Here is a 72,089-nt window from a genome sequence, read left to right as displayed (position 1 = left end):
ACATCAGAACAGTCCTCCATCTAGAATGAGATTTTCACCCTGCAGTGGAGTGTGTGTTCTTATGAAATTTCCTGGCAGATTAAAGCTGTGTGCCAGACTGAGACTCAAGTCGAGCCTCGGTCCAGTACACAGTATTAATCTGCCAGGAAGTTTCAGTCCTCCATCAGTTTTTTCCTCCGTTCTATGTTCACTGTATTTTCCCCTCCCTCCACTTGTGCGTTCGAGGTATCTCTTTCTCTCTTCTTCCTTCCTGAATGCTTATTAAAGCCAGTCCATGTACATGGCATGTATCAGGTGACTGGGTTATGTGTAATTCCCTGCCCCGGGTCAACAGGTAGGGTTTGTACATACCCCTGGTATAGGCCAGATCCCAGGAGGGGTGATAGCAAGAGCTCTTACCATCCCAATTGCTAATTGGTCCCTCTGTCTGGAGATACAGATGCATGACCTGAGGTGGAAACAGTTACCTAAGGTGGCTTAGCCCCAATGAGAGACCTCCAAAAGGTGTGCACCATAGGGGGTGCTAATAATCAAGGCAGATTTATTTATTTATTTATTTATTTTTGCAGTGGGCCAATCTTCTCCTCCTCAGTCTACATCTAGTACATGTAAATGGATCCAATGTATTTCCCATTTGCAGCTCTGTTCCTTGTCATGTACTGAATCTCAATCTTCAGCTACAGTTAATCCATTCATTACTCTGAAAGTCCTGCTCTCATGCACTTTGCCTTTGGTGACAGTTTTTGATTTTTGAGCCCAATGACTGCTTACAACCTCACTCTCTCACAGCCATCCTATTTATGTCAGGGATCATTGTACAAAGAATTCTATGTACAATGTTATTTACAACTGGCTGCTTGATAATCTGGTGGGGGATGGGGAATCCAACATTATCTCTCTGCTCAGAGCACCACTACAGGCCATTGGGTAATGAAAGGGGTGAAAGCAAATTTGCTGCCTACATGCTCTCTCTTTCTCACATTTGCTGAATTATTGCTTCTATCAAAGATTAAATTGGGTTACAAAGTTATCACAGTTTGACTGTACATTCTGAAACCACTGCATCTTAACCAAACTTGCATGTCCTCTTGAAACACAGAAAAATGTGTTACTTGTGGTAGAGATGCTCAGAAGGTTATTTTCCCACCTCTTCCTCCCAGCTGTATCAATTGTAATGATGACCAAGCCACCTCATCTCACAAGTGCCCCATGTATCTCAATGAAAGGGCCACCCAGGAGACACAAGAGAAGGAAAATGTACCTGACCGTGTTTCAGGTGAGTTGTTGGCTACTCCTACGCCCTGCATTTTACCATCTGGCACTTACAGGACTGCTCTTGCTAGGAGTCACTCCACAGAGAACGTGTCCATACAGACTTGCAACCTGTAATTCACTATTGCTGTTGTGAAATTGCCCAGTATTGTGGTGGTGTCCCCATCTCCTTCACCAACAGCTCTTACACAAATTCGAGCTACTATTTACCATGCAGTATCCATTTGCTGACTCCAACCCCCATCTACATGTAATCCCAATTAACAGCTTCCCAAGGCTGATTAGAGGCTTTACTCCCTCCTGACTATGTTCTGTGAACATCACCACCCCAGTCATGATGACCAGATAGAGTTTCTTATGAACATTATCTTCACTGATGCAGAATGTTGCATGCCTCACAGTTCTTTACCACACTGTGTCCTTGTCCACCAGTGGACTGAGGCATGCTGTGATGCAATTCACATGCAGAGAAGTGCTCTCCCCTTTATTACCCATTATCCTATGATGGCAAAATGTATTCATTATAAACTGTTCATGTGCAGTGTCATTGCTTTCTTTGGGGTTGCAAGAAAGGTAAATGGATTTCTTGCACTAATTCTTTTAATACGAGGGCGGTTCAGAAAGTAACCTCCGATCAGTCACAGTGCGGGTTGTGGGGGGAGTAGCGATGCCATCTGTGTGTTCACGCACTCAACAGGTCAGTCGGCATGTCCGCCGCTCGTGGTCTCGCGGTAGCGTTCTCGCTTCCCGAGCACGGGGTCCCGGGTTCGATTCCCGGCGGGGTCAGGGATTTTCACCTGCCTCGAGATGACTGGGTGTTTGTGTTGTCCTCATCATTTCATCATCATCCAGGAAAGTGGTGAAATTGGACTGAGCAAAGGTTGGAAAATTGTACGGGCGCTGATAACCACGCAGTTGAGCGCCCCACAAACCAAACATCATCATCATCATCATCATCATCATCAGTCGGCATCAAGCCGTGGTCGAGTGAATGTTGTACCTGCGCTAGTTTAGTTTTTGTGGCAGTTTGAAATGTGTGCTGCAATAGAAAACCCCGCCAAATGTGAAGTGCGTGCTGTCATAAGGTTTTTTACAGCCAAAGGATATTCTGCAGCAGCTATTCATCGTGAGCTTTGTGCCGTGTACGGACCAAGAGTTACGAGTGAGGGAGTTGTCCGTGAATGGGTACGTTTATTTAAAAGTGGACGAGAAAACTTTCATGATGAAGAGAGGAGTGGTAGACCATCATTGGTGACTGATGAACTCGTTCAGACAGTTGATGCAAAAGTTCGTGAAAATCGACGTTTCTCAATGTCGGAGTTGTCTACTGGTTTTCCACAGATTTCTAAGACTCTCTTGTACGAGATAGTGACAGCAAGATTGGGTTACCGTAAGTTCGGTGCACGATGGGTGCCCAAAATTCTTACCGACCACCACAAAACTCAAAGAATGGCCTCTGCATTAGACTTTCTGTCACATTATGAGGACGAAGGGGAACCATTGTTAAACAGAATCATGACCGGTGACGAAACCTGGATTAAGTACGTGAACCCTGAGACAAAAGAACAATCAAAGATGTGGGCACATTCAAATTCGCCTACCAAACCAAGAAAAGCCTCGCAAGATTTTTCTGCCAGAAAACTGATGGCAACGGTGTTTTGGGATGCCAAAGGGGTGTTGTTGGTTGAATTCATGGAACGTGGTACGACCATTAATCAAGACGTGTACTGTGAAACAATAAAAAAGTTACGACGGGCTATACAGAACAAACGACGTGGTATGCTGACTTCCGGTATCGTTTTTTTGCACGATAACGCCCGTCCTCACTCTGCTCGCAGAACAACGGCCCTTCTTGAGTCCTTCAAGTGGGACGTTATCAACCATCCACCTTACAGCCCAGACCTGGCGCCAAGTGATTATCACCTCTTCATGCATTTGAAGAAATGGCTCGGGTCACAGCAGTTTGATGACGACGAAGAGCTCAAAGATGCGATCACAGGCTGGCTCCAGGCACAAGCGGGTGATTTTTATGCAGAAGGAATTTCAAAGCTTGTGAAGAGATACGATAAGTGCCTCAATCGCTATGGAGACTATGTAGAAAAATAGTGCAAAGATGTAGTTGTAAGATGTATATATTAAAATATTTTTATTTAACTTGGTGTATTTTTTTAAATCAACCGGAGGTTACTTTCTGAACGGCCCTCGTAGTTTCACTCCCTCTTCTATCATGGGGGGCAACCTGCATTGGCTGTCTGTGATGGTGGTCTATTGGGAGATGACCAGCCTGACCACAGCAGATATCATTGTGGACACTATACCTATCTCCAACAGCGTGGGCCAGTATTTTGTGGAGATTGAGAGCTGTAATCACTGTCAACACAACTTCCTCCTTTGGAAATGAGTGGAAGTAGCTCGCTTATATTCTTACCCTCTCAGAATCGTGAATGCTACAATGCCACCATTTCATGCTCTCATCTTATCCCAAACCTCCACCCCAGGGCCAGACACTGTTCACATTCAAATGTTGCAGCACCTTTCTCTTGTGGGCAATCACTTTCTCCTACATAGTTACACACCCTTTTTGGCAGATGACGTGTTTTCCCAATACTGGCAGAGCCACTGTCATATCCATGCCCAGTAAGGATAAACACCTTTCTTCTAGCTACCACTCCGTTGCCCTCACCAGCCCTGTTCGCAGGATGATTGGATGTATGATTCGTGGTCAGCTGGCATGGTGCCTGGAGTCTTGCAATATACTATCCACTGCACAGTGTGGATTTCGTGCATGCTGCTCTGCAGCTGACCATCTCATAACATTGTTACCCCATGTCATGAATAGCTTCCTGCAGAAATAAGACTGTGGTCAGGCTTTTTGATTTGGTGACAATGACACGTGCTGGAGGACTTGTACCCTCTGTACCCAATACACATGGGGCTTCCCATGATTTATGCCCCATATTGTGTAGAATTTTTTAAGACCAAATTTTCAAGATATGTGTTGGTTCACCATTGTCGGATACATTTATGCAGGAGAACAGGGTGCCTTGCATAAGTGCCATTAATACTACTGTGGCCTGTTTCCCTTCAGGCATTAACCCAACTGTGGCCTGCTCCCCCATGCATCAGGCTTTGCTATCGTCATTAACCTTATTACAGCCTCCCCTCCCCTCCCCCTCAAGCATTTGCCCTACTACACTCTGACTCCCTCAGGCATCTTTGCTGTCACCCCTGCGGGTCCAGGCGTTAGAATAGGCCCGAGGTATTCCTGTCTGTTGTATGAGGTGACTAAAAGCAGTTTCATATATTTCAGACTTTATGTGATGGTCCCCTGTAGGGTTTGACCTCTATTGTTCTACACTTTCATGAAGAGCGAGCCAATAGGGTAAGGGCGCCTTACAAGGTGCATCGTGTCCATCATGCATTGTGATCTTTAGCCCACTTTCTCTTCGTCACATTGCAGTCCTGCCTATCTCTTGGGCGAAGACAGCTTCATGGGTGTGTGTTCCACCATGCTCTATACAGTGTTGATTTCTGCATCGATGATGACCATGGGCTTCTTTGCACCTGATAACCAACATGGAAGCCAGTCAATTGTGGTGGGGCCCCCATGTACCCTGTTGGTTGTAGCCCCCTGACCACACAGGGATTGCTCTGCTATTGCCTGCACCATTAACTCCCCATGTATGCCAAGGGGTAGATGCCCATCCCCTTGGGGCATAGGGACACCCAGCAATGGCTATTGTACCAGGTGGCTTTTGCTGCGGATGAGTCGTGCCCATGGGGAGGGCCCCTGGTCGGAGTGGGTGGCATCAGGGCGGATGACATGCGATGAAGCATAGTCCATCATCTCTTGCTGGTGGTGAAACACCAGCAGTGTCTAAGTGATCATGAGCTGAATTCAATGCACAGAACTATGACCCCAAATCATTCCTCTCGCTGGCCACACCATTGGAGGAACGTCAGGCTAAAGATGGCAGTGGATCTTATTTGCCCCAGTACCTTGTATGTTCGAGAGCTGATAGGAATCTTTCATGGCATTGAAGCCTCAAATTTTAGTTGAGCATTTAGAGGACAAGTTCAGAGATGTGGAGGGTTTGTCCAAAATGAGATTTGGGTCAATCTTGATTAAAACATCATCCTCTGACCAGGCACGGGAGTTTCGCACTTGCGACAAGCTGGGGGATGTTTCTGTAACCCTCACACCTCATAAGAGCTTAAATATGGTCAGGGTATCATATTACACAGAGACCTTCTTTTGCAGTCCGACAATGAACTGCATGCCAATTTAGAGCGGTGAAGTGTACATTTCGTCCAGTGTGTCCACCAGAGTCAGAAGGATAATCAGGTTGCCAGTGGTGCCTTCACCTTGGCCTTTGAGGGTGATAGGTTGCCTGAAAATGTCAAGGTGATGGCCTACCGGTGTGATGTAAAGCTCTGTATCCCTCCTCTGATGCTGTCCTGTAAGTGCTGGAAGTTTAGCCATATGTCTTCCTGCTGTACTTCCAGTGTCACATGCCTAGATTGCAGACACCCATCACATCCCAATACTCCATGTGCCCCGCCTCCCATCTGTGTCAGCTGTGGAGAGCACCTTTCGCCTTGCTCCCCTGAATGTAGGATTCTCCAGAAAGAAAGGAAAATCATAAAGTTCAAGACTCTGGACAGATTGACCTAAATTAAGGCTAAGAGAAAATTTGAATGCCCGCATCCTGTGTGTTTGACGTGATCTTACACCGCTCCTACAGCAGTTCTGGCACCATCAGCTCCGTGAACCCATATCACCTCTCAGAGCCGGAAGACTACACCTGCACCCTTGATGGTGGGGGGCATTTCCCTCCCTGTTACTCCTGCAGAAACTACTTCAGCACCAAGACCCAACCCCCACCCATCGGCTACTCTAGCTTGGAAGGGGTCATTTTTGTCACTCCATTCCCAGATTTCTTCTAGTGGGAAAGACAACACCTGCAAGTGGCTGAAGATCCCAAAAGCAGCTGGTAGTACAGCCTCACGCTCATCTTCAGTCCTGGACACTGAGCCAGTGAAGTCCTCCCAGCTTGCGAAACCCAAGGAGCAGTGAGAGAAATCCAAAAAGAAAACACCTAAGACCAAGGAAACTGCGGTGGCACCAACACCTCTGCTACCTATAAGCTCTGCGACTGAGGATGGGGTGGAGATTTTGGCGTCCGCTGGGGACCTAGATATTGTCAGAACCTCAGACACAATGGATATAGACTGCTCAGGCAATAAATTGGTGGCAGCAGGAGCCTCAGTCGTAAACTGCCTCATTGAATGCTCCATGCCTCCCAGGCTCACGACGTCATCATCCAGTGGAATTGCAGCGGTTTTTTCCACCACCTGGCTGAGGTACGGCAACTGTTAAACTTTACACCTACTATCTGCATTGCCCCACAGGAAACCTGGTTCCCAGCAATGCAGATCCCTGCCCTGCGTGGCTGGGAGCCTTAGTGACTATAAACGAGTGCCTGGTGGAGTTTGCGATTATGTCCTAAACTTGGTGTGTAGTGAACGTGTGCCTCAAACCCCCTCTTTAAGCTGTGGGTGTCGGAATAAGGACGACACAGGAAATAACTTTCTGGATTGTATATCTTCCTCAAGTTGGTGCAGTACGCCTGAATACTTTAGCTGCAATGATTAACTCCCTAAACCTTTCCTACTTCTGGGAGATTTTAATGCCCATAACCCCTTGTGAGGTGCTACCATCCTTACTAGCCAAAGCAGAGATGTTTAAACTTTACTGTCCCTATTCGATCTGCCTCTTCAAATACTGGTGCTGGTTCATGGTAGTACTCGGCCATTGATTTATGAATTTGCAGCCCAGGACTTCTCCCATCTATCCTATGGAGAGCACATGACGACCTGTGTGGTAGTGACCACTTCCCCATCTTCCTGTCACTGCCACAGTGTCAGGCACATGGACACCTGCCCAGATGGGCTTTGAACAAGTCAGAATGGGGAACTTTCATCTCTGCTGTCACTGTTGAATCTCCCCCACACGCTAACATTGATGAGATGGTTGAGCAAGTGACCACCACAATTGTTTCTGCAACAGAAAATACAGTCCCTCGCTCTGTAGGGTGTCTGAGGCAGAAGTCAGTCCCTTGGTGATCGCCAGAAGTTGCTGAAGCAATTTAGGTGTTTTGGTGTGTATGTGTTCACTAGCTTATGAAACAACAGAAGGAGAAGTATTGGGAGAGATACATCTAGACCATCGGGTGCCACACGGCCCGTTCCCAAGTATGAGCAGAGATCTAACGTCTTTTCAGGTACCAGGCCACAACAGCTGTTACCATAAATGGCGAATTTTGTACTGACACAAACGCGATTGCCGAGCCTTGTGCAGAGTCCTGTGCCAGAGAACTATCCGTCCACTTTCACACGGAAGCTGGAAGGGAACATCCTCTCATTCACTACACGCTGCATTGAATCCTAAAACACCCCATTCACAGAGTGGGAGCTCCTCAGTGCCCTTGCAATTTGCCACGACACAGCTTCTGGGCCTGATCGCATCCACAGCCAGATATTTAAACATCTCTCATCTAACTACAAACGACATCTTCTTGTCATCTTCAATGCCTCTGGAGTGATGGCACCTCTCCAAGGCACTGCTGGGAGAGCACCATCATTCCGGTGCTCAAACTCAGTAAAAACTCTCTTGATGTGGATAGCTATTGCCATCCAAACAGCCTTTTCCAGATACCAACACCTGATTGCTGTCTTTTTTGACTTGAATAAAGCATACGACATGACTTTCCAAAGTCATATTCTATCCACGTATTATTAGTGGGGTCTCTGGGGACCACTCCCAATTTTCATCCAAAACTTCCTACTGCTCTGTACTTTCCATGTCCAAGTTGGTGACTCCCATAGTTCCATCCATATCCAGGAGAACGGAGTTCCACAGGGCTCTGTATTGAGTGTCCCTCAATTGTTAGTACCCATGAACGGTCTAGAAGCGGCTGTTGCACACTCCGTCTCAACTTCTCTGTATCCAGATGACTTGCGCATTTCGTATTGCTGCTCCAGTACTGTTGTTGCTGAACGGCGCCTCCAGGGATCCATTCACAAGGTTTAGTCATGGGCTCTAGTTTTCAGCTGCAAAGTCGTGTGTCATGCACTTCTGTCGACATCGTACCGTTCATCCGGAACACACACATTTTCTTAATGGTGATCCACTCACTGTAGTGGAGACATATCAATTCATAGGACTGGTTTTTGACACTAGCTGTACTTGGCTCCCTCATCTTTTTCAGCTTAAGCAGAAGTGCTGGCAAAACCTCAATGCCCTCCATTGCCTGAGCAACACCAATTGGGGTGCAGATCACTGTACGCCCTTGCAGCTCTACAGAACCCTTGTCCAATCCCAAATTGACTATTGGAGTGTGGTTTATGGTTCGGCAGTGCTTTCAGTTTCGTATTTACTTGACCCTGTGCACCACTATGGAGTTTGATTAGCGACAGGAGCTTTTAGGACGTGTCCGGTGATCAGCGTACTGGTGGAGGCTGGTGTCCCACCACTGCAGATCAGACACATGCAACTGCTCGCCAGTTACGCAGCACACAATCATAGTTCCCCTGGGCATCCTGATTACCATCTCGTTTTCCTGCCCATTGCAGTCCATCTCAGTCATTGGCGCCCCCGATCTGGGCTAGTGATTGCAGTTCACGTGCAATCCCTTCTCTCCGAGCTGGAGCCCTTCCCATTTACCACCTCTACTTGCAGTCCATTCATGTATGCCTCCATGGTGTACACCTTGTCCACAGTTTTGTGTGGACCTTTTGCATGGTGCTGAGGACTCCGTTTTGTGTAATATGTTTTGTCCATTTTATTGTCACTCTTGTGGCATTATTTTATTAGGACCAAGGAACCAATGACCTTGTAGTTTGGTCCCTTCTCCCACCTCCAAACCAACCAACCAACAATCCTTGCTGTCTTCATTAACCCTACTATTGTTTATTTTCTCGCAGGCATTTCCAATTTCCTTTTTGGTCAATGACTTAGTGATCTTATGCTGTTCTCCATGGATGTGTATCCTTGACTGGCAGCCTTGGTGATGTCTTTATCTTCTTTATTTGTGTGGTATCAAGAATGGCTTTTGATTTCCCATTGAAAAAACAGTTTGTATGAATTTCTAGTGTCACAATGGGTTTCTTGCACCATCGTTACACCTTGGACCTGTTACTCTTTGGTTCTCTGAATCTACAAAATTCCTGGCCCTTACCCTTGTTAAGAATCTTTCTTGGTCCTTCCACACATCTTACTTAGCCGCATACTGTATCCAGTCCAACAGTGTCCAGTGTGTCTTAAGCAGTATTTCATGGGGTGCGGATCAGATCACCCTGCTCCATTTATACCAATCCCTTGTCTGTCTGAAGCCAGACTATGGGTGTTTCATTCATTCATGGTCATAACACAGGCCACCATTGTGAAATATGTTGGGCCATTGGCAACCTTTACACTAGCCTGGTTGAGAGCTTCTATGCAGAAGCTGCCTAACTGCAACTGTCCTATGAGAATGATCTTCTCCTCGGTGGATATGATTGCTATTTGTAGTGTTGTGCCCAGTTGCCTATCTTGTGCCCTTTATTTTGGTGGCCCCTTCAACTGCCAGTATGGGCCACACCTTTCTTCTCTTACCTTCTGGAGCTCACTTTTGGCTACTGCTCCCACAGCTCAGTTTCGCGCATCCTGCCATATTCCTGTTTGGTGTGAGCCCTTCACCAACTATGCTTCATGCAGCTGCCCAAGTTTATCTTGGACTTCAAAGTATTTTCTTTGGGAAGCAAATGGATTTGATCTATTGCTGTTAGTTCTTCAACCTTTGCTCACAATGTAGTGGTAGCATCTTCATGTAGACTGATCATTCACAGTCCATGATGTTGGGTGTTCCTTATCATCGGCACTGACCATTTTTGGTATGCTCTTCCTGCAAACTGCTAGATTTTTAAAGCAGATACTTTTGTGCTCTATCAGACCACCTAGTACGTCTGACAACATATACTATAATAGAGGGAAACATTCCACATGGGAAAAATATATTTAAAAAGAAAGATGATGAGACTTACCAAACAAAAGCGCTGGCAGGTCGATAGGCACACAAACAAACACAAACATACACACAAAATTCTAGCTTTCGCAACCAACGGTTGCCTCGTCAGGAAAGAGGGAAGGAGAAGGAAAGACAAAAGGATATGGGTTTTAAGGGAGAGGGTAAGGAGTCATTCCAATCCCAGGAGCGGAAAGACTTACCTTCGGGGGAAAAAAGGACAGGTATACACTCGCGCGCACACACACACACACACGCACACACACACACACACACATATCCATCCGCATATACACAGACACAAGCAGACATTTGTAAAGGCAAAGAGTTTGGGCAGAGATGTCCCACGTGATTTACCAACTGACCTGCATACACTGTGAAGCGTTCTATGTGGGAATGACCAGCAACAAACTGTCCATTCGCATGAATGGACACAGGCAGACAGTGTTTGTTGGTAATGAGGATCACCCTGTGGCTAAACATGCCTTGGTGCACGGCCAGCACATCTTGGCACAGTGTTACACCGTCCGGGTTATCTGGATACTTCCCACTAACACCAACCTGTCAGAACTCCGGAGATGGGAACTTGCCCTTCAGCATATCCTCTCTTCTCGCTATCCGCCAGGCCTCAATGTCCTCTAATTTCTAATTTCAATCTGCCGCCGCTCATACCTCACCTGTCTTTCAACATCATCTTTGCCTCTGTACTTCCGTCCCGACTGACATATCTGCCCAAACTCTTTGCCTTTACAAATGTCTGCTTGTGTCTGTGTATATGCAGATGGATATGTGTGTGTGTGTGTGCGCGAGTGTATACCTGTCCTTTTTTCCCCCTAAGGTAAGTCTTTCCGCTCCTGGGATTGGAATGACTCCTTACCCTCTCCCTTAAAACCCATATCCTTTTGTCTTTCCTTCTCCTTCCCTCTTTCCTGACGAGGCAACCGTTGGTTGTGAATGCTAGAATTTTGTGTGTATGTTTGTGTTTGTTTGTGTGTCTATCGACTTGCCAGCGCTTTTGTTTGGTAAGTCTCATCATCTTTCTTTTTAAATAACAACATATACTTTTTTATTGCATCATATGCGCCAATTTTCTCATAAGCCTTCAGATCCTCATAGTGCTGTAAGAGTCAAAGGAAGCTTATACTTGTTGTTCTTGTGGGAGCCACTATGATTTTCTTGTGGGAGCCACTATGATTTTCTTGTGGGTTCCTCATGACATTGGTCTGATGAGAAACAAGTCTGCAGTCCTACCTCAACCTGCTAGCTTTCCCATTGCTTCAGATGATCTCCATGTTGCTGTCTGTTGGTAGATGGTGTCACTTAGCCTTTACCACTGGTTTTCTCTTTACAGGAACAAGCTCCAGGGACGTAACCTCTCCCAATAGTTTGGCTGGCCACCTCTTGGTCCTCTCATTGCAAGATGATCATTTTAACTAGGTTGTTTATTGGTCACTATCACTATAGCCATCACCATATGTTAAGTAGTAATCCCCCACCACTTTGTGTTTCGTGTAATAATCACTTGATGGTTTGCTATTTTCTGATCCAGTATCCTTTTCTGAACTGCTTATGTTCCATTGTACATTTTTCACCTGAGTTGTTGGTCATTTTAGTATACAACACTGGTACTGTTTTATAAATCATAGTATTTTTTGCAAAGGACATTTAATATTTGGTTAGGGACCTCTGCTGTCACTACTACATATTTTATGGATGCTTCTTCAAGAGGAAGTCCTTGATTTTAGCTCTTTCCTTCTGTTGATTGGGCTCAGCATATAGTTGCTGTTAACATCTTTCACATATTGATGTTCTAAGGTTATGAGATGGGCGCTTATGACCTCAGTTGGTTTTGTGCTCTAACGCAAAAAAAGGTAGGTACGGAAGTAAGTTCTAGCTTTCACCAAGGAAAGTGTGTAATGATCCTCATTACATTGTATGGTGATGACCAGACAATCAATATTGTCAGTCTTTTCACAGATGACAGTTACCTGTTATGAAGTAAGGCATGAACACATCATGTGTTGATAAGATTTTGAAATGATGCAATGATTGGAAAATTGCTTCAAATATGGTATAGTGTAATGTTATGAAACGTTTGTAAATTTGCTTATTTGTGGTTATAGAAGTTAAACAGAACAAATTTATTTCAGGAAGAAGAAATAACACTGGTGGACTGGTTCCCTGTACTGGAGGCAGGCAACCTCCACTTCGAAGGACTCAGGTATAGCTGAAGCAATGTTACACCTAATTATGACCATTCTTCATTTATAATTTTTTATATTAACTTTTCTTGTTGTATACAGATGTGTATTTACAAACGCTTGCTGTTGTTCTTCTTCCCATTTTGCTTATTAGTAGCACTGTTATGGAAGATGACAAGAAACTGTGATGTTGTGCAGACCAAAGTGCAATTGACTTGACCACAATCTTAATCACAGCCTTAATCTCTCTTCAAAAGGAGCCTCACAGGATGCTATGGTTGCATGATGAAGAGAGATTCCACTAATTAAAATAATAATTTGGGTATCAGAATGAAAATTTTTGAATAATTAGTTACAAATTTTCGGGATAAAAAGGAAAAGCAGTAAAAATATTTCTAATTTTCCTGAGCATTGAGACTTTTCGAAAACTTCTTTGCATCAAGGGGAAGATTCTGTTGATCTGGAATTCCACTGCACCTACTAATCTGTTTGGATTTAATTCAATAATAAAAATAGAAGTCTTATTTTACAGATTTGGTAATATTTAAGATTTTACAATAACTGGCACTACTTGACTTCAAAGGTGAACAATCATTGGTTCATCACTGAAACAGAACAAATGGACCTGATGATGGCCATGCAAGTGCTGAAGTAGCCATTGGATCTCTTGCATGTGGAACTTTTCAAATCTACATTGATCATGTGCAATACCATTGCCTATTAATACAGTGCATAGATATGACACAATTTCCATTTTGTAGGCTAACCCAGTAGTCACTACATTACTGAAAAACATGTTTTTCTAGCAGCAGCATTTTTTATCAACACGCACAAAGGCACAGATGCCACCACACGCAGATATATAAAGTATTAATTCAGTACAAGCACATGAGGTATGTAATTGTAAAATGATCACTTTTAAATTCTTATTTCTCTGAACATCTAGCTTAAAAAATGTAAAATTAGCTTGAAAAATCAATAATCAGGAAAAAAAGAATAATTCACAATTACATGTTAGTTCTGGGTGGTGTTTCTGCAAAATAGGTTCAATTCACTCAACAGGTATAACAGGTATATAATCCACCATTTGTCTCCATATCATAGCAAACAATGATGTAAAAATTTAACTGCATTAGAGACATTTGCACAGCATAGATCCTAAATGAACTTGCAACTAGGTTTCTGTATTATATTTTGCTCACTCTTACAATTTTCAAACCTGTGGGTCCGGGGATTAGAAAACACCTGAGAAATACCTGCCTGTCACAAGAGCAACTAAAGAGTTTCACACATTTCAGCCTTCATGTAATGGTCCCCTGTAAGGTTTGACCTCCACTCTTCAAAATTATCCTAAAGAGTGAGCCAACAGGGGAAAGCCTTTACAAGGTGCATGGTGTCCATTGTGCATTGAGATCTTTAGCCCACTTTCTCATCATCACATGGCAGTCATGGCCATTCTCCATCTCTTGGGCAAGGACACCTTCCTGGATGCAACTCCACCATGCACTTTGCAGTGAGGATTTCTGCATCGATGATGACCATGGACTTCTTTGCACCTGATACCCAGCACAGTAGCCAGTTCGTTGTGGTGGGGCCACCATGTACCCTGTTGGTTGTAGCCCCCTGACCACACAGGGATTGCTCTGCTGATGCCTGCACCGTTAACTCCCCACGTATTCCAAGGAGTAGATGCCCATTTCCATGGGGCATCAGGACTCCCAGCAATGGCCATCCTGTCAGGTGGCCTTCGCAGCGGCTGGGTGGTGTCCATGGGGAGGGTCCTTGGTCGGAGTGGGTGGCATCAGGGAGGATGACATGCGATGAAACGTAGTCCATGATCTCTTGATGGTGGTGAAACACCAGCAGTCTCTAAGTGATCACGAGCTCAATTCAATCCATAGGAGTATGACCCCAAATCATTCCCCTCACTGGCCACTCAATGGGAGGAACGTCAGGCTAAAGATGGCAGCAGATCTTATTCGCCCCGGTACCTTGTACATTAGAGCTGATGGGGTTCTTTCATGACAATGAAGCCACAATTTTTTGTTGAGCATTTAGAGGACAAGTTCAGGGATGTGTAGGGCTTGTCCAAAATGAGATCTGGGTCAGTCTTGATGAAATCATCATCCTCTGAGCAGGCACAGGAGTTTCACAATTGCGACAAGCTTGGGGATGTTTCTGTAACCCTCACGCCCCATTAGAGCTTAAATATGGTCCAGGGTATCATATTATACAGAGACTATCTTTTGCAGTCCGACGATGAGCTGCATGCCAATTTAGAGCTGTGATGTGTACATTTTGTCCAGTGTGTCCACCAGGGTCAGAAGGATAATCAGGTTGCCAGTGGTGCCTTCATCTTGGCCTTTGAGGGTGATATATTGCCCAAGAAGGTCAAGGTGATGGTCTACCCTATATCCCTCCCCAGATGCGGTGCTTTAAGTGCTGGAAGTTTGGCCATATGTCTTCCCGCAGTCCATCCAGCATCACATGCCGCCATACCAGATGCCTATCACATCCCAGTACTCCTTGCCCCCACTTCCTATCTGTGTCAACTGTTCATAGAACCATTCACCTTGCTCACCTGACTGCAGGATTCTTCAGAAAGAAAGGAAAATTGTCTAGTACAAGGCCCTGGACAGACTGACCTACACTGAGGCCAAATGAAAATTTTAACTCCTGCATCCTGTGCATATGACATCACCTTACACTGCTCCTACAACGGTTCTGGCACCATCAGCTATGCCAACCCTTGTCACCTCTCAGAGCTGGAAGACTACACCTGCTCCCTTGATGGTGGGGGCAATACCCTACCTGTTGCACCTGCATGAACTAATTCAGCAGCAACCCCCCCCCCCCCTCCCCCCCCCCCCACCCTTTCCACCAACCATCGGGGACGTACTTCACCACTTCTAATCCGGAGAAGTGTTCTTCAGGTACAGTAGCTAGGAAGGGGTCTTTTGTGACACTCCCTTCCCAGGTTTCTCCTAGTGGGAAAGACAACCACCACGAGTGGCTGAAGATACCAAAAGCAGCTGGTCATACAGCTTCACACTCATCCTCAGTCCAGGATACTGAGCCAGTGAAGTCCTCCCAGCCTGCGAAACCTAAGGAGCAGTGAGAGAAATCCAAAACGAAAATGCCTAAGACCAAGGAAATTGTGGTGGCACCAACACCTCTGCTAACTATAAGCTCTGCGGCTGAGGATGGGGTGGAGATTTTGGCATCCGCTGAGGACCTAGATCTTGCCAGACCCTCAGACACAATGGATATAATCTGCTCAGGCAATAAATTGGTGGCAGCAGGTGCCTCAGTCGTAAACTGCCTCATTGAATGCTCCATGCCTCCCAGGCTCATGATGTCATCCTCCAGTGGAATTGCGGTGGTTTTTTCCACTGCCTGCCTGAGGTATGGCAACTGTTAAACTTTAAACCTAGTATCTGCATTGCTCCACAGGAAACCTGGTTCCCACCAATGCGGATCCCTGCCCTGTGTGGCTATAAGGGATATTACAGGAACCGTAGTGACTATAATAGAGTGCCTGGTGGAGTTTACGTTTATGTCCTAAACTCGGTGTGTAGTGAACGTGTGCTTCAAACCCCCTCTTGTGGATGTCACAATTAGGATGATGCAGGAAATAACTGTCTTCAGCCTATATCTTCCTCGAGATGTTGCAGTACACCTGAACATTTTAGCTGCAATTATTGATTAACTCCCTAAACCTTTCCTACTTCAGGGGGATTTACATGTCCATAACCCCTTGTGGAGTGGTCCATGCTAACTGGCCAAGGCAGAGATAATGAAACTTTACTGTCGCAATTCGATGTCTGCCTCTTAAGTGCTGGGGCCCCCACGCATTTCAGTGTGGCTCATGGTAGTTACTCGGCCATTTATGAATTGGCAGCCCAGGACTTCTCCCATCTATCCAATGGAGAGGACATGAAGACCTGTGTGGTAGTGACCACTTCCCCATCATCCAGTCACTACCCCAGCGTCAGGCACATGGACACATGCCCAGATGGGCTTTGAACAAGGCAGACTGAGGAACTTTCACCTCTGCTGTCACCATCGAATCTATGCCACGGTGTCACATCGAAGTGATGGTTGAGCAAGTGACCAGCACAATTGTTTCTGCAACAGAAAATACAGTCCCTCACTCTTTAGGGTGCCTGATGAAAAAGTCAGGCCCTTGGTGGTCGCCAGAAGTTGCTGAAGCAATGAAGGTGTATTGGTGTGTACGTGTTCACTAGCTTATTAAACAACAGAAGGAGTAGTATTGGGAGAGATACGTCTCAACCATCGTGTGCCACACGGCGCGATCCCAAGTCTGGGCAGAGAACTAACGTCTGTTCAGGTACCAGGCCACAACAGCTGTTACAATAAATGGCGAATTTTGTACTGACACAAACGTGATTGCCGAGCCTTGTGCCGAGCCTTGTGCCGAGCCTTGTGCCGAGGCCTGTGCCAGAGAACTATCCATCCACTTTCACACGGAAGCTGGAAGGGAACATCCTCTCATTCACTACACGCTGCATTGAATCCTAAAGCACCCCATTTACAGAGTGGCAGCTCCTCAGTGCCCTTGCACATTCCCTCGACACAGCTTCTGGGCCTGATCGCATCCAAAGCCAGATGTTTAAACATCTCTCATCTGACTACAAGCGACATCTTCTCATCATCTTCAAAGTCTCTGGTGCGATGGTGTCTTTCCATGGCAGTGGTGGGAGAGCACAATCATTCTAGTGCTTAAACCCTTGTAAAAACCCTCTTGGTGTGGATAGCTATTGGCCCATAACCCTCACCAACCTTCCTTGTAAGCTGCTAGAATGTATGGTATGTTGGCGGTTGGGTTGGGCCCTGGAGTCATGTGGATTGCTGGATCCATGTCAGGGTGCCTTCCGCCAGGGCCGTTCTACCACTGACAACTTTTGTCCATCGAGTCTGCCATCCAAACAGCCTTTTCCAGATGCCAAGACCTGATTGCTGTCTTTTTTGACTTAAATAAAGCATATGACATGACTTGCCGACGTCATATCCTTGCCACATATTATGAGTGGGGTCTCCGGGGACCACTCCCAATTTTAATCCAAAACTTCATACTGCTCCATAATTTCCATGTCCAAGTTGTTGATTCCCATAGTTCCATCCATATCCAGGCCACAGGGCCCTGTATTGAGTGTCTCCCTATTTTTGTTGGTCATTAACGGTCCAACAGCGGGTGTCGCGCTCTCCATCTCACCTTCTCTGTATGCAGACAACTTGTGCATTTCGAATTGGTGCTCCAGTACTGTTTTTGCTGAGTGGCACCTCCAGGGAGCCATCCAAAAGCTGCGGTCATAGGCTGTAGCCAACGACTTCCAGTTTTCAGCTGCAATGTCGTGTGTCGTGCACTTCTGTCTGCATCATACCTTTCATCTGGAACTGACACTTTATCTTAATGATGATGCACTCAGTGTAGTGGAGACATATCAATTTGTAGGTTTGGTTTTTGACACTTGATTTACTTTGCTCCCTCATCTTCATCAGCTTAAGCAGAAGTGGTGGCAGCACCTCAATACACTACATTGCTTGAGCAACACCAATTGGGATGCAGATCGCTGTACGCTGCTGCAGCTCTACAATGCCCTTATCCAATCTTGAATGGACTATTGGAATGTGGTTTATGGTTTGACAGAGTCTTCAGCAGTGCATTTACTCGACCCTGTGAACCACTGTGGGGTTTGATCAGTGACAGGAGCTTTTAGGACGAGTCTGGTGACCAACCAGCATACTGGTGGAGGCTGGTACCCCTTCACTGCAGATCAGATGTGCGCAACTGCTCACCAGTTAGATATGATCTCCTTTTCCTGCCCATGGCATTCCATCCCCTGTATCAGCAGCCCAGATCAGGGCTAACGATTGCAGTTTTCGTGTGGTCCCTTCTCTCCGAACTGGAGTCCTTCCCTTTACCAACTCTACTTGCGGTCTGTTCACATATGCCTCCATGATGTACACCTTGCCCGCAGCTTCGTAGAGACTTTTGCATTGTGCTAAGGACTCCGTTAACCCCGCCACTCTCTGCTGTCACTTCCTCTCGATTCTTTGTGTGTTCCGGGGCTCTGAAATGGTTTAAACTGACGGTGCAGTGGCTGGTGGTCACGTATGCTTCGCATATGTTCATGGAGGACATATTGAACAGCAGTCCTTGTCAGTTGGCTGCAGTGTTGTCATTTCAGAGCTGTCGGCCATATCTCGTGCTCTTGAGTACATCCACTCATGCCCTGGCGAGTCATTTCTCCTGTGTACTGACTCATTGAGCCTAGAGGATATCGACCAGTGCTACCCTTGCCACCCTCTCGTAGTGTCCATTCAGGAGTCCATCTATGCCCTGGAACTGTCCTGCTATTCCATGGTGTTTGTGTGGACCACACAACATGTCGGAATCCCAGGCACCGATGTGGTGAAAGGGCTGGCCAAATAGGCGACACAGAAATTGCTTCTGGAGATACAGCATTTCTGAAGCTGTCTTACACAGCAGTGTCTTCTGGCTTTGGGAGACAGAATGGTGTAACAGCATGCACAACAAACTGCATGTCATTGAGGAGGCTGTGAATGTGTGGAAGTCTTCCATGCAAGCCTCTCGCAGGGAATCTGTTGTCCTCTGCCAGCTTATCATTGGCCATACATGGCTAATGCATGGTTACCTATTCCATTGTGGTGACCCACCTCAGTGTCACTGTGGCTCCCAAATGACAGTTGTTCACCTCTAGCTGGACTGCCCACTTTTAGCCACTCTGAGGCAAACTTTTAACTTTCCCAGCTCCCTGACTTCAGTGTTGGACGACAATGCATCCTCAGCAGCTTCAGTTTTCCGTTTTATTCATGATAGTGTGTTTTATACCTCTACGTTGCTTTCAGCACATGCCCTTGATGCTCCGTGTCCTCCACCCTAGTGCTTTTAGGGTGGAGGTTTTAATGTGTTTCAGAAGGGCTGGCTAACCATTTTTATTCTTGTGGTTGGCCAGCCACTCTAATCTGATTTCATGTTTTGCTCCCTTCTGTTTCTAGCGTCTCTCTCTTGTTTTCGTGTCCTCTTTTGTTCCTTTTAATATTCATTGCCTTCCCTTCCCTTTGTTCTTGTGGCTTTTTCTTTCTTTCTGTTTTGTGTTAGATTTTGCGTCTGTTTTATTCTCACTCTTGTGGCATTGTTTTATTAGGCCCCTAGGTACCGATGTCCTCAGATTGGCCCCTTCTCTCTTTTTAAACCAACCTTGCATCCTATGATTTTATGTGGAAATATCATCACATTTCACAAAGATTATTACTGTTATGACCTGTTGTGGGGATAGATGTGATAGTGAGTGACAATTTCCAGGCTGACCTTAAAAACACTTTATTCGCAGCACAGTTTCACAGTGAAGTTTTGTTTGGATAGCCAGAGAAACATCATCTGCAAAATGAGATTTTCACTCTGCAGCAGCGTGTGTGGTGATATGAAACTTCCTGGCAGATTAAAACTGTGAGCCAGACCGAGACTCGAAACCGGGACCTTTGCCTTTCGCGGCCAAGTGCTCTACCAACTGAGCTACCCCGTCCTCACAGCTCTACTTCTGCCAGTACTTCGTCTCCTACCTTACAAACTTCACAGAAGCACACATTCCACTGCAGAGTGAAAATCTCATTCTGGAAACCTCCCCCAGGCTGTGGCTAAGCCATGTCTCCACAATATCCTTTCTTTCAGGAGTGCTAGTCCTGCAAGGTTCGCAGAAGAGCTTCTGTAAAGTTTCGAAGGTAGGAGACGAGGTACTGGCAGAAGTAGAGCTGTGAGGATGGGGTGAGAGTCATGCTTGGGTAGCTCAGTTGGTAAAGTACTTGCCCACGAAAGGCAAAGGTACAGAGTTAGTCTCAGTCCAGCACACAGTTTTAATCTACCAGGAAGTTTCATCTGCAAACACTTGAGGGTAAAAGAAATGAAGTCTACTGTCATAATATAAATTCTGAGGGAAGCTTCCTGCTGAGTGGCTATGAGGAGAGGTCCACAGGGTGTAGCGGTGGAGGGCAGTGGCAGAAAGGGGGTGGCGGGGTGGGAGGAGGATACTGTGTAGTATACCATGATACAGTGCAGTGACAGTATGGTGTAGAATGGAGCATCTTTGCTGGTCTTTTCTAGTTGAGGTTTGTGACTATGAGATTTAGCCAGCACATTTTCAGCAGGTGAAAGCATGTACATAACCAAATCACATGCGGGTGGAACGTGTTTCCTTGATAGCAGTGACCTCTGTTACCTGATGTTTGTGCTGCTCAGACATATTGCTGGTGCCCCTTGGTGGTGCATCTAACTATTCACGTATCAACAAACTGTTTGTATACTGTATCATGTTCATAACACTGATGTCCTTGTGGTATTCATAAGTACACTCCAGTGGAGACCCACCTGTGGGCCAAGGGTGGGCAAACCCTCAGGGTGAAACCATTGTGTTGGAAGCATAACAGTCAGCTTGCAGTCCATATGCAATTATCATAGAGGTGGTGATGAAATAAACGATTCAAAATATTAAAAAACTTCCAATTTGGAACCACCCAAAAATATATACAAATGACTGATGAGAATAAAGTTACACAATTCCAAAAATATAGAGGCTAATGTGTGGTTTACAACAAAATAGTAATTTCCTATTTTAATTATGAAGGATACATTCCCTTTAATGTATTCTAAAATGAAACATTTTAAAACTGTAGCAAAGCCTATGCAAGACTTAAGTGTCATTGAATAGCATTATAAACTATTGTTTGCGGTCATCGGCCGTAAAAAAAAAAAAAAATAAATTCAGTTTGACCACTTCTATGTAACGTGTTTTTCATGTGGCTCAGTGATTTAACTCCACTAGTGGTTATCCTTATACAAATAAGTAGTATTACACATATTTAGTGAAATATTGTTTTTCATTGGATGTGAAGGAGTGAGCCAGATTTCAAAACAGATTTGAGTATGCCTAGTAATCAAAACATGGTTGTAAGATATATCGTATAGAAGATAGAGAAGTAAAAAGCAAATAGTGTCCTCTGGAACAGTCATTTAAAAAGTGGCTCTATCCTCTCTAATGTCTCCTTGGAATGCTATACCATTCACAGCCCTGTTGCACAGCATATTAACAGTGATTGTGAAAATATCCTCACTGAAAGAGACTTGGGGTGTGTGCCACAATTTGCCAGGGACATTTTATTTCAAACCTGAAAGTGAATTACATGCCACATACGGGCAGATTCTTTTCTGGTTTTTAAATCCACCACTGGGACACTATTTTTGTAGATCTCAACAGGCCTCTGGTGACTTCTGTATTTTGCTGCTGTAGCTTCCATAGTGGTTGGGCTGCTTCCATTATTAAAATGAGTTTGAGTTTAATGAGACACAAATTTTGGACTTCTCTAGGGTGGTATAGTTATGTAAAGACTGGGCAGGATTGTCCAAAGATCTATTCTCTTCATTTAACCATTTAGGCATCTTCACACCAAAAAAATCCTTAAGTGTGGAAGTGTGACGTGTGAGTCACTGCTAGAAGTAGTAGTATATTGTTAGAGGTCAATATTCAGTTAAGATAAGAAGTAAGGGAGGGAGAAAGGAATGAAAGCAGACTAGGGTTGAATATCCTGTGCCATTTGAAATTGAACTCTATCTTGGACTGAGAGAGGATGGGTAAGAAAGTCAGGCTTGTACTTGCTTAGAGTGTTTTAGGGGTAGTTATAGAACACCTAAGTCTGGATAGCCAGGCAGAGAGAAAACTGCTGTCATCTTGACTGAATGTCCAGTATGTTGATCACAGCACCATATTACTGAGTTTGCAGGTCATTTTCTGATCGTATATTCTTACTGACATTTGTATTTATATTCCTAGATACGAAAACATCTCTGCTTGTAGATAATGGTGTTTGCATGGCATTTCTAAGTGCTTTTTAGTGCTTGTCTTTGCAATGTTGTAATGTTACCTGTATGGCAGTTTGTGTGTTTTTTACTGTTACTCAAAAATTAATGTTCTTTGTAAATGTAGCTATTGGTATAATATAGGCACCTCTTTAATAAGACGTGGAATGATTATGGATCAGTTTGTGAGTTTGGTCACAAGTAGCAATAAAGTACTTGATGATGCTCTCCCACGCAACTGTGGGTTAGGTAGGAGAGAGAAGAGGACAAGTATTAGCGTACATTATGCAAAACTAGTAATCATGTAGCTAGAATTGGATAGGCTGCTGAAGGTAAACATGATGGGAACTGGGAAAGGGTAAGAAGTGACAAGTAAAAGGAAATAAATACAGAAATCATATTGGAAGTTCAGGTTAACAAACAGTTTGGTTTGTTGCCTGAAATAAGTAGGCATGTGCCACATTGAACTTTGTTAAAATGGGATGCAGCATACTTTTTGGAATATCATTAGTGTTAGTCATAAACATAGCAAATAGAAAGATAAGAATCTTGCTGGTTGATGAGTCATGGAAGACATGAAAGACATACAGTAGAGAAAAAAGTTAGGTGTAGAGTCCCATGTTCGTAATTATTATGAAACGAAGTGTCACTCACAACCACGTTTGTTGCCTTTGACTGTAGGTTAGACCAATATCTGTGATGTATCTCTTGCTACAATTATTATGAGGTTCCTTATAATTCCACTGGATGTAAGATGGATCAATCAGTGTAGTCATAAATACATCCAGTGAGGTTGCTAGGCACAGCAGAGGATGGCATGGATTGATAAATATATCAACATGATTTCAAGTGGCCAAAAAGCAACAGCAGATGAAAGAGCTGCATAGTACCACCTCATCCCCCACTCGTATGAACTTGCTGAATTGTGTTATGTAGTCTCTGGAGGACGTATTTATGGTGACCTTAGAAAATTTAGCTATTCATGAACACTGATTCGGATTCCCAACCCCCCGCCCCCGCAGCCCATGGTGTTTGGCTTGCATGTGGACATTTCTACTCCAAATATCTATGGGGTTTCCTTAACTGCTTGGTCAACATAAAGGCTCATTGGGCATAGGCTACAAGTCATCAAAGATGGGTGAGTATAGGATGATGCAAGATGACATGGACATAATTTCTAGGTGATGTGACAAATGGCAGCTGATTGTAAAAATGTGAGTCACTGCAGATGACTAGGGAAAACAAACCTGTAATGTTTGGATACAGCATTAGTAGTGTCCTGCTTGACACAGTCACATCATTTAAATATCTGAGCATAATGTTGGAAATCAATATAAAATGGAAGAAACAAGTGAGGACTGAGATAAGGAAGTCAAATGTTTGAGCTTATTATTAGAAGGAAAGTTGCCTCTCACCATATAGCAGACATGCTGAGACATAGATAGGCTCAACAAAAAGACTCTCACAATTAAAGCTTTCAGCCATTAAGGTCTTTGTCAACACTAGACACCCATATGTGTGTGCATGAGTGCACCACTCGCATGCACACACAGACAGTGAAGTCCTGCAGGTCAGATGGGGGGTTGGTGAGAAGTGGGGAGTTGGGAAATAGTGGAAAAGGAGAGAAATGAAACGACTAGGTTTCATGGTGGATTGACAGTTGTGTAGTTCTGGAATGGGAATATAGAAGGGGTGGATGGATGAGGACAGTGACTAATGAAGTTTGACGCAAGTAGGGTTATGGGAACATAGGATGTATATGGTTCAGAAATGCTGGTGTTGGTGCGAGAGATCCCACACCCACACTCACCCTGTTTACCACTTTTGATAGAGTGGTTCTTCCATCAAAGATCAAAGCAGGTTATGAAGTTATCAGTCAGAACATATATTCCGAACCTGATGTGCTGCTACCAGTGTCATCATTACAACCACACTAGAGAGTCCTGTTGGCACCCAGCCAAATGTGTAACCTGTGATAGGGATGCTCACGAGGGTGATTGTCCGCCTCCTCCCTGCTACGTGAACTGCAATGGTGACCCTGCCTCTGCCTCCTGCATTTGTACCATGTATCTTGATGAGTGGGCTATATGGGAGACCCGGGTGAAGGAGAAAGGGCCTTACCCGGTCACTTGTAAGTTGTTGACTAGTCAGAAACTCTGTGTTCTATCTCCTGGCATCTACAGTGCTGTTGTTGTGACATTTCACTCCATGAAGGACATGGCCGAGCAGACATGCAGCTTCAAAATTTAGCATCACTACTGTAAAATCACCCAGCATAATAGTAGCGTTCTCTTCTCCCTCTCTGGCTGTGTAAAATGCCACCAAACTCTCTCCTTGTGGGGCATAGTCATCAACTACACAACCAGCAGGCCAGAAAGGACAGAAGGAATACTCCTGCAAAGACTTCCCAAGACTCTCCAGCCGACCAACTTGAGCCTCCATCTGCTAAATGAAAAAGCTAGAAGAAGTCAAAGAAAGGCAAATGAGTTTTCCCCTTCAGTGGTGTCACCACATGATACCCTTGCACGGCCAACATCCATGTCACCAGTGTGCAACACCGAGCATCATTCTGCCCTGGACTCCACAGGCAGACAGCAGAAAAATGCCAATGATTCTGTAGATGTCGAGAAGCAGGATGATCCTGCCTCTGTGCTCTGTAGTCTTAGAAGGCTTGTGTTTTTTCCTTTTCATGGTTCTCCTCCAATGGAATGTAAATGGTTTTCAATCTAATAGAGAGAATTTACGGCTAGCACCAACTTATTATCTGCGTTTAGGAAACATAATTGCGCTTTCACGATTGCTTTGAGCTCCCACATTTATTCCAGGTTTGTTCTAATGGCCACTTCCCCTCCCATCCTAGGTCAGCATTCCATCTTACAGGAGAGTCCTGCTGCTTGTACAAGATGATATTCATGGTCAACCCATCTCCCTGACTAACAGCCTTCAAACTGTTGCAATTCGCCTTTTCCTTCCTTCCTTCACCATTTCCCTTTGTGCCATTTACACCCCTTTGTCATTCAGTATCACCAAGCAGACATGCTGCAGCTTATGGGGCAGCTACCTCAACCCTTTCTGCTGCTCAGTGACTTAAATATACACCATCCCCGTTGGGGTTCTCTCAGAACCGGTCCAAGAGGTGCCCTCTTGGCTGACGTTCTTAATCAACTTCACCCCTTCTGCTGTAACACAGGAGCACCCACATTCCTTTCAGACTCCATTCATTTCATTTCATTTGGAGCTATCCTCCTGCACCAACCAGCTTTCCCATTGTCTCATGTGGTCTGATCTCTTTGATACGTACTCGTGTGACCATTTCCTGTGTGTTACCCTTTTGCTGACTCCTACACTACCTTTGTGTATGACCAAATGGCAGCTTATTAAGGCCAACTGGAGGCTTTACTCCTCCCTGGTTACCTTTGAGGAACATTATTTCCCCAGTTGTGATGACCAGGTGGGATATCTTACAAACGTTCCCCTTACCACCACAGGATGTTCCATTCCTCGCACTTCATCTACACCACTCTGTATCCTGGTCCCTTGGTGGATTGAGGTCTGCTGTGGCGCATTTTGCAGGTGGAGCCATGCTCTCATCATTTTCGACCACCATACCTTGATGGTACAATACATTCATTATAAAAATATATATGCACTCTTTTTTGTTCCTGGAGACAGCAAAATAGCTAGCTGAATTTGTTTCACTAGTTCTTTTAACTGATCCACTACCTCTTCTGTCATATGGGTCAACATCCAATCGCTCTCCAGGATCAAGATTCATTTGCCAAGTTCCTTCCTAACAGTAGCAGATGAGATCATCATAGCCCCTATTGCTATCTCCAACATCTTGGGCTGCTATTTTGCAGAAATTTTGAACTCCTTCCCCTGTGACCCTGCCTTCCTTCATCAGAAACAAGCAGAGTAGGTGAGGGTGATACATTTCTGTTCTCAAAGTGTGAGTGCTACAATGCCGTCTCTACTACCAGGGAGCTAGGTCATGCTCTCACTTCAACCCAATCCTCCGCCTCATAACCGTACATTGTTCAAATTCAGATGTTCCAGCACCTTTCTCTTGGAGGCAAGCATATTTTGCTTAATATGTTGGAGTGCATCTAAGCAGAGGGCACATTCCTAGAAACTGGCATGAAGCTGCTGTCATACTCATACCTAAGCCTGATAAGAACAAACACCTTCCTTCTAGCTACCACCCCATTTCTCTGACAAGTTGTCTGAAAAGTGATGGGACATATGACTCATGCCTGGCTGGTATGGTGGTTTGGGTCATGTAATTTACTTACCATTGCACAGTGTGGATTTTGAGTGTGCCATTCTGCAATCGAGTATCTTGTCACTTTGTCCATCCATGTCAAGAAAGTTCCCTGCAGAAATACCAGATTGTGGCTGTGTTCTACACTTTGGAGAAATCCTACAATACCTTCTAGAGGACTGGTATCCTCCGTATGCTCTACACGTGGGGTTTCTATGACTGCTTGCCCTGGTTACTTGAGGAATTTTTAAAAGTCCCAAGTTTTCAAGGTACATGTAGATTCTGCCTTTTTCGACATCTTTATCCAGGAAAACAGTGTGCCTCAGAGTTTGATCCTAAGTGTCCTCCTCTTTGCTATCACTACTAACCCTACAACAGCCTGTCTCCCACCACGCATCTCTGGCTCCCTTTTCATTGATGATTTTGCCATTTATTGCAGTTATCTAGGACTTGTCATTGAGCAGTGTCTTCAGTGATGATGTCTGTCATCTTCACTCATGGAACACTGATATTGGCTTTCATTTTTCCACTGACAAAATCGTTGGTATGAATTTCTCGTGGCTCAGTTGGTTTCTTCCACCATCATTACATCTTGGGCCTGTTGGTCTTCCATTCGTTGAAACTATGAAATTCCTGGGGCCCATGCTAGATAGAAAACACTCTTGGTCCTCCCACATGTCCTACCTGGCAGCCCGCAGTATACGGTCCCTCAATGCCCTATGTATCTTCAATGTCATGTCCCGGGATGCAGATTGAACTTTCCTCCATTTGTACTGATCACTTGTTTGTTTGAAACTGGATTATGGGTGTTTCATTTATGCACCTGCACATCCATCCCTCTTACACCATCTCAATATTATTCACCACTGTGGGATCCATTTGGTACTGGTGCCTTTTACACTAGCCCATTTGAGAGTCAGTATGCAGAAGCTGCTGAACTTTGGCTGTCCTAATGTTGTGACTTTCTCCTCAGCAGATATGCATGCCGTGTGTCTGCCATGCATGACCACCTATTGTGTGCCTCATTCTTTGATGTCTCCTTTCATCGCCAGTATGTGGCGTGTCCCTCTTCTCTGTTACCTTATTGAGTTTGCTTTTGCCTCTTGCTGTGGGAGATTAGCTTCACACCATGAACAACTTTCCCAGTGGGTGTAAACTCTTCACCACCTTGGCTTCATGCAATGGCCTATACTCACCTTCACCTTCATTCACTCAATAAGTACACTAGTCCAGTCTGACTTTATTGCCTTCAGTTTCACAACCTATGCATGGAATTTTGTGATAGTACCTTTGTGTACGCTGGTGGCTCTTGGACTGAGTGTGGTTTTGGGTGTGCCGTCATCATTGGTGGCGCCGTTTTCTTGTATTGGCTTTCAGAACATTGCTCAGTGTTTACAGCAGAGCTGTTTGCCCTGTATCAGGCCACGCAGTTTGTCTGGAGTCACAGGCTTTCCAACTGCATTATCTGCCCAGACTCTGTCAATGACCTCCAAAGCCTCTGCTGCACACCATCCATCCCTTAGCACAACAGGTCCAGGAAAGCTGTCACCTGCTCCCTTTTTGATGGAGCCACTGTGATGTTTGTGTGGGTTTCTGGTCACAGCAGTCTGATAGTAAACCAGTCCACTGTCGCTGCTGCTAAGACTGCAATCGTTGTTCCTCCGCCTACTAGTTCTTACTTACCCTCCAACTATTCTGTGTAGCCATCTGTAAGCAGGTGCTGTCACTTTGGAATCGCCACTGGCCCTCCCTTCATGGGAACAAGCCGTGTGTTATTAATCTGCTCCCATGGGCTTGTAAGACCTCCTTCATTTTAACTTAGTTGTGTATTGAGCACTGTCTTTTCAGCCATCACCATTGTCAAGTGATGCTCCCCCACCATTTTGTGCACATTGTGTCCAACATTTGGTGGTGTGCCATTTTCCTAATGGAATGCCATTTTTTTAACCACTTGCTTTCTCATTGGTGTTTGCTGTTAGAGTTAACACCCACTGACCACGTTTCACTTTTTATCCACTTTATCCTAACTAAAGGCCATTTAATTTATGGTTCTGGACCTCCATTCCTCTGTCTGTGGTGTATTTTATAGACCTTTCTCCACTCCCTGTTTTTAGCTGTCTTCTCTTCCATTGACTATGATTGATGTGCAGTCATATTTAACTCCTCTGTTTGTCTTTGTGTCCCAGAGTTTTGACATGGACGCATATGACCCTAGTTGCTTTTGTGCCACAAAACCAAAAGCTCATCAGTTAGTGATACTGCTGTGTCGTCACTATATCCTTCAAATGTCACTCCTCCAGTTCCTGTTGCTATTTCTTTTAGTAGCTGATATGTAGAGTTGGAAAAGTATGTTGAGAATATATATTTGTTTTCAAAACAGTCCATCTTGTTGAGTTGTTGATGCCATTAAGAGATTTATTTTTGTACAGTCAGATGGCCATAATATGACTGAGCACATATTGTTAGGTAGAAAGGGACCATTTATATACCAATTGCTTTTTCCAGTTCTACCCAGTGATCCATCAGTCTGTGGATAGGATGCAAGATTAATTTGCATTTACACATAAGACACAATTAAGATATTATTACATTTGACACCACACTGTTTTGTATTAATTAATTAATCATGTAACATATACAAAGCCCTACAAAATTTAAAGTTAGTTACATGATAATTAAGATAACTGCACATACCAGAGCTCCTACCTGGAAACCTTAGGCTCCAGAGTTTAGAAATAGCTTGTGACACCATACACCCTTGGGCACATACACTGTTAGATTGCAATGTACTACTTATGACAGTGGAGGCAAATTGCCTGGACATGAAAGTAGATAAAGCCAGAAGTGGAGGCCAATGTGCCAGATGTGAAAGCAGATCAGAATGCCCAGTCACACTCCACTAGTGCCGATTTCTTGCATGCGCACTCACATCAACGCCCTGCACATTCGGACTGGTGTGGCGTGATATGAATGGGTTGTTTATTGTGAAGCAGATAAATTCGTGCTGTCTGAGGTGTGCATGCTTTTTCGTCCATATTTTATGAACGACAGTTATCATAGCATGATCATAAGCCATCCATTCACAAGTTTCAAAATGTTTCACAATTCTGCAAAATTGCATGTGAATTTCAAATGGCATAAAGATGCATTCAAAAAGACAAATAATTTCATTTGACTACAGCAATGGTTGCAAGAAACTGGTATATTTACAAGTATGAGGGTAACTAGTGCTACATGGACATGCCTCACTCCTAACTTTTAAGAGTATGACCTCTTTCATTCAGAAGGGAACATTGTCTGTGCCTTGGGGTCTTACTTGGCCAATAGGTCAGAGGTAATTGTTTCTACTGTTTGTGTACCATAAATCAGGAGATTTGAAAGTTCTACAGTCCTCAAACAAAGTTTTGTAACTATTAAGTCTTAGTGAAATTTTCTTAAATTGTTTTCTTTTATTGCATGCAGTTTAATATGCAGTAACGCACAGATCTAATAAATTTTTTGTGTTCATTAGGTACTTCCAAGGCACCACAACGAGATACACGACAGCAGCAGTGAAGGCTAGAGTCGGCCAGGGCCAGAGCTGCAGTCGCGTCAGGCTCACCGACGGCAATACTTGCCATCTGCTCGGCGATTTGCGTGATGTTAATAATCGTCAGTATTTCAAATGTTTATTATATCATCATGTAGCAGTGTTTTTAGAAATATTTAAATTTGGATCTTGCTTTATTTCTGATATTTGTTTTTATCTATTATTTTATTTTATTTTATTTTATTTTTATTTTTTTATTTTTTATTTTTTATTTTTTATTTATTTATTTATTTATTTTTTTTTTTTTGGTGCCTGCAGTTAACTGGCATCCTCAATCATATAATGACTTCCGATGAAATTCAAAATTTACAGAGGGGAAGTTTGGAAATGCTGAATAAGCAGCAAGATAACCAGGTATTTGCATGTTCTGTAATAAATACATCTTCACAGCAGTGGCGTCCTGCTGACTGATTGTAAACTGCAGTTGTGTAGTGGGCTCATCCAGTTCATAGTGTTGGTGTGTGAAATTATAAGCTGTAACGCTTTCAGGCTAGGAAATGTGTTCAAAAATGATGAGGAAACTATGTCCAATATCTTAGATGAGACAAAAGTGTACGATAAGAAATTGGGATTAATCGCATGAGGCAGCAATGTAGTGACTGTGCAAGAGGTGATCAAAAAGTAATGGGAATTTTTTAATTTCACAGCCATTATGTATTGTTTTACCAATGTTTTATATTTTATGTACATATGTTCCTGATGTATGTATCTCACCATATAGCAGAGATGCTGAGTTATGATAGGCACAACAAAAAGATTCACACAATTATAGCTTTCAGCCATTAAGGCCTTTGCCAGCAGTACACACACACACACACACACACACACACACACACACACTCATGCAGACACAACACGCACACACATCTGCAGCCTCAGAGAACTGAAACCACACTGCAAGCAGCAGCAGTGCACGATGGGACAGATGACTGGGTGGTTGTAAGGAAGAGGCTGGGGGGGGGGGGGGGGGGAGGGATAGTATTGTGGGCGTGGCAGACAGTGAAGTGTTGCAGTTTAGACGGAGGGCAGGAGAGAAGGTGGGGAGGGGGTAAGTAGCAGAAAGGAGGGAAATAAAAACAAATTAAAAGACAGGGTGTGGTAGTGAAATGATGGCTGTGTAGTGCTGGAATGGGAACAGGGAGGCGGCTGGATGGATGAGGACAGTGACTAATGAAGGTTGAGGCCAGGAGGGTTTCAGGAACATAGGATGTATTGCAGGGAAAGTTCCCACCTGCGCAATTCAGAAAAGCTGGTGTTGGTGTGAAGGATCCCTATGGCACAGGCTGTGACGCAGTCTTTGAGATGAGGGATATCATGTTTGGCAGTGTGTTTAGCAACAGGGTGGTCCACTTGTTCTTTGGCCACAGTTTGTATGTGGCCATTCATGTGGACAGACAGCTTGTTGGTTGTCCTGCCTACATAGAATGCAGCACAGTGGTTGCAGCTTACCTTGTAAATCACATGACTGGTTTCACAGGTAGCCCTGCCTTTGATGGGATAGGTGATGTTAATTACTGGGCTAGAGTAGATGGTGGTAGGAGAATATATTGGACAGGTCTTGTATCTAGGGCTATTACAGGGGTATGAACCATGAGGTAAGGGACTGGGAGGAGGGGTTATGTAAGGATGGATGAGTGTGTTGTGTAGGTTTGGTGGACGGCAGAATACCACTGTAGGAATGATGGGAAGGATAGTGGGCAGAACATTTCTCATTTCAGGGCATGACAAAAGGTAATCAAAACTCTGGCAGAGAATGTAATTCAGCTGCTCCAGTCCCAGATTGTACTGAGTTAAGAGGGGAATGCTTCTTTGTGGCCGGACTGTGTGACTTCAGGAGGGGGTGGAAGACTGGAAAGATAAGGCATGGGAAAATTGTTTTTGTACAATGTTGGGAGGACAATTACAGTCAGTGAAGGCTGCAGTGAGACCCTCGGTATTTTTGAGAGGGACTGTTTGTCACTGCAAATGTGATGACCATGGGTGGCTAGGCTGTATGGAAGGGCCTTCTTGATATGGAATGGGTAGCAGCTGTCGAAATGGAGGTATTTCTGGTGGTTTTTAGGTTTTATATGGATAGAGGTAGTGATGTAGCCATCTCTGAGGTGGAGGTCAACATCTAGGAAGTTGGCTTGTTGTGTTGAGTATGACCAGATGAAGCAAGTGGGGGAGAAGTTGTGTGGTTCTGGAGAACTGTGAATAGGGTGTCCTCATCTTCAATCCAGATACCAAAAATGTCATCAGTGAAACTGGACCAGATGAGGGGCTTAGGATTCTGGGCTTTTAGGAAAGATTCTTCTTGATGGCACATGAATAGGTTAGCATAGGATGGTGCCATGTGGGTGACCATAGCCATACCCCAGATTAGTTTGTAGCTAATGCCTTCAAAGGAGAAGTAATTGTGGGTGAGGATGTAGTTGGTCATGAAGACTAGGAAGGAAGTTGTTGGTTTGGAATCCATAGGGTGTTTGTAAAGTTAGTTTTCAATAGCAGTAAGTCCATGGGCATTTGGAATGTTAATTTACAGGGAGGTGGAATGATTAGTGACGAGTAGAGCATCATTTAGTAAATGGACAGGAACTGTGGAGAGTCACATGAGAGAGAGAGAGAGAGAGAGAGAGAGAGAGAGAGAGAGAGAGAGAGAGAGAAACAAGATCAGATAAATGAATCATCAAATATGAAGGAAATTTACTTAAATCAGCTTACTGTAATGCATCTCAATGGTACAGGCCCGAATAGTCAGTCCAGTGTAAGGAAAGCTTTTGCAGTTTGGAACACTTCGGACAGATGTATATTGCAAAGTACTCAAAATAATAGCTAGGAACACTGTGACACTTATGTGAAGCTGTTCACAAATTCAGCTCACTAATGTCATGAAGACAGCACATGAGGCAGCAACATCCTACACACTGCATTTGTCAATATTCATCTTACACTGCTGTGATAAGACGTATGTCTAAGGTAAGTGCACACAGAGAACGGTCCCTTATTGGCTGCATTAGAGCATTATAAAGTTCACTCATTCCTCACAGCAGTGCACATTGTACATGTCGCTGTACTTCAAAGCACAAGCATAATACACAAACCACTGGTGGTCAACACAGCTCCAAGCATATGCATCGCTGAATTGTTTGGGGTACGCACATGTAGAAGTGGCCCCCAAACACATTCCAACACTCTTTCTTCATATCACACAAATACAATGTGCTTGATGTACCTTCAAATGTGTGCCTCCATTTGCATAATTCTTCCTGTGAATAGCTAGAAATTTCTACACTGCAGTCTCAAAAGGAGAGTGACACTTCCTTGATGCGGCATTGAAAAGACAGTTCACATTATTTCATTTACCATCACCAATTGGAATAAATAAAAACTCCACTTCTCCTGCACAGAGAGATGGGGAAAGGATGAAATTGGACAGAGAGGGGAGGTAGGATAAGATGCATGCAATATGTGTAAAAGGCATATATAGGTGAAGCTGTAGGGAAGAGTAAAATTTGTACATAATCCAGCATATTCCCTGCGGCTCTGATCATATAAGTGTTTGACACATATGTTGTGCACATCGCTCCATCCCCTCTGTCTGTGTCCACCCCTTTCCCCACCTCCCATCTTTGACCACCATATGATCCGACTTCTGTTCAGCCATCTCCTCCTTCCTTCTCTGTCCATCTCCTCCTTCCTCCTCTGTCCACCTCCTCCACCCTTGTGTCTGTCTGTCTGATTCCTCCTCCCCAGATCTGACCATTTCCCTCTCCCTCACTCTGTCTGCATCTCGTTCCTGCCCCTCTGTCTATACTACCTGGCCGCAACAGGTCTGTCCCCTCATCAAACACTCCCTATCCGTCTCCTACCCCTCCATCTCTTCCTCTGTCCACACCAGACTCTCCACCCTGTATATTGCCTCTGCCCACACTTATTCACAACATCCACCCACCTCAATATTCATCACTTCCTGCCACTGCCCCCCACCCCCCTGTCCCTCTGTGTCTGTCTCTCCCAGTCTCTCTCTCACCATCCCAATCTCCCTCTCACCATCCCAATCTCTCTCTCACCATCCCAATCTCCCTCTCACCATCCCAATCTCCCTCTCACCATCCCAATCTCCCTCTCACCATCCCAATCTCCCTCTCACCATCCCAATCTCCCTCTCACCATCCCAATCTCCCTCTCACCATCCCAATCTCCCTCTCACCATCCCAATCTCCCTCTCACCATCCCAATCTCCCTCTCACCATCCCAATCTCCCTCTCACCATCCCAATCTCCCTCTCACCATCCCAATCTCCCTCTCACCATCCCAATCTCCCTCTCACCATCCCAATCTCCCTCTCACCATCCCAATCTCCCTCTCACCATCCCAATCTCCCTCTCACCATCCCAATCTCCCTCTCACCATCCCAATCTCCCTCTCACCATCCCAATCTCCCTCTCACCATCCCAATCTCCCTCTCACCATCCCAATCTCCCTCTCACCATCCCAATCTCCCTCTCACCATCCCAATCTCCCTCTCACCATCCCAATCTCCCTCTCACCATCCCAATCTCCCTCTCACCATCCCAATCTCCCTCTCACCATCCCAATCTCCCTCTCACCATCCCAATCTCCCTCTCACCATCCCAATCTCCCTCTCACCATCCCAATCTCCCTCTCACCATCCCAATCTCCCTCTCACCATCCCAATCTCCCTCTCACCATCCCAATCTCCCTCTCACCATCCCAATCTCCCTCTCACCATCCCAATCTCCCTCTCACCATCCCAATCTCCCTCTCACCATCCCAATCTCCCTCTCACCATCCCAATCTCCCTCTCACCATCCCAATCTCCCTCTCACCATCCCAATCTCCCTCTCACCATCCCAATCTCCCTCTCACCATCCCAATCTCCCTCTCACCATCCCAATCTCCCTCTCACCATCCCAATCTCCCTCTCACCATCCCAATCTCCCTCTCACCATCCCAATCTCCCTCTCACCATCCCAATCTCCCTCTCACCATCCCAATCTCCCTCTCACCATCCCAATCTCCCTCTCACCATCCCAATCTCCCTCTCACCATCCCAATCTCCCTCTCACCATCCCAATCTCCCTCTCACCATCCCAATCTCCCTCTCACCATCCCAATCTCCCTCTCACCATCCCAATCTCCCTCTCACCATCCCAATCTCCCTCTCACCATCCCAATCTCCCTCTCACCATCCCAATCTCCCTCTCACCATCCCAATCTCCCTCTCACCATCCCAATCTCCCTCTCACCATCCCAATCTCCCTCTCACCATCCCAATCTCCCTCTCACCATCCCAATCTCCCTCTCACCATCCCAATCTCCCTCTCACCATCCCAATCTCCCTCTCACCATCCCAATCTCCCTCTCACCATCCCAATCTCCCTCTCACCATCCCAATCTCCCTCTCACCATCCCAATCTCCCTCTCACCATCCCAATCTCCCTCTCACCATCCCAATCTCCCTCTCACCATCCCAATCTCCCTCTCACCATCCCAATCTCCCTCTCACCATCCCAATCTCCCTCTCACCATCCCAATCTCCCTCTCACCATCCCAATCTCCCTCTCACCATCCCAATCTCCCTCTCCCTCTCACCATCCCAATCTCCCTCTCCCTCTCACCATCCCAATCTCCCTCTCCCTCTCACCATCCCAATCTCCCTCTCCCTCTCACCATCCCAATCTCCCTCTCCCTCTCACCATCCCAATCTCCCTCTCCCTCTCACCATCCCAATCTCCCTCTCCCTCTCACCATCCCAATCTCCCTCTCCCTCTCACCATCCCAATCTCCCTCTCCCTCTCACCATCCCAATCTCCCTCTCCCTCTCACCATCCCAATCTCCCTCTCCCTCTCACCATCCCAATCTCCCTCTCCCTCTCACCATCCCAATCTCCCTCTCCCTCTCACCATCCCAATCTCCCTCTCCCTCTCACCATCCCAATCTCCCTCTCCCTCTCACCATCCCAATCTCCCTCTCCCTCTCACCATCCCAATCTCCCTCTCCCTCTCACCATCCCAATCTCCCTCTCCCTCTCACCATCCCAATCTCCCTCTCCCTCTCACCATCCCAATCTCCCTCTCCCTCTCACCATCCCAATCTCCCTCTCCCTCTCACCATCCCAATCTCCCTCTCCCTCTCACCATCCCAATCTCCCTCTCCCTCTCACCATCCCAATCTCCCTCTCCCTCTCACCATCCCAATCTCCCTCTCCCTCTCACCATCCCAATCTCCCTCTCCCTCTCACCATCCCAATCTCCCTCTCCCTCTCACCATCCCAATCTCCCTCTCCCTCTCACCATCCCAATCTCCCTCTCCCTCTCACCATCCCAATCTCCCTCTCCCTCTCACCATCCCAATCTCCCTCTCCCTCTCACCATCCCAATCTCCCTCTCCCTCTCACCATCCCAATCTCCCTCTCCCTCTCACCATCCCAATCTCCCTCTCCCTCTCACCATCCCAATCTCCCTCTCCCTCTCACCATCCCAATCTCTCTCTCCCTCTCACCATCCCAATCTCTCTCTCCCTCTCACCATCCCAATCTCTCTCTCCCTCTCACCATCCCAATCTCTCTCTCTCTCTCTCACCATCCCAATATCTCTCTCTCTCTCTCACCATCCCAATATATCTCTCTCTCTCTCACCATCCCAATATCTCTCTCTCTCTCACCATCCCAATATCTCTCTCTCTCTCTCACCATCCCAATATCTCTCTCTCTCTCTCACCATCCCAATCTCTCTCTCTCTCTCTCTCTCACCATCCCAATCTCTCTCTCTCTCTCTCTCTCACCATCCCAATCTCTCTCTCTCTCTCTCTCTCACCATCCCAATCTCTCTCTCTCTCTCTCTCTCACCATCCCAATCTCTCTCTCTCTCTCTCTCTCTCTCTCTCTCTCTCTCTCACTCTCACCACCATCCCGATCTGTCTGTCTGTCACTATGCCGATCTGTCTGTCTGTCACTATGCCGATTAGACAACTAGTGAACCACTGCTGTGTGTGCCCTCTCTCAAGTGCAGTGAAGGCAAAGAGAGCAAAATTAAAGATGAACCTAGTACTAAGTTTTGATACAAATAACTCTCCTGGACTCACAAACATAAATTGATTAGCACTGTAACTTGAAATTGTTGAGAACATTTACTCAAAGTAACAAGAAAAATCAAATGAATTTAGCAGGATAATTCTGTGCAATTACAGGAAGTAATTGGGAATAGTGTTGCCAAACACTGCATAATGTTGCTAATTCTCAGTTGTACTAGTGACAAGAATAATGTTACCACAGCCAGTCTATTTCTTGAGCAAGCCCAAACTGTCTCACATTTGAGGAGTGACGTGATGGTGTGAACAGCCTCTAAAATGGCTGCAGCCTGAAATACCAAACTAATAGTCCAACAAGTTCTGTTAACATTTTTATATTAAAGGCCAGGTTCTTAAGTGTAACTAAGAATAATCCTCATACTGCAAACTGAAAAGTTGACTCACCAGTGATACACTGTTTATAGAAAACAGCAGTAGTTACACTGTGAACCTTAAAAGTAGATAAAATATTTGGTTTTTGATTGTATACTGTAAATCAGTTTTTCATGAGGGTTCACACAACAAGATTTTTCACAGAGAAATTTTGTAAGCTATGGAGTCACACAGTTTCAAATCCAGAAGGTGAACTCTGCAAGACAGCTGTGCACAATGGCCAAAAAAGTTGCTTCACAAAGCTGTTGAGAAATGAAACCCATAAATCTGTTCTGTCAAGTTTGATGCCAGCACATGATGTGAAGAATGAATAAGAAACAGTTGCCAACAGAATGTGTAAAATGTATCACAAAACACTGACACCAACTACTAGAATATGCAAGTTGTAAGAAAGCATTATTTGGGTAGTAGTTGTGAACTTCAGATTATTCCCTCAAAAACTATGTGACTTCATGATGTTAGTGATTTTTATCCTTGTGTCCAAAGTGGGCTACCTGTGTAACCTAGGCAACCTTTGTAACTGTAAGTGCAATTTATCAAGTGTATTAAAGCTAGTATAAACAAACCTTAGTTATTCCTCATTGACACATGTGTAAATGTCTTAATAAAAGCAAAATTTAAATACTTTCAAAGAAGAGAATTTACAATGGAAAGGAATATATTGCACTCTCTAATGGCATTTGGGTTACAAGAGTAGCAACATAATTCCATGTGAGCAGGTGTAAAGATTACAAATGAAATACTTTATTTTATGTAACATGTTATTAGTTCCATTACTTATAATATAGCAGCTCTAGTCATTAAAGTGTTCAAAATACAGCAATTGCTTACTAACTGTGACACAGTTACATAATATTATACAGCTACTAAAGCTTGCTGCTTTTTACAATGGAAGGAAGAACTGTGAATTATAATTTATTCACAGAGCCCACACAGTGTTTTTATAATGCAATGCTCACTCCATATTGGGGTTTTACATCTCTTGAAACTTTTTCTTGTTTTCCACTTATTTTTCATCTGTCCAGAAGCATATAATTTAGGCTGAGTCCCCACTCACTCAGGAACCAGAGTTAAAAGTCAACCTACTGTGCACTCAATATCTGATTTCATGGAAAATTTTGTGAAGTGATTAGAATTTGATGATCCAGAGATAGTGGAAGGCAGTGTCAAATGTTTTCTCAGGCCCAGTAGAAAGAGTCTGGGTCTATGAGTCACTTTTTTTTTTTTTTTTTTAAATTTATGCTTAAAAGCAAACAACATGGGGATGCTAGGGGCCATGTCTGTGTTCTTTCCACACTGTGATGAGAACACAACTTTTCCATATTGTCAATGCCCTTTTTGTGCTTTTATAATAATGTATAACATCTGGCTTTGAAAGAGAGACAGAAATGGATACAGCATAATGAGTTATTGATAACTTTAGAACTGCTTTCTTCTTGTTTGGATGTTTTGATACAGAGAATTTTTCCTTCTCTGAATCTAAATATAGATCAGAGGTCTTGGCATGAAGAGGTAGGTGGCAGTTCTGGTGGTATATAGGGCTAGTTTCATTTTACAGTACTGATTATGGACATCTCCCATGTTGTTGACAACCTCGGTAATAATAGAGTTATGAAAAAATTGTCAGTGACCGTATTTCTGTTTGTACATTTGAAATGGTATCTAAAATCTTATATTACCCTGTACCCTTTATTAGTTTCTCCCACAGAAGCAGCTTTACCTGTATAAAGTTGGCCAGTTATTGGGTAAGAATTTTGCAAATCACAAACCCACCAAGCCTTCAAGCTGTATTTGGCTTGCTTTGAGGGTGTGTGTTCAGTAAATCTTGTCTTTCCTTTCTAAGGAAAAAGCTACATCATCAACAGTGAGGCAATTGAAAGAAATATAGTACCCTCAAAGGTTTGAGTTTATCATATAGGATAATTCAAATCTTCTTCTTCTTCTTCTTCTTCTTCTTCTTCTTCTTCCTGAGTAGCGCTACAGCCCTTGGTGAGCCTTGGCTTCTTCAACAAACTTCCTCCACACTTCTTGGTTATTTGCTGCTCTTTTCCACCCCTGGACTCCCATATTGGTGATATCCATAATTACCTCGTCAATCCATCTTCTTCTAGGTCTCCCTTTTCGCCTAACTGAATGGATCATGCCTTTCATCATTTTCTTTGGAATTCTATCCTCTGCCATTCTCTCAAATTGTCCTAGCCATCATATTCACTGTGATTTCTCAAATTTTACTATGTCCGTGCCTTGTATTAACTCTTGTAATTCGGCACTGTAGTGTAGTCTCTAGCCTTCTTCCTCCCTTATTGGCCCATAGATTTTGCATAGTATTTTCTGCTCAATGCTTCTTAGTGCATTTTTATCGTGTTCTGTCAATGTCCATACCTCTGAGACATATGTGATAACTGGGCAGACTAGGAAATTACATGTTGGCAGTGTAGTATTTCTTGTAACAAGGCTATTTTTGAAAAGCTGGATATTTGCAAAGTAAGCTCTGTTTCCTGCTTGTATTCTTTCCCTTATAGCCTTTCCAATACTGTTATCATTTGTTATTGGTGCTTGCAAGTAGTTAAAAGAGGACACTCCATTGAAGCATTTCCCATTGATGTTTAGATTTTTAGGGGTTCTTCTGGCCTCAGATTGTGAAATTAACATATATTTTGTTTTGTTTTCATTTACTATTAGGCCAATTTTTAAGGCTTCTGTTTCAGTGCCCAGTATGTTTTTAGGAGTGCAGCAGCTTTATCACTTTCCAAATGTGTAGCCCTAGTATTCACACTGATAGATCTTATAAATTTACTTACCCGTCAAAACCTTTTGAAGGATAAGCTTGCACAACACCATGAGAGAGGATTTTCTTCCCACATTTCCTTTGTGTGCTCACTGTTGGAGAACTTTAATCCAGCCGTAATCAGTATACCGAGAACTGCATAAAATTCTTTAGTTGTAAATGGCTTCCACATTTTCACTGCTCCTTCAGAGTTGATTATAATTTAGCAATATCAACTTTGCCTTACTGTTGTTTTCACATACCATTATATGAAACATTTTGTCTGTAAATATAATCTCAAAGGTATTTTTTATAAAAAGAATTTTTGTTGCACATGTCAGACCATCCATTTCCCACAAAAAACTATGCTTCATCAATTTTCTTGTCCCAGAAGTGTCCTTATGTCATTCATGTCTATCTTTACTACATAGTATGTATGCGGAAGACACAGTAGCTTCACAGTTTTGGTCAGTTCTGTCATTGTGTTCGCTACTATTATAGTTTGTGTCTCTTTGACTTCATTATCACTAGAAGCATAAATAGCATCTTCAGCATCTGAAGCAGCAGTATCTTCCTTACTTAAAATCAATTTGTCTGTAGAACCTCCTCCACTGACACTTGCAGTTTCATTCTCTTCTGGATCAACAGTAGAAAATTACTTTCTAATATAATCATTTTTGCTCTGTAGCTTAATCTGCTCTATTCAGATTCAAAGAAGCCTTCTGTATCATCCATGAGAATCCAGAGATAAGGTTCACTAGAGCAACATTTAAACTATAATAGTTTATAATGTTGTGCAACATTTTTATAATGATTTTGTATATTCATGGGGCAGGTTGTTTCCTACTGTGCCCGTACAATGAATTAATTGTGTTATCCTGGTAATCTGGTTACAGAAAAAAGTATAATTTTTTGGTGTAGACACAATGGATAATGCAATATAACTTCTCCAATTACAGATGATGAAAGATATCTTGGTTGTAGAAGCCTACCTTTTGATTGTTCAGACAATGTTCAACCTTAAAAATTAAATTTCATTTGGAAAATGGCTGCCACCCAATGGATTCTTTGTCAGAGGAAACTATCACTGGATGGAGAATATGAGTGTGGCAAGATTTCACAGGCCAAAGAAGTGGCATGTCCGTCCTGTACAGAATGAGCTGGGACATTGTCGTGGAGCAAAAATATGCCCTCACACAGCCTCTTGTGACACTTCACCTTGACAGTCTCCTCTATCTGTCTCACCTGGAGATTTTCCCAGTATGTTGCTGTGGAGATTTTTCCCCTTAACATTGTAGTCTGTTAGCACTGCAGGTGGCTGCGAAGAACACACAGCACCAAATTATGTAATGATGATTGGATCTTTGCCTGCTTTAGTGGTGTTATGTATGTAGATGTACATAAATACGTCCAGGCTCATTCACTCTGATTAAATGGCTAAAGAAGCTATCTGAGTTAGCCAAACACAGCTGCAATATATACACTGCTGCATCAGTTTCAGTGGGTTTCTCAATTGGGTGTGAGTAGTTGTAACATCCTGTAGATGTCAGTTATTGTTGTATTCATAACATCGTGCAACATTTTGAATACTGACCTCTTAGTGATTTCCACTTTTTCCACTATCACCTCAATTGTTGAGCACCAGGTTACTCACTTAGTGGTCCTTCAGACAGATGGGCTACCACATCATTCTTTATCTTTGGACTTATTTTAGAATGTTGAGAAATAAAACCGCTTCAACTGTAAAATCATTAGGCACTACCAATTTCAGAGCACTTACAGCTGCATTTCAGGTACAAATCTGTATATAAGTGGACAATCAATCATGTAGAAATCAATATTCTGAAAGCTATGATGAAGCTGTAATGAAACATGTAGTCACTGGAATCAAAATATGTAATCACTGGAATCAAGTCATGACTCAGCTTGCATTGTTAGTCCAATGAAATAATTATCCACAAAAGTTAGTCCAATGAAATAATTATCCACAAAAATGTGTATGCTGTAAAAGTACTCAAACCCATGAAGGATTAAAAAATAATGAGGATGAATTTACGTAATGTCATAATGGACAAGGGGAAATGTAAGGGGCTCTCACTGAATGTCAGTGTGTAGAGGTAAACGCTATCTGGGTGGCAGTCTATGGGCTAAAAACGTTTGACAGTCATGAGAGAGAGAGAATATTCTAATGTGTAGCGCTGGAATGACTGTGTAGTGATGGAATGACAGTAAGTAAACTAAATCCTACCTCAAAATGGGAAAATATGCTGCAAATATGTAGCATATTATCATGTTCTTGAGTACAGTTTAGCTTTCACATTTGCAGCAAATATCCCTGTCCCTGGGCATGATTTAGTTTACTTAATGCTGTTGCTGCATAAAAGTTAGTATTCTCTCTTTCCTTCATTCTAATTTTCATGGTGTGTGAAAGTCATCCGAGTTGCTGGATAAACCTTCAGGTCATGGAATACACCTGCTTATTATAGTATCATCTTGTATTCTAGGTTTTAATGGGACCCCATACATGGCATATATTTATTGACATACTGATATTATAGCAGTCAAAGTTTTTAGCCAATAGGTTGTTACCTAGGTGGCATATTATAGTGTGTTTACATTCATGTGTAAACATCGGCGAGTGCCTCTTAAATGTCCTTCTTATCCACTCTGGTGTTAGGTAAGTTCCTCCTCAGTGTTTTTATCTTTCTTCACAGCTGTTACGTAAGTGTTTTCTACCATGTTATATTACTTCTAGAACATACAAATTTTTCGGGATAATCTATTTAATTGGACTGACAATGAATGCTGGGCCTTCCTGTAATAATTATTTAAATCATGAATTGACTCCACCCTGAGTACATGCTTCATTACAGTTTGATCTTAGCTTTGGGATTATTCATTTTCTACAGGATTGTTTTTCTGCTTATATTCAGATTTGCACCTGAAGATGCAGCTGTAAGTTTTGCAAGATTGGTAGTCCCAAAGAATAAAGGGATTTAACAGCTGATGTGGTTTCATTTCTCAACATAGTTTATCATGGCTGTGGTTGCCCAGATTCATCTTTTGTTTGATGACACAGAAAGTTTCAGAGGCATTTAACTATTGAGTGTTACGTTGATGCATTGTTACTGTACACTTCCACTTCATTTTAGATTGTAGGAACATTGTCCTCCCTTAAGTGCAGAAAACTCCACACAGTTCCCCAGTTTATCAGGAATGCAGAGGTTTGTCTACAAACAATTAAATAACTGTTACATAATTTTATTCTTTCGAGGTGGTGAAAATTTCATGAGGCCTCTTCTGTGCTGGTGTAAGATGGCCGCAGATATAGCTCCCCAGAAATTCTTGACTGATGTATCAATTGTGAATGACACATTGGGATTAGATTTCTATAGTTAGCTTATCCACTGTGTGCTTTTCTGACAGTATAATGCAGTATTGTTACATTTGCTTGTCTTACATGGATCAGTTTTGTGAGAGCTTGCCATGATGTATGTGTCAGTGAATTTGAAGTGAGATACATTTTCATTTTGGAATTGTGGCTACACCCTGGAATTTTTTTTTTTAAATTCTTAACAAAATGTCATAAATGTATCCCTACTGACCACCCACAGGTACTATTACTTCAGAATTTCATCTATGGAATAGAAATATCCAAGTAGAAATTATTTCCATTTGTTTTAAAACATTCAGTTTTTACCAGTATCTTTAATTCATAAAAGAGGTGATAAAACACTTTTAAGAATGCATACTGTTTTCTTTCTGTGGTGGGCAAAGGTTAATTTGCAGTTAGTGGAGGACATTCTTGTTCCTAGTAAACTATTCATGAAAAGTGCTACTCTTCTAAAAATTGTACCTAACTCTACACAACAGACTTCATAAGAATAAATGGGTTGACAAGGTTTTCTTAGTCAGCCAAACTTTCTAAACAATGTCTACACAAAATTCAAGGATTGCTGTGAGGTGTAAATGAGAATGTCATATAGCATTGTTGGCTGAGATATCCCACAGAGTGGATTCAGTTGCCTGTCTGAAAGGGTGTTTTTCCTCCATCATACTGGCATCAATATTTGTTGGTATGTGGATCTGTGTCAGTCTTGGATTTATAGTGCGTAGGTGAGTGTAATGGAAGCATGTATAGTATAGTGTCATGTTTGTGTTGCTTGGTGGTGGTGGAGGCGGTGGTGATGGTGGCAGTGTTAAGAGTTTAATGCAGGAATTTAGCACAAATATGGGTGTGCAGAACATTCATCCCCCCTGCGGGTCCGGGGATTAGAATAGGCCCGAGGTATTCCTGCCTGTCGTAAGAGGCAACTAAAACGAGTCCATCCCCCTCACGGGGGTAGTTAGAGCCTGCGTCCAGAGACGGACGGTTCCACGACCTATAATTGTGGTCTTTTTGGTTTTTCACTTCTCGTTTCTTCCTCCCTTGGGTTGGTTCCTTTCTTTGCTCTTCTCCACCTCACTGTCTTCCTTACTCCTTCCCTTGACTTCTTCTCCTTGCCTCCTCATTGCCTTCTTCTCCTTGCCTTCACATTGCCTTCTTCTCCTTGCCTTCACATTGCCTTCTTCTCCTTGCCTTCACATTGCCTTCTTCTCCTTGCCTTCTCATTGCCTTCTTCTCCTTGCCTTCTCATTGCCTTCTTCTCCTTGCCTTCTCATTGCCTTTTTCTCCTTGCCTTCTCATTGCCTTTTTCTCCTTGCCTTCTCATTGCCTTTTTCTCCTTGCCTTCTCATTGCCTTTTTCTCCTTGCCTTCTCATTGCCTTCTTCTCCTTGCCTTCTCTGGTCTCTGCCTCGGCGTTTGAGACAGTCTGTCCTCTTTCTCCATCTCTCTCTTCTTTTTCCTCTTCTTTCTTCCTCCCTCCCTGTGCATGCCTGAAGGCCGACCCACGCGTTCGCATGCGTAGCCGGTGACGGGGTAACGCGTAATTCCCCGCACTGGGTAGACATGTAAGGCACGCACGTACCCCCTGGTAAAGGCCAGGCCCAGGGAGGGGTGATTGCCTGAGCTGATACCTTCTGACCATGCCGATTGGTCCCTCCGTCTGTTTCTCGGGAGGTGTGACCTGAGGTGTAAACATTCACCTAAGGCGGGAGTGCCCTCTGAGAGGGTCCCCACAAGGAAGGAGCGCGCCGTCGGAGACGCTGGCAGTCATGGGGGATTCCTCCGCAATGGATTTCACTCCATCTCTCTCGACTTCTGCCCAAAAACGGAAACATGACCAGCCAACAGTGACAAAAGTCCTACCACCTGCCCCACAGTTCCTCGTCGTTTCTCGATCTGAGGACGGAAAGGATTTTTCTTCTGTCAACCCTTTCGTTATTCAGAAGGGCATAGATGCCATAGCCGGATCTGTCAAATCTTGTACCAGGTTGCGTAACGGTACCTTATTACTAGAAACTGAGAGCGCCTTTCAGGCACAAAAACTGCTTCGGGCCACACTCCTGTACACGTTCCCTGTCCGGGTGGAGGCTCACCGAACTTTGAATTCGTCTCGTGGTGTGGTCTATACTAGATCCCTCGACGGATTGACTGACGAGGAGATTCAATCTTTCCTCGCTGAGCAGGGCGTGACGGCTGTCCATAGGGTCATGAAAAAGGTCAACAATGACCTTGTACCGACCCGGACACTTTTCTTGACCTTTGATAGTGTTAAGCTGCCATCGCGCATCAAGGCGGGCTATGAGGTTATTTCTGTTTGCCCCTATCTCCCGACACCTACGCGCTGCTACCAGTGTCAGCGTTTCAATCACACTCGACAGTCTTGTTCCAATGCGGCTAAATGTGTCACTTGTGGCAGGGATGCCCATGAGGGTGACTGACCACCTCCGTCTCCTCGTTGTGTGAACTGTCAGGGTGACCATGCCGCATCCTCCCGCGACTGTCCTGTCTATAAGGAAGAACACTGTATCCAAGAAATTCGGGTCAAAGAAAAAGTGTCCACCTCGGCTGCTCGCAAGCTATTGGCTAGTAGGAAGCCCACGCTGCTCCCAGCGGGGAAATACAGTACTGTCCTCGCCTCTCCTCGTTCTACCAGCGAGGTGGCAACCCAAACATGCGATCTGACCTGCAGCACCACGGTCGTCCATTCGGCCAGTGCTAAGATCGCGCAGTCGACGTCTCCTCTTCCTCCCATCACCCCACAGACACCAGCCCCTTCGTCAGCTTCTGCTAAGACGAAGTAGTTCCTTCAAGAAGGAACTGTCCCGTGCAGACCTCCTATGTCCCTCGACCTCCCAGCCTTCGACCGGTACTTCCACCAAACGACCTTCCAAGAAGGCTCATAGGAAGCACAGTTCTCCTTCTCTGCCACGGCGCATTTCTTCTCCTGCGCCACCCAGCATTCGCCGCCCCAGGCCGTCATCCGTTTCGCCTGGCCGCACCACTGGTAGCCGAACATCTGGCCGTTCACCGGCGGCGGAAGCTTCCCCTCCCGGCCATCTTCCCGAGATGGCCGATAAACCTATAGACCCAATGGACGATGACTGTCCGCCTACTGATAGCGGCGGCAGTGCTCACTCGAAGTCAGGCCCTCAGCGGCCTTCGAGGTGACCCCTTCTTTCATCTTCCTTTTCTTCTTACGATGGCACTTATTCACTGGAATATTAGCAGCATTTGCTCCAACCGAGAGGACTTGAAGTTGCTGCTCCACTTGCACCGTCCGCTCATCGTAGCCCTCCAGGAAACGAAGCTATGCCCATGCGATCAAATTGCCTTGGCACACTACACCTCTGTGCGTTTTGACCTACCCCCTGTGGTAGGTATCCCGGCTCATGGAGGGGTTATGTTGCTGGTCCGGGATGATATTTACTATGATCCCATCCCGTTGCACACCGGCCTGCAGGCAGTTGCCATCCGCATTACTCTCCCCACTTTTACATTTTCCATTTGTTCTGTTTACACTCCATCGTCGTCTGCCGTTACCAGGGCAGACATGATGCAACTTATTGCTCAGCTACCTGCACCATTTTTGTTAACTGGAGACTTCAATGCCCACCATCCCCTTTGGGGCTCTCCAGCATCCTGCCCGAGGGGCTCCCTGTTAGCAGACCTTTTCAACCAGCTCAATCTTGTCTGCCACAATACTGGCGCCCCTACTTTTCTTTTGGACACATCTCACACCTATTCCCAACTTGCACGCCGGTTTGAGTGGTATGCACTTTCTGATACATATTCGAGCGACCACTTCCCGTGTGTTATCCATCTCCTGCAGCATACCCCCTCTCTGTGCTAATCTAGTTGGACCATCTCCAAAGCAGACTGGGGGCTCTTCTCTTCCAGGGCGACCTTCCAGGATCACACCTTCACAAGCTGTGATCGTCAGGTCGCACACCTCATGGAAGTCATTCTCACTGCTGCTGAATATTCCATCCCTCACCCTACTTCTTCTCCACGTCGCGTACCAGTCCCTTGGTGGACCGCAGCATGTAGAGACGCTTTACGTGCTCGTCCACGTGCTTTACGCACCTTTAAACGCCACCCTACAGTGGCGAATTGTATCAATTATAAACGATTATGTGCACAGTGTCGTCGTATTATTAAAGAAAGCAAAAAAGCCAGCTGGGCTGCTTTCACAAGCACCTTCAACAGTTTTAGACCTACTTCTGTTGTATGGGGTAGCCTGCGCTGGCTATCTGGCACTAAGGTCCACTCCCCAGTTTCTGGCTTGAAGGTCGTGAATGATGTCCTTGTGGTCCCTGAGGCTGTCTCCAATGCCTTCGGCCGCTTTTTTGCAGAGGTTTCGAGCTCCGCTCATTACCACCCTGCCTTCCTCCCCCGCAAACAGGCAGAGGAGGCTAGGCCACCTAACTTCCGCTCCTCGAATCGTGAAAGTTATAATGCCCCATTCACCATGCGGGAACTCGAAAACGCACTTATCCGATCACGGTCCTCCGCTCCAGGGCCTGATTCTATTCATATTCAGATGCTGAAGAACCTTTCTCCTGCGGGTAAAGGTTTTCTTCTTTGTACATACAATCGCATCTGGATTGAGGGACATGTTCCCGCATGCTGGCGCGAGTCTATTGTTGTCCCGATTCCTAAGCCGGAGAAGGACAAGCACTTGCCTTCCAGTTATCGACCCATCTCGCTTACCGGCTGTGTCTGTAAAGTGATGGAGCGAATGGTTAACTCTCGATTGGTTTGGCTGCTCGAGTCTCGACGCCTACTTACCAATGTACAATGTGGATTTCGTAGGCGCCGTTCTGCTGTTGACCATCTGGTCACCTTGTCGACCTTCATTATGAATAACTTCTTGCGGCAGTGCCCGACCGCGGCTGTGTTCTTTGATTTGGAGAAGGCTTACGACACCTGTTGGAGGGCGGGCATTCTCCACACCATGCATACATGGGGCCTTCGCAGTCGCCTCCCTCTTTTTATTCGTTCCTTTTTAATGGATCGACAGTTCAGGGTACGTGTGGGTTCTGTCCTGTCGGACACCTTTCGCCAGGAGAATGGGGTGCTACAGGGCTCAGTTTTGAGCATCGCGCTCTTCACCATAGCGATCAATCAAATAATGGATTGCCTCCCAGCTGATGTATCGGGCTCCCTTTTCGTGGATGATTTTACCATCTATTGCAGCGTGCAGCGTACGTGTTTCCTGGAGCACTGTCTTCAGCATTCTCTTGACCGTCTTTACTCCTGGAGTGTCGCCAATGGCTTCCGTTTTTCTGCCGAGAAGACGGTCTGTATTAACTTCTGGCGCTACAAAGAGTTTCTCCCACCGTCCTTACGACTCGGTCCCGTTGCTCTCCCATTCGTGGAGACAACAAAATTTTTAGGTCTTACATTTGACAGGAAACTTACTTGGTCTCCACATGTGTCATATTTGGCTGCCCGTTGTACCCGTTCTCTAAATGTCCTCCGTATTCTCAGTGGTATGTCGTGGGGAGCGAATCAAACCGTCCTACTTCGTCTATATCGGTCGATCGTCTGCTCCAAGCTGGATTATGGGAGCTTCGTATACTCCTCTGCACGGCCATCCATCTTACGCTGCCTCAACTCCATACAACATTGGGGTTTACGACTTGCGATCGGCGCATTTTATACTAGTCCCGTCGAGAGTCTTCATGCTGATGCTGGTGAGTTGCCACTCACTTACCGGCGCGATATACTGCTTTGTCGGTATGCCTGTCGGCTACTGGCAATGCCTGACCACCCGTCTTATCGTTCCTTTTTTGATGACTCTCTTGACCGTCAATACGGGTTGTATGTCTCTGCCCTGCTACCCCCTAGAGTTCGCTTTCGTCACCTCCTTCAACACCTTAATTTTTCACTCCCTGCAACCTTTCGAGTGGGCGAGAATCACACACCACCTTGGAACCAGGCTCAGGTTCGCGTCCACCTTGACCTCTGCTCGTTCCCGAAGGAGGTTACCCCCGGTTCAGTCTACCACTCCCGTTTTGTCGAACTTTGTTCGAAGTTCATTAATATGGCCTTCATTTATACAGATGGCTCTAAGACCAATGACGGGGTCGGGTGTTCTTTTATTGTCGGGGCACAAAGTTTCAAATACCGGCCCCATGGCCATTGTTCAGTCTTCACAGCTGAGTTCTTTGCCCTCTACCAGGCTGCCACCACCGACATTCTGCATATGTCATCTGCTCCAATTCCCTGAGCGCTATCCAGAGCCTCAGTGATCCGTACCCGGGTCACCCTTTCGTGCACCGGATCCAACGCTCTCTTCAGCAGCTGGTGGACATCGGTTCTCCGGTTAGCTTTATGTGGGTTCCTGGCCATGTCGGTATCCCTGGGAACGAAGCTGCAGATGCCGCGGCCAAGGCTGCAGTCCTCCAGCCTCAGACAGCTTCTTGTTGTGTCCCTTCGTCAGATTTTAGCAGGATCATTTGTCGGCGCATTTTATCGCTGTGGCATGACGATTGGGCTGCACTTACAGACAACAAGTTTCGGGCCTTGAAACCTCTTCCCGTGGCTTGGACGTCCTCCTCACACCCTTCTTGGTGGGAGGAGATAGTTTTGGCCTGGTTACGAATTGGATACTGCCGGTTCAGCCATCGCCATCTGCTGACGGCTGCGCCGGCACCGTTCTGTCCATGTGGGCAATTGCTGACGGTCCACCACATTGTAACGTCCTGTCCGGATTTTAACACACTGCGTCTTGATCTTGGCCTGCCATGTACTCTAGAAGCCCTTTTAGCGGATGACCCACGAGCAGCTGCTCGCGTTCTTCATTTTATCAATTTGACAACCCTCTCTAAGGACATTTGATTGTGCTGTTTTCCTTTTTTTTAATCTTATGCCTCAGTCTGCCTTTTATTGTGTTTTCCGTTTTGTTGCTGTTTTAAACTTGTGACTCGCGGTGCATTCCTAACATAGTCTGGGCGCTAATGACCGTTGAAGTTGTGCGCCCTAAAACACAAAAAAAAAAAAAAAAAAAAAAAAAAAAAGACATTCATGCCACCAACTCTTCTATCCTTGCTGGCCAGACACTAACACGGAAATTTTTTTCCACCATCAGGATTCAAACAAGCATATAGAGTTGAACTGCAGCCCACAGTTGTGCATTAGCCATCTCACCTATAGAGGAAGTTACACCAGACAATATTCTTACTGCACATTTCTGTGGAATACCTTTTGTACTGTGTGGAAATGCCCCAGAAAATTATTTCATTCAACATCAATTAATGAAAGTATGTGAACTAAGCTAATGTTATAATGCTTTTGTCACCAAAACCTGAAATAATCCAGAGAGCTAAGTTGTTGAAGCCAGGGGTTTGAGAACATCTACAACATGTGATTTTCACTAAAAGTTAAAAGTGTACTCAGGAATTTTGAACAGCCTGTTTTGCAGATTCTCTTGCCTGACATGCTGTATTCTTAATTGAAATGATGTATCTTACCTTGTACAGAATTGAATGAACTGTATCTTTCATAAGTTATGATACACAGTTTCCAAGAATCAGTTAACGAGACCTTATACAGGGTTATTACAAACGATTGAAGCAATTTCACAGCTCTACAATAACTTTATAATTTGAGATATTTTCACAATGCTTTGCACACACATAAAAAAAACTCAGTTTTTTTAGGCATTCACAAATGTTCGATATGTGCCCCTTTAGTGATTCGGCAGATATCAAGCCAATAATAAAGTTCCTCGCACACTCGGCGCAGCATGTCCCCATCAATGAGTTCGAAAGCATCGTTGATGTGAGCTCGCAGTTCTGGCACGTTTCTTGGTACAGGAGTTTTAAACAATGAATCTTTCACATAACCCCATAGAAAGAAATCGTATGGGGTTAAGTTGGGAGAGTGTGGAGGCCATGACATGAATTGTTGATCATTCATCTCCACCATGACCGATCCATCGGTTTTCCAATCTCCTGTTTAAGAAATGCCGAACTTCATGATGGAAGTGCGGTGGAACACCATCCTGTTGAAAGATGAAGTCGGCGCTGTCGATCTCCAGTTGTGGCATGAGGCAATTTTCCGCGGGCTACGCGTGAAACTTGCCCGCATGCGTTAAACCGTTTCTTCGCTCACTGCAGACCGACCCGTTGATTTCCCCTTACAGAGGCATCCAGAAGCTTTAAACTGCACATACCATCGCCGAATGGAGTTAGCAGTTGGTGGATCTTTGTTGAACTTCGTCCTGAAGTGTCGTTGCACTGTTATGACTGACTGATGTGAGTGCATTTCAAGCACGACATTCGCTTTCTCAGCTCCTGTCGCCATTTTGTCTCACTGCGCTCTCGAGTGCTCTGACGGCAGAAAACTGAAGTGCGGCTTCAGCTGAACAAAACTTTGAGTTTTTCTACATATCTGTAGTGTGTCGTGTCCATATGTCAATGAATGGAGCTACAGTGAATTTATGAAATCACTTCAATCATTTGTAATAGCCCTGTACATTTCATTTATTGCACCTGCTGTTGCAGCTTGGATTATGCTGCTTGCATCATATTAAAAGAGTACTCTTTCTGCTTTACCAGTAAGTGGAAGATCAGTTATATGGAACAAGAACAGGAGTGGTTCTGTAGTTCAATCCTATCAAACACCAATAATAATCATGATGAAACTTATTCTATCTAACACAATTCTGTGCTTCCTTTCAGTTAAGTGACAATTGAACCACTAATTTATGGATGATGATGATGATGATGATGATGATGATGATGATCTCATTGTAGTAGTCTTCAATCCAAAGATTGGTTTAATGCAGCTCTCCATGCTACTGTATCCAGCGTGAGCCTCTTCATCTCTGAATAAATACTGCAACCTACATCCTTCTGATTCTGCGTACTGTATTCGTTTGTTGGCATTCCTCTATTCCTCTAAGATTTTTAACCCCCCCCCCCCCCTCCAGGGGCCCTTCTGTCACACACATATATGCACCACACTTATGCTCTGCCTCTGCCTCTGGCTGCATTACTAAATTGGTGATCAACCGATCTCTTTGTTTTGGTTTAGTTGTGCCACAAATGTCACTGTTTATTGTCCATATTCCGCTTCCAAAAATGGCTACACTCCAGACAATTACTTTCACGAAAGATTTCCTAACACTTAAATATATTCTACGTCAACAAATTTCTTTTCTTCAGAAATGCTTTTCTTGCCATTGCATGTCTACGTTTTATGTCCTCTCTACTTTGACCTTAATCAGCTATTTTGCTGCCCAAATAGGAAAACTCACCTACTACTTTGAATGAGTCATAACCTAATCTTATTCTCTTAGCATCGCCTGGTTTAATTGAACAACATTTGATTGTCCTTGGTTTTGTAGATGGAGTTGAACATCTTCCTTTCAAGATACTGTCCATTCCATTCATCTGCTCTTCCAAGTGCTTTGCTCTCTCTCTGACTGAATTACAATGTCATTGGCAAACCTCAAAGATTTTATTTATTATCCATGAACTTCCATTCCTACCCCAAATTTTTCTTTCATTGCCTTTACTGCTTGTTCAATGTATAGATTGAACACTGAGGAACAGGCTACAACCATGTCTCACTCCCTTCTCAACCACTGCTTCTGTGTTGTACATCTTTGCTATAGCCCTTAGCTGCCTGTATTTTGCTCACAATACCTTCAGAATTTTCGAGAGACTATTCCTGCCAGTATTGTAAAAAGCTTTCTCTAATCTATGAATGCTATAAACATAGGTTTGTTTTTCATTTACCTATATTCTAAGATATGTTGTAGAGGGAGACAAAGAGATACACTAAGAAGATTCAGAAGGATGTAGGTTGCAGTAGGTACTTAGAGATGAAGCAACTTGCAAAGGTAGTGTAGCATGGAGAGTTGCATCAAACCAGCCTCTGGACTGAAGACAGTGACAACAACACTTAGCATTGTAACATATTAAATTTTCTTCCCATTCAGATCACGTCTAACATGCAGGAAGAACGACTACTTAAATGGCTCTGTGCTTTAATTAAACTAATCTTGTTTCTACAATCTCTGCTGGTGTGATACATAAAGAGCTGAAGAATATCCCCATATTCTTCACTTACTTCTAGACCTGGAAACTTCATAAGAAGGGTGAATGATATCTATCTCAAAGCATACCAATTTAAGTTTTCCAACATTTGTGTGCTTTTGTTCTTCATATACATTCTGTATTGTATGTTAGTACTGGTATGGTGCCACACATAAGCAGTATTCCAACATGGAATGGACAAATTGATTGCACACCCTCCTTTGCAAACTGATTCCATTTTCCTAGTATACTCACAATTAAATGACATATGCCACCTGCCTTGCCTATGATTAAGCTTAGTATGCATTCCATTTGATGACCCAACAAACTGGTACACTCAGGTATTTGTGTGAGTTAACTGATTCTAGTTGTCTGCAATGACTGTTGTAGTCATAGTATACCACGTTTTGTTTTGTGCAATGCACAATTTACATTCCTGAACATCCATTACAAATTACCAGTCATTGCTCCACTTTAAAATATTATCAAAATATGTCTGGATATTTGTGCAGCTTTCTTCCTCCTTTCCGACTTAGAAATCAACAATACAGAAACAAATTTTGTTTGATATCCCATACACTCATACCTCTGTTAATAAACATTAATGGCATGGAGTGTCAAATGCCTTTCAGAATTCTAGATATACTGCATCCACAGAATTGCCATTGTTCCTGGCTTTCAGGACATCATGTGAAGAAAGAGAAATAGATTTTAGCACAGTCTTTATATGGATGCTGTTTGATGTGGAGGAGGACATTCTCCTTGAGATACATCATCAAGTTTGATTTCAGAATTCTTGAACAGATGGCTATTGGTATACTGGATGTAAGTTATCTATGCCACTTCTGCTACCCTTCTCAAGACAGATTTGATCTGTGCTTTCTTTCAGTAACCAGTCACAAATTTTTATTTTAGGTACTTAAAAGGATTCCACTGGGTCCTGAAGTAATGTTTTGCTTTGATTTATTATACCAGTTTCCATTTCTGTATCATCTGTAAGTCACTGGGTTCTAACATTGGTGTCACTGATAGGGTTCGTGCATGAGAAGAATTTGTTGGTTTTGTGGGAGATTTTTCTGTAAGGTTCAGTTTGGTAGTTTGTGAAGGCAGCATCTCTCTCTTTCTAGCCCTAAGCTTTGTTTTACATGTTTTTTGCAGCAAACTGTATGTTTAGAAGTTTTTCTACAGTGACTGCATACCATCAAGTGGCTCTCCATTGGGAATGGTTCTATGGTGTGAATACATATCCAGTGTATGGTTGACTCTAGAAGAAAAGCTCAGCCATGGTCTTTCTATGTGTTCCAGCCCAGAGGTGATTCTTTTGAGATCCTCTTGGAGACATGACACAGCAGCCTCTTTATCTAGTTTTTTGGATATGTAGAGCTTCCTGCTAGTTCTTGCAGACCTTAGTACTTTTGGATTTGAGACTCTGTGAATTTGAAGCAGTTGTAGGGACAAAATGATCAGAGCTATGTAATGCCATCTAGTCAAATATATATTTACATTATGAGTGGGGTCTTAGTGGTGTTTCATAGGATGTCATGTCACTCTGGCAAATTACAAAATGATGATTTTATCAAATGGTTTCTGGCTCTTTAAAGTCTCCTGCAGAAATTACAGTGCAATTGGGAAGTTAAGTGTTAGTTAACTTATTTATCTAAAGTTTTTGTTATATATGATGTAGTCCAATGACTGACAGGAAAGTCTGGAATAAAATGACAGTTTTACTTAATGCTTTTGCCCAAAGTCTTCTTCAGAAGAGAAAACACTGGGATCATTTCAGAATTGGAGATTGTGTTGTAAAGCTCATTGCTCAGTTCAGAAAAACTGGTGGCAGACGGAGCGGGAAAGGGGGGAGGAGACAATCCATGTGTCCTAGGTTATGAAGCAGCCACATAAAGTCAAGCATGTTACATTCAGCTGTATGTTGTTCCACAGGATGGTACACATAGCTCTTTGTCACAGTTTGGCAGTGGCGATTCATCTTGGTTGCCAGCTAGTTGGTAATCTTACCAATATAAAAATCTCTGCAATGATTGCATCAGATCTGGTATGTAATATGGCTCTTTGCACTTGGGGCTGCCCTGCCCTGCCATGCAATGGAGGGAGGGAGGGAGGGAGGGAGGGAGGGAGGGAGGGAGGGAGGGAGGTAGGTAGGTAGGTAGGTAGGTAGGTAGGTAGGTAGGTGTAGGTAGGTCAGATTGGGGGGAAATCATAGTGATGGTCTTAGATGTTGCAGAGGTAGGGTGGGCAGTGGAACACCATTTTAGGATGGGTGGGAAGTATATTGGGTAGGAAGTATCTCGTTTCAGAGCATTCATTGATAGGTCTTTGACACTCTATTATTGTGTCCTGAAACGAGGGATGTCCTAACAGAGATTCTTCCCATCCCTCCTAAAGTAGTATTCCATGTCCATACAACCTTCACAACATCCCAGTTCATCCCTTTGATACTTCCAATCCCTCAACTCTCCACATTTCTTCTCCATGGGAGACTTAGATGCAAAACATGTTCACTCCACCAAAACAGTGCTTCCAGTCCCAGTCCTGTCACTGGATTATTCCAACCTATCAGAGTGCAGGCTACATGTGAAAACAGCTTTGTAATCAGAATCAGAATTTTGTTGTCTCATAATGCACAAGTTAAATCACTGATTTTATGTACAGGAGACTTGTCAGCTGATAACTAAGATAAATTATACATGGGGTACAATATTTTTTTATATAATCACAACAAAATCTGAATATTATTTATTATTGTGGTTTTTATTCTGCACAAATGGTCAGATCATTATAAAATTCATCAGCAGAGTAATAACATTTCTGCCCTACGGTGTTATACAATTCTCTTTTTACTGTGTCACTTTGGACCTTTCTAAAATTTGTGTCTTTCAGTTTATTGTATACTTTCATTCCCATGTATTGTGGAGTCTGTGCAAAAAGATTAAGCCTATGTGTAGGCAGAATGAAGCTTTCTTTGTTTCTAGTTTTGTAACTATGCTGGAAATTGACAAAAAGAGTCTAGGGTTATTACTTGTGAAAATAATTATTTCATATAGATATAATGAGGGAACGCTTAGTATCTTATTATCTCTTAATAATGGCCAACGAGATTCTTTTGGCTTTGCACTGTATATGTTTCTGGAAATTTTTTTCTGCAAAGTTAATATTCTTATCATTCCCCCAGAAGACAATATTGTATCTCACTACTGACTCAAAGTAACTATGGTATACTACTTTTTTGTGTCTTTACTAGTGACATTGGCTAAGATTGTCATAGCAAATGCCAGGCTCTTTAGTTTATTTTTTAAATAATCTATGATGAGGCCCATGATATGTTTCTGTCCAATTGCATTCCTGCTTCATTGAGCTCCTGGCTTCTGTGCATAATGTATCATTTATTTGAGACTGTTTTGTCTTAAATTGCATCAGCTGGTTTTTTTTTTTAATATTTAGCTTTAGGCCATTTACATGGAACCAAACATCTACGTTTCTATGACATTTTTAGGAATCTTTTCTGGGTTTTTATATTCTACCAGTACTGATGTCATCAGCAAAGAAAACTGAATGATAATTTATATATGGGTAAGTCATTTACATAAAAAAGAAATAGGATTTGGCCCAAAATTGAGCCTTGTGGTACTCCCTGTGACATGGTTTTGCAGTTTGAGATGTAATATACCAACTTTGCTCCACTAATTGCATGACTTTTTATATTGGAAGGATTATCAATCAGCTGTCAACCAGGATGAATGGCCACTGCCAAACTGGAGCCAACAGCTATGTGGCCCACCATGTGGCAGCAGACTATAACAAGTTTCATTTATATAGCTGTTTCATAACCTGGTCCATCTGGATCATCCTCTCCACCATCAACTTTCCTGAACAGTAGAGGTGGTAGTTATCCTTTCAACACTTTCTCCACACTCAAAATTATTGTGCCCTCTGTCTACTACAACCTGTTGTTCCCACACAATCTACCCAACAGCTTATGCTGCATCTGTCCCACACCACCTCCCTTCTTATGTTCCCTCACCTTCACCCTGTGCTCCTCTCTTCCAATGCACCCACCGGTCTTTCTCCCCCTCTCTGCTCCTCTCCTTATCCATTCACCTTTTCTCCCCAATTCTTCCCCACTTGCTCCCCCACAGCCTCCAGATACTGTGCCTGGCAGCATTGTCCTGCTGCCATCTAGATCCTGCCTGCTCTGTCAGATGATGCTGTTTCCTCACTGCACCTGTACCCTGCTATATCTACCCCTTTTGTTCCCCATTCTGGATTGCTACTTTCAATCAGTGTTCCTGTTGCATTGTTGCTGGAGCAGTCCAAGACAGTGGTTATGTGTGAGTGATGTGGGCTTGCTTGTGTGGATGTGTGTTTTCTTTTCTGAAGAAGACTTTGGCCAAACCAAAAATGTTTAACACTCTTCATTGTGCTTGTCTGCAACACAATGTGTCATATTTATGCTAGATAGAAAATACGATACCAGCATTCTTCATTATCTTATCCTCTGGATAGGCCAGATATACCCCTAAAAGTATCACAGCTGTAATTTTTTGATTTTGTAGATTTCTCTGTATACTTAGTGATGTGAGGTCCTCTGCTTAAAAAAAGAGAACAGATTAAGAGGAAGAAGAAAAATGAGTAGTACAATTAAGAAATGTGGGGGGGTGGGGGGTGGGGGGGGGGGGAAGAAGAGTCAGAGAAAGGGAGGGAGGGCTGAAAATAAGAAGGCAAGAACAGTAAAAAAAATGAGATGCAATAGAGATGACGACGACGATGATGATAAAAGGGTTGTCGTTAATGGAAGCTAAGTTGATAAGGCTGTTAGGATGCAAAAATGTGTGTGAGGAAGAGTTCTCATCTCTGGAGTCCATAAAAACCAGTACCTAGCCAGATACCCAAACAGCTCATGTGTTGTCGCAGGCACTGAGGTCTATTGAGTACACAGATCCTCCTACCTGATAAGTTTCCCTGGTCTCTGGAGGTGGGAACTTATCCTCCAACACATGTTCACATACTTATATCTTAAAAGGCTTAACCTCTGTTGACATAATCGAGCCATCATTTGCATTATCATCTTTTGATTGTATTTTACACATTTTTAAAAATTTATTATGGGTCATTATTTTCTTTATTGCTTCCATTTTTTTTCCAACCTCTGTCTCTGTTTTTCTCCTCATTTATGTGTGCACTACTGTCTCTCCATATCCATTATTACTTCTCACTCTGTCATCATCTCTGTAGTGAACCAGGCACATTGGTTACTAATGTACTATCTATGATGTACTTTCTCTGACAACGTCCCCCTTCCTTTTCTTACCCTATTTTTGTTTCCTCATTCTCACAAAAGGTTATCCCTATTTGATTAACCCACATTTCCAGGCTTCCCAACCTGTGCAAGTCCATCACTGAGGAAAGAAGTAACAGTTCTGAAAGCTAGGATAGTAATATGTGTCTATCACCAGTACTAATATTTACACTCCTCAATTTAAGAACTAGTCAGCTATTTCCTCATATTTGTGTAATAGTTTTGCATGCACTTTACTTTCAGTTAGATGTACTACATAGGAAAAGGGAGGTCATGCTGATGGATGTCTAAATTTAGAAGGGTAGTGGGCTGAGACTATGCGCTGAAGAGCAGGTTATCTAACAGGGGCTTGGTCTGAGGGATCCAGATAACCCATAGGTGCCACTAAACTCCTCCAGCAACAGCATGCCAGATGTCCCAGAGGTGGGTAGTTCTTGAGGTCAGTTTCTGAATTTGGCCTATGTGATGGTTATCATCTACATACAGGGTGCACAAAAATTGTATCATGAAATTTTAACCCTGGTTAGCTGATGCCAGTAGGAATGAAAATTACTAATGTTGTGAAGGGCATTAAAACACAACTTTTAAACTATGGAAACTTGGAATCATATGCTCAAATTGGCTGCAGGATTGCTCTGTTGCCAGATGCTCTAGACAACGCATGACCGGGCACACTTTGCCTGCCAAAGATCATGATGTATCCAAGGAAGCCCACACAGTCGGTGGTAGCGTGTCAGCCTTCCACTCTGGGGGCCGGAGGTGAATCCGCCAGGGTCCCCAACATCCATTGTAGTTTCATGATAAGACATACTGGAAACAAACCCATCAGCAGCTGTTAGTTTGCATACAGAAAGCCTTTCACAAATTGTGTCCACCCTGAAAAGGGCCTATTTTGTGGCTAGGTCATTGTTTACTTAAAGCAGGTGCTGGAACTGGTGATCCTCTACGCAACACAAGGTCGATCGTGTTGAACGGTGTTTTGCTGAACTCTTTCAAAAATTACTGGCTTTGCCTTGATATGATTGGTGGCATGATGAATGAGACGCATTAATTCCTCTTTGTTCCTAGGTGGTTCATACCGGGGTGAGTGAACTAGAACCTTGAAGAGTGCCCACTGGTGGTGTCAGGTATGGAATCCCAGGGGCCATGTCTTATGAGCACCTCTGCCATTTACCTGGCCATAGAAGAGTTCATCTAAATATCCACACACAGCATGACTGTTATGTGCAGGTGACCCACGCTGCAACCACATGCATAGCCAAATGTCCAGCGGAACAACTTCCAGTAAGCCGGGTAGCATTTCGTGCAAAAAGTTAAGGTAATTTGTCCCGGTAAGTTGAGAAGGTAGATGGATTGGCCCAATAAGATGGTCAACCACAATGCCTGCCCAAATGTTGAGCAAAAATTGTTCATGGTGTCTGTGGATGTACACGTGGTGAGGATTTCCCCTTGCCCAGTAATGAACGTTTTGAATGTTGTAAAGGCCATCCCAATGGAAGATGGATTCATACTGTAAACAACACAATGGCAGGGAAGTTGGTATCTCACGCAGCACATCGCAGAAACCAACGGCAAAACCCTAGCCTGTGTTCGTAGTCTGCTACAGGATTTAGGTCTTCAGCAGGGTGGAAAGTAAATAGATGCTGGCCATCATTCCTCAAAACCTCCCAGACTAACTGATGAGTGACCTCAGTGTTATGTCCAACCACTAGAGTACAGGTCGTAGATGTTTCCTTGAAGAACTTGAGAACAGTCTCTTCAAATGCTGCATCCCGTCATGTTAGAGGTCTTCCAGCAACACCATGATATCCTGCTAACGAGCCTGTTTCACCAAGTCATGGATGAATTGCTGTAAATGTTCGCAGGTGTGGGTGATGTCTTGCTGGGTATCATTCACCATACAAACATTGAGCTTCATGTGCATTATTGTCGATTAGTTCATAAACAAAAACCGTATCTTGCCGTTCTTCAAACAAATACTGCTTCCATGCTTACTGTATGACTAAATCCCAGGTGACATGTGTGTGCTCTGAAGTGAAGCTTACATGTGAATGCATCTTACATGAGGTGGAGAGAAACAGCAAGACCTATTTGGCACGTATGCGTATCACATTCGAGCAGTGAAGGACAAGGGACATTTGTATGTGTGAACTGACAATTATAGCGCTGCCCGTCAACTAACAAATGGCAACATGGCAATCCCACGGCTAATTGGAACACATGGCACCACGTTTCCATAGTTTTAAAATGGTATGTTGTTGACCTGCATGATGTTAGTAATTTTGTTTCCTACTGCCATCAACTATCCTGGGTTAAAATTTCGCAACACAATTTTTCTCCACCCTGCATAAAAGAGCAGTGTTGGGAACATCTCAGTTATTAAATACTATCCTGTTTGATGTTATGTAACTCATCTCCTTCTCCCAATAATATACCCTCAGATACTTAAAATTCTGCGATTTATTGGCACCAAATGAGAAGTAGTAGAAGCTGTTGGCTTTAAGTTCCAGCTTATCACTATCAAACTGAACATACTGTAGTTACGTATAGGTAGAGCAGGAGCTGAATATGTTTGGATATTTATAGCTGTTACCTGAGTTGCCTCACTCTGTTCTTTCCCCTGGATGAAAGACTTACACCAGAGGAGTGCTTGTGGGTCAGTTGGGACACTGGTAACTCTGCGTGTAATACACTAGTCTGCAGTGACCTACAGTATTCAGCAAGTATGTGAGCAGTTCTGAGCCTCAATAGAGCCTTCTCAGGATGATTCTCAGTCCAGATAGCATTCTTTCTAAATCTCAACCCCAAGGGTCAACATGACCAGTCTACATGCTGATCGCGAGCTGGCAAAACTTTCAAGTCAGTGACGTCATGTGATGGTCTGCCTGCCTCCCTGCCTGCATGTCAACCTCACGTGTTTTGATGAGGTTGAACTGCAGAGTTAAAGCAGTTGATTGTGAGCAATCCACATTTAAGTGTAGAGGTATACAGACAATGGCTCCTCACTTTGCTGTCAGTAGTGCAGGTTGTCAAGCAGCCCATCTTAATTGTTTTCCATGAAGTTCCCTTTGGGCCTAAGAGACAGTTATTCTGTGGTCATCTCCATGGTACTGAAACAGTTCACATTTTATCAATTATATTTCCAATATAGCTCCTCCAACAACACAGATGAATCATTGCCAATCATAATTTCAAATATGACACACAGAATAAAATATTCGAAAGTGACGCATCAGTAGCGACAACAGGGTATTGGTGCTGATCCTAATGTGCTCTCCTTGTACTAATTAGTAGTCAGGTTTTGTAGCACAGTGAGAGAGTACAGTAGCTGAACCAGCAGTAGTACACCTGAAACCTGTTTAAAAGACATGTCAACCTCACGTGTGTTGATGAGGTTGAACTGCAGAGTTAAAGCAGTTGATTGTGAGCAATCCTAATCTTAATCTACAGTACACATATTGTATTAGTCTTGCTCAAGTATTTGAGGCCCCATTTGATTTTTTTAATGTTTGCCATGCTGTGAGTAGATAAGAGATCTTTCTTTATTTTATCGTTGAAAAAGCTGAAACCACAAAAAGAAAAGGACATGAAACCCCTCTTAGTGCACAGCAGGAACTAGTGGTGAATATTAACAAACAAAGAGTATTGCTAGAGCTGGAAAAACAAAATGTTGTCTAAATGTGTTGTGCCTACTCGCACAAGGTCTGACAAGTCTTTTTAGACATTCAGATAACTTGCAATGTTACTCAGAGAGAGAAATGTGAAGCTAATATCGTAAATAGTTTTTTATGAGCAGTTATGAGTATTAAACAGAATCTTGTGGCTGTCAATATCCTTTTGTAAAATACCTTTCAAACAATTTTGTGTAGAAAAATTGTGCCTACCGGGGTAGTAATTTGAGTGTGATACCATTTGCTTTTGTAGTAAACAGGATTCATGCATGTAAAGGTGTCCAAACCATTGCTCAGTATTTGTTGGTAACTTTTCAGTTCTTAGCATGTCCTCCAAACTGGTATCTACAGAATGTCACTTGCAGTTGTATGTTGTGGGACCTGAGGAATGTGCAGAAGTATTGGTTTCCAAATCCTTGAAATTAAAGGCAAGATATGTCACAGCTCTAAATGATACTTTAACTTAAGTTTGGCCAGAAATAAGCATAGCTTCAAGTGAAGACTGTGCAATAGGTTCCCCCTTAGTATGCCATGTGGGATCGACAGGATCTAAATGTTTCACTTTTGATATGATTAAACATGGCCCCACTTAGATTGCAGCTGTTTTCCTTCTCCTTCTTCTTCTTCTTCTTTTTATTTGATTTGGTGTGATTCATTTACCTGAAATTACTGCTCATTATAAGAGCTTAAGGGTGACAATTGAAGCTTACAGAATGGCATTAATTCTTGGCCTGTTTGCAAGAAGTCTTCTCAAAATGATGGAAGCAGTCTATGTTGAAACACTAACCAAACTCATTATGTTTGCAGATTGTGTATTTCATAATACACTCTGGACATAGGGGCACACTTCAAAGCATGATTCATCACTGAAGACAATTCTACTCCAGTCAATGAGATTCCAGGTTGAAGGTGTGTCAGGAGATGGTGCAGTCAGCAGTGAAATATCAACCTGACTTTCACTAGTTATATAGCCCAAAAACCAGTAGTGGTCTGATGTGCTGTTTCTATTCATAGCAGGACCCCATTGGTTATCATCCACAGCATCCTTGCAGCATGGTGGTAGACAACTATATTCTATGCCCCATTTTGTTGCCATTCATTGCATTCTGGGCTTACATTTGATCAAAATAATATCCACTCATACATGGCAAAACTTTCTACTGCATGTCATCATGCTTGGCAAATGTTACCTTGGCCAGCCATATCAGTGGATCTCTTCTGACTTGAGTATGTTTGGAGCATTATAGGCACAGCACTTGAACTGTCTTGGACTTTTGATGACCAAACACACCACTTGGCAATTATTTTGCATGGTATCCCTCAGGAGGATATTCAAAATCTTTCAGCCAATAACAAGGTGAAAATTGCTTGCATAAGGGCCAGAGTTGGACCAAAGCATTACTGACTTGCTGAATTTGTGAAGCTCTTTTTCTGGGATAAATCATCCAATTTTTCTAAAATTGTTGTTTATCTGTAGATGCACATCATATCCATGAATATCTGTCCAATTTAGATAATTCCTTTGTGGTGCTTCATTTTATTTGCCTTGGGTGTATATTTCGGAAGCAGCTATTATAGAGGGGCAGTATTCTTTAGGTACTCTTCAGAGATGGAAATATATTTTGTAACCTGACACCTAGTCAAACCTCCCTTCATCATTTAGTACACTTGTGCTGCATGGTGCTGCTCAATTCTGAGGTAAGCCAGCTTGAAACCTGGTGGTGTATGAAATTTTCAGTGCCATTATTTGACCACCATGGAGAGTAGAAGTGGTAGCATAAATATACTGATCATCAGCTTTTCAATCAGTGTCCCAGATTAAATTCCAAACATCTTCTCATTGTGTTAAAATGTGGTGACTGACTACATTGTTGATAGTGATCTGTCAGTCAGATGGGGACTCGAAGCTTGGTGGCCCTATCAGTGCCAATTGAGAGGAGTAGGCTATGAATCAGTATCATGTTTCATCCTCCTCTTCTCTCCTCATTATCAAATATCTCTCTCTCTCTCTCTCTCAATCTCTCTCTCTCTCAATCTCTCTCTCTCTCTCTTAATCTCTCTCTCTCTCTCTCTCTCTCTCTCAATATCTCTCTCTCTCTCTCTCTCTCTCTCTCTCACACACACACACACACACACACACACACACACACACACACACACACACACACAACTAAGCCATGTTACCTTAGGCTTACTTGGCACATAGTAATCAGTTTAATTGGACTATACAATTTCATAGCTTTTTGTGAGATGTGTATAATAGTCCAAATTGTTCTTATCAAACATCCACTGATTTTGTCTTTCACCAGTCAAAACAAAACACAGATGGGAGAGGACATTTAATTTTAAAATAAAGTATATATTCTAGCAAGCATAACAAAACAGGAATCTTTGTTCAAACCAAGTAGGAAACAAAATATGCACAAAAGAGCAAAAAATAAATCTTTAAAATTCTCATTGTTATAAAGTGGATGGTGCTGAAGGTGATGGTCATGGTGATGGTGATCAGGATTATAATATAAAAAATGGGTTCATTGCTCCCCACTTAGTGTCAATAGTGTTCAAGGATTGATCTGAATTCCCCATTTAGCATGTGTGACTAGAGTTTTGTTGTTTCAGGTGAGGAGTAATTTTCAGAGAGTATCTTTGTAAATCAAGTGATTTGACATGAGATGACATTACATTTTTATTTATTCTTTACAGGTTACTCAAGCTTGTACTGCTATTAACAAAAGGTGCATAACTGGTGGATGAGCTGACTAGAAAGTCCTTCTGTGCTTTCTTTGCATGTAGTTCTGGTTGACTTAATTCATGTGTAATCTTCTCTGCAACACCCCTCTTTCTTTTGCTAAATGGATGGATCCCTGTACCTGAAGCATTTGTCACATTTTGTTCCTTTTTTGTCTGTGTGTGCTGCAAAGCAGAACTTCTTTTTACGATCTAGATAAGATCTGAGTGTTGATGATAATTATTGATATGTCTTTATTTATGTTTTCAGGAGTGCCTGATGAGATAAAGAGCAGGTTTTTAAAGGGTGTACCTCGATATTGGAGAAAGTGCTGTACAGAGTGGAGAAAGAATGAAGGTACTTGATTTCATTTGTTCTTTTCTCTGAAGCTAATTTATTTACAGTTCATAATGAACTCCCCATTGGCAAAACATTTTAGCTTAGTCCCTCATTTCAATCTGCCCAAGGGAAGAGATTTTTGATCAAATTATGCATATACAAAAATTAATAAACTTCTGCATATTGGCATTTCAACACAAATGACAATAGTTGAAAGGAAATGTTGAGCTCTATTATACAGTTCATCACACTAATCATCTCTGTCAGAAAATCTTCAATATGATCCTTGTAGGCCCTTGTGGGACATGTGTTATCAACATGAAAAACTATCTGCCATCACACACCACAGACTCAAGATGGTAATGAAGATCTGCCTCATTTGCAGAACGTGTGTACACATCTTCCATGTGCAATAATCCACTAATTGCCCAAGGCTTTCAAAGTCCATAGGTTTCTTCCTGGGACAGGACAGTTTCAGGCATGGCGGAGAACACCTTTGTTGCCAGCAGCATTTCAGTTTTTCAGTGGCATTGAATTCATCTTCGGGAAGAAACCTGATCATAAGAATTCTGGTGTGTGTAACAGTGCACTTCTACATCTTACATAAGGAGGTGGAATGTGACACAAGATAGGTAACAAATGTGTGAAAATATGTTGTACACACCTACTGACAATGGACATGGACATGGATTGGTTAAGTTGTACCTATATCTTTTTCACATATGAACTATTGTGCTAGATGGACACACTGTAGACATACTCTGCTGTCGAGTGAAGAGACTGTGCTGATGCTGCCCATCTAGACCACAGAGCTTTGACAGAATATTGTCGGTGCTTTTGAGGTTTCCAGGTGTTGGTGTTAGTGCTACTTAAAAGGATTTGTCATGTCCCAAGGAATTTTGGATGCATGTTATGACAGTCTGTCTCCCTCAAAATGGACATCAAGGGGAGCGTGCCAATCAGACACGTCAAAAGGTGCAACTTCAGTTGTACTTGTGGTAGGTTGTAGCCTCCCTTTATGGAAGTATTGGCTGAAGATTTCTAGATCAGAAGTTGTTGCAAACTTCTGTGTTGCATAGATGTTGACCAGTCATCTGCATAGCCAATGTAATATGGGCTGTGTTGGATAAATATCACATACATTTAAATTAAACAACACAGACATGAGGACTGATCTGTGTGGTATGCCATTATGCAATACTTCTGTTCAGATGCAGTCATTCCTTTTAGTTATAGGAAATGTCTTTCCAACTAATATGTTGCCAATTAGTTTGATTGCTATCAATTATTACAACAATGGACAAAGATCTAAAGCCAGGAAGCAGAGGCAGCCAGATGGCTGCAAACATCCCCTGGCTGAAATGAATTTGTCACAAAACATGAATATCCAGTGAATTTCTATAACTCTGTGAGTTAAAGCACAGAATGTCAGTAGTCAATGTGCTAAGGATGCTAGAAAATCTGAAGAGGAGATTTGAATGCTCAATCTGGATGTAGTTTGGGATAGTGAAACGATATAGGAAGAAAATAATCATTTCTGGGAAGATTAAGTTTTCACAAGCAGAAATGTAGGGTAGAGCTGTGAATGTTCTAATCCCACAACAGAATACTATATAATGATGGACACAACAAACTAAGTCCAAAACACAACTAATTATACCAGTTACACTAGCCAAAGAGATGTGTACAATAACTGTGATGTAGCCAGCCAAAAGAATGCATGGATGAGAGGCTCTGTGTGCTTCCACAAGTGGCAACCTCTGATCATTGTTGAAGTTACAGCTGCATCTGAATTGCGCATTAAAACTGCTTACAAAGATTTTGGGTGTGGATTGAGATGTTTGGATTTTCCCACCTTCATGTTGCAAATGTTTTGACTTTTGAGTGAAATGCCCAGTCGATGTGCTGTTGTTTTCGCATCAATTCTACCAACAGTGAGAGTTGTTTAGTTCTCAGGGTGTTGTAAAATTCCTGGATTTGTCTCGTCGCTGTGCAGCCTATGAAAAGTATTGCGGAAGACTCCCAAATAAATTCCAAAGTACAGTGCAGTTTTAACACCAATATATTTGCAGGACTCTGGTGTCCAAGCCTGGTGAACTGTACTGGTTACATCACATGTACCCAAAGTTGACATCAAACTATACAGAGTGCACAACAATCAACAAAGAAGTGAGCCTACAATACATTTGATCGCAACCCTAGCCAAAAAACGAGTGCCCCAAGGTGCCTGCGTGACCTCTATTCATACTTTTGTTAACAATTACCTACAATGAAAATTACAATTTTATATAAAATCACAATTAAAAGTTAAACCGAATATGAGATACACATTGCTAAAATTTTACAATCTCAGTGCTGAACGAGGTGAACCTATTTTCAACTTAGTTAAGAGTTAATATAACATTTTCTGACTAAATATGTTACCTGTAACAATTACATTTCTAAATTTGTTTATAACAAATCAACTAGTGCCTGAATTTATTGCTAACATATATCGGAGATTCAATTAACATGCTTTATTTGTGTGTTCTATTTAATTTGCTGTAGTAATTTTATAATGATAGGTTTACTGGTACATCCTGACCATGTGCTACATTTCTTTAGATTAGTTACAGTATTAATTTCACATTTATTTTGTGTTTTTCACATAAGAACAATGTTAATCAGAAAAGCATCATTTTCGAATTATATGTATACTGAAATAGTGGTTAATTTTGTATGTAATTTGGAAACAAGTCACTTTACAATTGGGCAATTAGGACGTGTTTATCTTTAATGCTCTCTGAGGGGTTCTGATAGGTAGCAATGAGATACAGTAATATTTCAGGATCTGTGCAGGTCATTACAGTGGAGAGTTCAGTAGTATGTTTATTCTCATCAGAATTGACAGAAGAAAGAAAGAAAAAAAATAATGGTAATGGGTCAGTCATATCTGCCAATGTTACAATCTGATGATGAAGAGAGAGTGAAAGTATATGACAAAATGTGTATGTAAGGAGGATGGAAATCTAATGAGTGAGTGAGTGAGTGAGTGAGTGGAATGCTATAGTAAGGCGAATTAATAGAAGGCAGAGTTGAAGAGTAGGAGCTTGACAATAGGAGTGATGAAGTAAAAAACACAAATTCAATTGTTCTGTAAGTTTTAGTTATTAATTATGAATATGCTGTTCGAAAATTACTAGAGAAGGAAGTATATTGGGAAAGTCATAGAGGCCTGAGAATATTCTAGCTGGATTAAATCATTTTGAGACATTTTGTAAAATCGGATATTGGATTGCAAGGTGTAATCAGGAACAGATACACATTCTTATCACAATTTAGTAATGATGAAAAATAGACTGAAGTTTCAGGGAATTGTCGAGAACTATTAGTGGTGAAGGAAGTGGGGTTTCTTGGAAGGATGATGCATATGTGAAGTTCTCAGAAGCAGTAAATAGTGTGATAATGAATACTGCAAAGGTCAGTTGAAGAGGAATGGATTTATCTGAAAAGGACGATCACATAACTTGTATAGACAAACTTATGTATGCACAAGGTAACTGTAAATTAACATTGTGTTGCAGAAGTTACACTGAAACTGATTCATAAAGTAAGCAAGCAAAAAAATGTGCAGTAAGAGACAGGAATACATAAATATAAGTCACCTAAGTGTAAAATAAACAGGAAACCAGTGAAGCCAAAGTGAAATGACTGCAGGAAAAGTCTGAATAAATCAAAAATGAAATATTCATTGGTAGGACTGTTCAGCATACAAAAAAGGTCAATGCAACCTTTGGTGAAAATAAAAACCAAAGGAAGTAAAGAGTGTTCAAAAGCAATTCCACTGTTAACCTTAGAGGAGTGAGATGATAGGTGGAAAGAGTACATTAAGGCATCAATGTAAGGGTAGGATTTGTCTGAAGACATGATACAAGAAAGGTTAGAAGACATAGCTGATTCAATGAAGATTAAGAGTTAAACAAGTATTGGGAGACTTGCAATCAGATAATGCTAGAGGCACAGTTATCATTTTTGTAAGTCATGACTGAAAAGGGGTGGAGGGGGTGGAGGGGGGGGGGGAGTCAGGGTGATTGGGAGGCGGGAGGGAGGGAGGATCATAAATTTAGAAGGAGCACAGAATGGTATAGAAGTCAATAAAGTATTGTGAAAAACTAGAAAATGAGAGGATCAGAATGTTTGTGTTGTGGTTCTACATAGGAATGTTTAAAATTCAGTGGATTGATATGACAAGAAATGAAGAGTTTCACCACAGAAACAGTGACAAGAAGGGACAAAATGATGGAAGTTTCTTGTTGCTCTGTTAACACATAACCTATCATACTTGAGGGAGCTATAGAAGTAAGAACTTCAGGACAAAGCAGAGACTGGAATATTTCCAGAAAGTAATTGCGTGTGTTACACTGTGAGGTGAAGTAGTTGGGATAGGGTTGGAGTTCATGGTGGGCCACATCAAACCAGCCAGATGACTGATAAAAATATCTGTACTCCCTATGAACTCTTCTGGATCATATGCAACGGATTTGATAAGAGAAAACTTGTACTGTAAATCTGTAGATAAAATGCCTAACACTTTGGTCAGTTGTCTAAAATATAATCAAGTGATTCCACCACATGTTATTTTTGTGGCATCCTATTATGCAGTAATGTCTTGCTCCATGTGTCTAATTCCATGTAGTAATTCACTCAGCATTACGTTATTTAATTAGATTACATTTCATTACATTTGTTTCTCTTTTGTTGTTCGTCTTATAATCTCTTTTAAAGATGCCATCCACTCTGTTTAACTGCTCTTCCAAATGATTTGCCATCTCTCACAGAATTAAAATTAATTCACAAACCTCAATGTTTTCCTTTCAACTTATTTTTTAAACTTCTTGTTCAATGTACAGACCTAATACCATTGTGGATAAGCTCCAGTCCTCTCTCACTCCCTTCCAAAACATTATTCCCATTATGTGCCTTTCAACCCTTATAACTGCAGTGTGGCATCTGCACAAATTCCAAATAACTTCTCTCTTCATGTAAATAATGTCAAACTGAATACCTTTTTTTCCATCTAAATTTCCAGATTGTTATTTTATTGAGAAAACAGTTTTGGTGATACATTGTCATCTTCAGGCCCAATTCCCACCTCCGGTCTGATAAGGACCAGTATTCAATGACTGGCATCTGTAGATTTGCAATACAATGATCACTTCAAACATCATCTGCTGACTGTTAAATTGTACAGATTAGAAAGCTCTGTAAAATATTCTGCAGGCCTCCACTATTGTGGTCAAGGCCTGCAAGATAGGTATCTTAAACTAGACTGACTTCAGTAGCCTTCATGCAGTACTTCTATCATATTCTAAAGCTGCTCAGCCTGGCAAACATTTTACAGTATATGCTTCTGTGTGTTAAAAGTATTCATCACATCTTTTCCTCATTTCTGTGATTAACCTAGTTTCTAACTAGTCCCATATGGAAAACAGAAGATTTACATGAATGTCACTGTTCATTGTTTTCCAAGGCGTTAAAGTATCTCACTACTTTTACCTACCTTCACTTTGCAATCATCATCATCATCATCATCAGTGTTCTGCCAAACAGCCGGTTTTCATATGGTAGTTCTCCAGGCTTTCCAGTCTTCTGCTATCCTCTTCAGGTCTGCAAAATTTCCTCTTCCCTTTATGTCATCTGTCATCTATCATCTTATATCTCGTTCCTCCTCTCAGTCTGATCCCACAAACCAATCCATCCAAAGCATCTGCTAGCAAGCACTCCCTTCTCAATGAATGTCCCAACCAGTTCTACGAGGGCCGTTCAGAAAGTAACCTCCGGTTGATTTAAAAAAATACACCAAGTTAAATAAAAATATTTTAATATATACATCTTACAACTCCATCTTTGCACTATTTTTCTACATAGTCTCCATAGCCATTGAGGCACTTATCGTATCTCTTCACAAGCTTTGAAATTCCTTCTGCATAAAAATCACCCGCTTGTGCCTGGAGCCAGCCTGTGATCGCATCTTTGAGCTCTTCGTCGTCATCAAACCGCTGTGACCCGAGCCATTTCTTCAAATGCATAAAGAGGTGATAATCACT

Source organism: Schistocerca cancellata, chromosome 10 (assembly GCF_023864275.1).
Source record: "Schistocerca cancellata isolate TAMUIC-IGC-003103 chromosome 10, iqSchCanc2.1, whole genome shotgun sequence".
Taxonomy (NCBI): Eukaryota; Metazoa; Arthropoda; class Insecta; order Orthoptera; family Acrididae; genus Schistocerca; species Schistocerca cancellata.
This window is presented reverse-complemented; position numbering follows the sequence as displayed.